Raw genomic sequence first — 61,936 nt, 5'->3', positions numbered from 1 at the left:
TGTAAAGGAATGCAATTCATAAGTAGCCATTTCACAGCCCCACCATAAAATTCCATGAAAAACTGTAACAGTCAATTCTTTATTTCTTTGCATGTTAAATGTTAATATAGAGACATGGCTGAATCCGCTGTGGGAAAAAAATCATTATCTTGATAGCCATAATTACAACAATTCGTCGCTATTTGCTGACTAAGCCTCATTTATGATGGGCCAGAGAATTTAGCAGTAAATGACATAATGGAAACGATTTGAATGTCTCATGGGTCTTCTAATATGTGTTTTGCATAAGGCATTGACAATCTATTTTGATCATTCGGTATGATATCCAGTCTGCAACTGATTCTGCTTCGTTGTCTCCTATGATTTAACTGGAGGCAACACATGACTAGATACAGCTAGTGCATAAACAATTTGGCTGTAACATGTACAACTTTATCTTGCCAGAAAAACAAAGATTATTTTTTGTATTCTTGTAAAAAAATTATTATTGGCTATCAAACACTAATATCAAACTCCCATTAGATGCTTCTTCAACTTCAGCCTTGATTCATCCAGTATGTGTGGCTTGAAGTGCCGTAGGGTTCACTGAGGGCAGTTGGTAATCATCACATGGAAGTCTTCCAATTAGGCAGAAAGCATGTATCCATATACACATGGACATTTGTTTCTTGCAGTGCATATTTTTTCCTTGGTATTTATTTACCACTTGAAAGACATTTTACAACCACTCAGAAGTCATCCAATGGAGTCATGAGTGTTTGGTAACATGCTAAAGAGATCTTGCTTTGCACACACTGCTTATCTGCCTAGCTGTATGTTATTTATATAGGACACTTTTGCATCCAATTGTTTTTTTTAATATATAGCTGTATACTTAGCTTTAAAATGATGCCATATTCATTTCCTTCTTTCATGTTAAAACTGTTTATCTTTAAATTAAATCCCTGGTACAGTAGCATCCTTGGGTGTTGTACACGCAATGCACGTACATTTTAATTACCTAGAACATAGAATGCAATCAGCTCCTTGAAATGAGAAGCTAAATCTATATTTTTTTAAGTGCCTGAAAAAACAAAGACATACGGGGCATTGCCATGATGTTGTTCTGACAGTAATGAATTTGTATGTAAATTAAGCCCCGGCGTTTTCTGTATTTTATTTTGATCCTGTGGCAAACTATGCATTGATGTATCAAAGGACTGCATCTACATATGCAAATGTCTCAATGTGCAATCAGTGACTGTGATGCTATATAAGATTTGTTGTTTTTGTGAGATTGAGATGATAAAATGCAATTGTATATTATTCCATTTGAACAGAGGCTTCACTTATTTGCTGTATACTTTTTATGAGCAAAATCGTGTATGGGTGCTCTAGCTATGGGTTCAACATTGTTAGCATGAGAAAATGTATATATAATCATATAACTTCTGTCTGAGAGACCAGCAGTAACCCTCCCCCCTTTATTTCTAAAACAATGTGAACTTAAAAAATATTAATGCTGCACTATGTTAATGACCAGGGTGAAGTTATAAAATCCAGTCCAACTTGCTTTGTATTTTAATACCCAAAATGAATGTTGGTAAATCAGTTTTAGGGTGAAATTGACCCTGATCCTAATCCATCTGGTTGTAACTTGCACCCACATTGGGCTGACCCTAGAGTGTGCAGTCACTTTTCTCTTGGACCCAGTCAAAGCCAAGTGACATTATAGAGGGTGGGGCCAGTGCACAAAAGTTTAAAACCTAATGGATAACTTTCACTGTTTAATGTTAGTGGAGGCAAAGTCACACAGGTAACATAACTTGCAACCAGCCCAGATCCCAAGAGTTTCAGGTTCACCAGCTTATCTCTACCTGAATGTCATCAATAAAAGTAGGCATTATTGTTTCTATACTGTATATATCACAATCCAACGGCTAGATTGTTTAGTACAATAAAATCATGCACATAGTAATAATTGTGTGTGATGGATTGATATATTTCTGTTTTGCATTTAAACTGTTTACAGTTGTATTAATGCAATATAATCTGTCATAATTCTGTAATATCATAAAAGTCATGTTATAAAGCTTTCCTTTCAACTTGTTTGTTTCTTTTACTAGTATTTTACTATTCATTTCAGTGCCTTTTTACTGCTATTTGACATTTCAGAAAATATATCATTTTATCTTAATATACCGTGTCGTCTAATTCATTTGCGGCATTGGGTCTGTACATGGGCTCATTGTAAAATAGACTCTGTTTTTAACTCACCAGTGGCACAGTAGGTCCTTATATGTCACCAGTGTGAAGGAATGTTATTTCTTTAGTAGTAGGTGACAATGTAGCTAATAGAATTGGACTGGACCTACTGTACATAGCACTGACATACTGGTCCAGGCACAATATTTTAAAAGCAGCTTATTAATCAGTTTTTATTGATTAACTGTCTATGTGAGTGATTGATTGTTTCACATCTTGAAAGAACTGAAGCCAAAGGTTTCAGCCAGGGGTGTCCCCATTCCTCCCAGGCTCTTTATTGCTGTACTGTCTTGTTAAACTTTTTAATTCCCACAGTTTTATATTCTAGGGAGTGACTTACATCTTACAAAAAAAAAAGAATCAAGTCAAGGCTCCTATTGAGGCATTCATATTTTTATTGAGTAGTCTGCGTTATATTTTTTACAGAATAATCAATGAAATTGATGAAGCCGATATGATCACAGAGATATAAAATGAACGTTATTAAAAATGACAAGCAAATTTATTTTCCTACGAAGTATAGAATGAAATCTCAACGTGTATTGTCTTGGCTCATTTAACCCCCCTTGGATGCACTTTGTTCCACTCACCCTGAGCAGTCCGTTAGTGGTACAGTTGGAAATTGCTTCTGGGTTCTCTCAGCTTTAAATAGACCCTAAAAGAGATATTTTTAGATAACTACATGTTTGTTCAGGGGATATATGATGTGAGAGTAAGTGGTTCTGTAATAAAATTACCTGGTGTGCGGTGGCGTGAACGGCCGCCACGCCGCGGCGCTCCTGGTCAGGCGCCATCTTGATTCTTCTAGGGCGCGTGCAGTCCGCCTCTTAAAGGTACAGGCGCGCTGGCATGATTGCGCCAGCGCGTATTGACGCTCGTTTTGGCGCCAATTTCGAATGTACATAAAGCCCATTCTGACCCCCAGCCAGTGCCCCTGATAGAATCTTGATTCTGGTGGTTTCTGAAGCCTTGTGCTGTCTGTTCCTGTGTATTTTGTATCTGCTATTCCGGTTTTGATCCCTGCCTGTTCCTGACTATTCTGATATCCGAATCCTGACCTTTGCCTGCATCTCGACTACTCTTTCTGCCTGACCCCATCTGTTTGATTACCCGGTTTGACCCTTGCCTGCCTGACAATTCTTGATATCTGCCTGCCTCGACCCTGCCTGTCTGACGATTCTCTTGCCTGCTCCATTTGTACCGTGACCTTCGGCCTAAAAGACTATCTACCTGCCGTGCCCCTCTGCTAGCCAGAACATCTCGCCTTGTACCCCTCTTTAAGTCCAGGTGGCACCCAAGTAAGCTGAGGGCTCCTCCCAAAGCCCAACAGTGGTCACACTACTGGTGAAGCCGAGCCGAGACCAGGGTGCTTGGCACCTGTTCTGGTATTGGGTGCCGGCCGTGACAGGTTCTTAAGCTGGTCATAGACGCAAAGATCCGATCGTATGAATCCTCGAACGATCGGACTTCCCCATCTCCCGACCTGCCACTAACCATTCAGATCAAATAAAGTAGTTAAAGAACAGATCAGCCGATGTTCTGCCCCTGACAGCAATTGTACGAAAGTTATGTCCGACAAAGCTAGTGACAGTCTCCCACTGAAAATTGTATGATCGGCAATACATGCAGAGAAATTATCGGCAGCCGACAGAAATCCTTTAACCTGTCCGACTGACCAAACGGCCGATCTCCGTGGGACGAAAAATGTCAGGACTCTCCACACACGGTCCAAAAATCATGCGAATTGTGGATTCGTTCGATAGGATCTTTGCGTCTATGGGTGTTGTAGATTCCTGAGTTGCTGTAAGGATGGGTGGGGATATCTGAGGTTTAAGGAGGAAAGAAGTGACAAGTGTGTTCTTTTTTACCTTGAACAACTCCCCCCACCTTTCCCAGAGGAAAGGGGGTAACCAAAATGCTGGAAGTGTCCTGGTAGAAGTGATGTGAGTTATGGAGAAAAGCCGCACTAGGAGGGACAACAAGCTGGAACCTCACTCTTGGATACAATTGTTTGCAGCCTTCAGATGTTACAAGAAAGTTAATGGGTGAATATTATATAAATGTAATTACTTACTTTGCCCTAGACTTAACTGATGTTGATAGATGTTGGTCAATAAGGGGCCCATTTACTAAGGGTGGAAGTGAATTTTCGAAATTCAAAAACTTTGAATTTTAAAGTCATTTTTGGGTAATTCGACCATCGAATAGGCCAAAATTTGATTTGAATTGAAAAAACTTCGACTTCGAAAATCGAAGTACTGTCCCTTTAAAAAACTTCGACACTTCGCCACCTTAAACTTGTCGAATTGCTGTTTAGCCTATAAGGGACCTCCTATAAACTTTGGCTAAGTTTTGAGTAGTCAAAGTATTTTTTGTAAAATCGTTAGAATCGTTCGATTCGAAACGATTTAATAGATTAATTGAACGATTTTTACTTCGATCAAAAACGGCTGTTTTCGATCGAAAAAATACTTTGACTATCGAAGTATCAAATTCGATGGTCGAATTTCGAAGTTTTTTAACTTTGAAATTCGACCCTTAGTAAATGAATTTGTTAATAAACAAGCTGTTGCCTTGCTCACCCAAAACATCTCATGTGCTTGGTATGTTTTATTAAGTGGGGGGGGGCTTAGTGTTGCTGGGAAGGGCTCCACAGATTAACGCTGGCCCTGTAATGTGAATTCATAAAAATTAATCTTAAATGGATTCATGAATCTGATGCACATGCTTCACACGACATACCATTCACGGGCAGCATACTGTATCTGTGGTTGATTCATAAATTAAAGGGCACCAATCATAACTAAAATCATTTACTGAGTAAATACACTATGTGAAAGTTCAAGAAATCTGATATATTTTTTTTTCAGCGCACTATTCCTTCTGCACAATCTCCCATGTCTCCACTGCAGTTCTAGCTGGCTCCTCCTACCTATATCTTCACACCCAACAACAGCTCTGAAATCTTGCACATGCTCAGTTGGAATTTAGCCAAACCTTTTTAGCCAAATTTAGCTGCTGTTCAGTAGTGCTGCCACCTTCTGGAAGTTAGTGTGTGCCCTTCATTTGCATAATAACATCACCAGCAGGGGACAAGATAGGGAAATCTCCTGATACTTCTAGTGTAGGAGTTTACTAAAACAAGGCATTCTGGGTAGAATATTCAAGGCAATGCTACAATCTGAGCATGTTCTTAAAATTTGCATGTTATGGTCACTGTTATAGTCACTGTACGTGCTCCCTCCAGTGTCGGACTGGGACACCAGGGGCCCACCATAAAACCTTAGGCCAGGGGCCCACCATAAATCCTTAGACCAGGTGCCCACTCTCAGTACTAATATTCTTCATCTCCTCAATCAACCTCTATTCTCCTAGTCTGTTTTCTTTATACTGTAATCAATTACTCCATCTATTTAGCCTCTTTGTCCTCATAGAAATAGGGAATGCCCATAAAATAGGCCAAAAGTTCAGCAGCATGAGGGCCCACTGACACCTGGGCTCACCGGGAGTTTTCCTGGTATCCCGGTGGGCCAGGTTTTTAAACTATATATGTAGTTTGATTAAACATGTTAAGGTTGTACTGGTCAGATGGTTCATATGTGTTTGATTTTGGCTGTGATAGGTGCCCTTTAAGCCTTGTATTGCACAAGTTACTGTAGATATGCAAACACACATTGAATGGAAAAAACACTGCACACAGCTGTACTGTTTTGTTGACTAAACAAACTTTACTTCACTTAGCAGATAAGGCTGATGGCATACATAGAAATTAGTCTCTGGCAATAAATCTGTAATGTGGGCAACTAAACTCCTGAAATTGAGATTTACACTATTGCTGTTGGGAAAACATACATGGTGCTTCAGTCTGGCGAAGTAGATCAAAGTTTTCTCGCAATGCAAAACCCAAGCAGCCTGTATGTTTTCCCACCGCCAATTTCCATTATTGCCAGTAGGAAAACATTTTCAGAAAATGAGTCACCTGTGGGAGAGCAAATTTATCATGGGCAACTAATCTCCAACTAATGAAGACTAATCAACTAATGAGGAGGGGACGATATAAAATCAGACTGCCCATTATCTCTTCCACATAGAAAAGAACAAATGACAAGAGGCCTCCCCGTTAAATGGTTCACTCTGAAGGCAAAGAAGTTGTGAGGTGTTGTGATGGCAGATCGATTGTTACATTCACTAATAGAGCCTGCTGATGAAAAGCAGTCCCACAGAATCATTCTATTACCTACACAAACTTGCTTCTCTGTATGCAGGTATAGGATCTGTAATCCTGAAACCTGTTATTAAGAAAGTTTAGAATTACTGGATGGCCTTCTCCCATACACTTCATGTTAATCAAATCAATCCAATTTTTAAGAACAATTTTCTTGTTTTCTGTAGTGATAAAACAGTATAGTACTGGATACTTGATCCCAACTATGATGGGCAAGAGCATGCTCAGTTTGCTCCTCTTCCCCCCCCCCTTCTCTACTGTAATCTGAGCCCAGAGAGAGAGAGACTCAGGCAGGAAGTGATGTCACACCACATTAATACTGCAGCTCCTATCCTAAACAAACAGAGAGTTTCTAGTGCTTTTTACTTAGGTATGGTAAAACATTCTACAGAATAAATATAGCATTCTAGCTTGCACTACTGCAGCTAATCTATTGGCAATAAAATGCCTCCGTAGCTTTCCTTCTCCTTTAAGGTATGGAGATCCAAATTATGAAAACATTCCTTATCCATAAAAGCCAAGGTCAAGGTGGGTTGGGCTCTAGGTCTTTGGAATTTTGTACATCTGCCTCGCATCTAGTCTTTGCCCACTAGTTTTTGATTTAAGATTCTAAGAACAAGTCTGTAGAGGTAGAACATACACAAAGTACCTCCTTTGGTCTATCCCATTACCATACCAGTGCATAAATGATTAATATATTACAGAGACTAAAAGACTCATGAAACTATACTTGTAACTCCAAGCATGTTTTCCTTAGACCCTACTCATTTACAATCCTTGGATGTTACGATTTTCTGCAGGTGTAAAATACTAGAGGGGTATTCTTTATTGTAGGAGCTAAAACCCTTTCACTCTTGGAAAGTATAGATGCTGAATATATGTCCTTTACCAAATACCATCAAAAGCCATTTCAGTCAGAGCTCGACTAATTTATGTGAAAATTTTCAAAAGAGTCAGCCCACGACTAGATAAATTGCATAAAGGTGTTCAAAATGATTTCATAAATATAGAATGGAAGTGGAACCTTGTGATATGTTTTCTGGATGTGTAATCACGTGCACCCATCTGTTTTGGAAGAGTAGATTTGAGCTTTCTCTACAAGTTAGCCTTACTAAACATCACATCTCCTTATGTTCCTTCCGTATTGACATTACTAATGCTTCAATTGCTTTCTTATCCAATGTACTGTAAGTCATTAATCAATGAAATTCCAGAACAATTATTTTATATAAAAACTGGTTAATGATTTACTTTCACTCTAGAAGTTGGCACACTCAACAAGGGACTTATCAATAACATTTGGATATATATATATTGAGCACCTGTTATGCTGCAGCAAAGATGGCATCTCCCCTGTAACATTTTTAAAGATACAAATATAACCTGCAAATTTGTCCTTGGGCAAAAGGACAACATTCTTTCCTTGTTTTCTTTTTCTTCTTTCTTTTCTAACTTGACTGTACCTTTTATCCTTCTTATTTGTTGAAGCTACCAGTCTTTGTGTTGCTTTTTTAACATATAGGCAACTTGAATAATATAATGTAGAATGTTTATTACATTTTAAAGGCATTTTAATATGCAAGTATTAGAACAACACTTTAACAATTCTATGTACTATATACAAAAATATAAATAAATTAGACACTGTACAAAGTTGACATTATCAGAGTACATTTTTTTTTACTTTTTGAGTTTATAAATAGTAATAAAAAATACTATAATTTTACATATTTTCAGATTTTAGCAGTCTATTGTTAAACCCTACCATAAGTGTTTCCTTTAGTCACATAAGCAACCGTGTTGCTGCATTCGGGTAAAGAGGTACCTACTTTCTTTATGACAAATTTAAATGTGTTTTTCTCCCCATGTAATTTTTTTCATGTACCATTTGGCACAGGGTCATAGACTTTGCTATTTGTTAAGTATCACACTATAAGAAATCCCAGTGTTAAATGCTCACAATGGAAGATATCTAAAGGTTTATGCTTATTTTCTAGTGTTTCTATATAGTTAATATAGTAAAAACAATTTTATATTGTTTTATATTTTAACTAAAGCACTGCTCCAAATCAAGTACAGGTATGGGACCCTTTATCCAGAAACCCATTATAGTTCTGAATTACGGAAAGGCCGTCTTCCGTAGACTCTATTTTATCCCAATAATCCAAATTTTTTAAAATGATTTTCCTTTTCTCTGTAATAATAAAACAGTACCTTGTATTTGATCCAAACTAAGATAGAATGAATTCTTATTGGAAGCAAAATAAGCCTATTTGATTTATTTCATGTTTACATGATTTTCTAGTAGACTGAAAGGAGAAGGAATGCCATTTTACACTTGGGGATGCCAAAAGTTAGGCACCCCAAGTGATTACTTTTACTTAACTAACACCTAGGGCCAGTGCTCCTATCAGGAGAAAACCGCATCGGCCCGAGGTTCTTCTATCAAGCATCACAGAGCGATCCTTTTCCAGCTTCTTCTGGTTTTCTCGTGTTCAGTAGAGGGAAGAGCAGAACTTTAACAGAAAAGCCAGCTATTTAATTCTACTGCACATGTGTCTGCCCCGGGAAATTTGAAAAGCAAAGAAGTAGGAAGAGGATCACTCCTTGGTGCTTGCTAGAAGAACCCCGGGCCGGTGCAGTTTTCTGCTGATAGGAGCACCGTCCCAGGGTCTCAGGTAAGTAAAAGAAATCACTAGTGTAAAATATAAGTGTTAAGTGTAAAATGATATTACTTCTCCTTTAATGTATGAAGATGCAAATTACTGAAAGATCCCTTATCCGGAAAACCCCAGCTCCCAAGCATTCTGGATAATAGGTCCCATACCTGTACTAGGGGCATATTTATCTAAAGGTAAAAATGGAAGAATTTTGCCTGCTCTTAATTGATTTGTATGAGATTTAAAGAGCATGTTTATCAATGAGTGAAAGAAAAAATTCTTCCTTTTTATATAAAAATCAAGTAAAGTGAGAGCTGGCAAAATTCCCTAAGGCAAGCTTTTGTGAGCTATTTGATAAATATGCCTCTTATTTGTTGTACGAAGGCATGACGTTTAATAAGTTGTCTGTCTGTAACTAAATATCCAGTCTATTTTTGTGTGTGTAGCAACTTTAAAAACTATCTTGAATTTTGAATATTTTACACTAGGGGGCACATTTACTATGGGTCGAATATCGAGGGTTAATTAACCCTCGATATTCGACCTTCGACATTAAATCCTTCGAATCGAACGATTTTCCTTCGATCCCAAATTGGTAGGAAAGCCTATGGGGACCTTCCCCATAGGCTAACATTGGTGCTCGGTAGGTTTTAGGTGGCGAAGTAGGTGGTTGAATTTTTTTTTTAAGAGACAGTACTTCGACTATCGAATGGTCGAATAGTCGAATGATTTTTAGTTTGAATCGTTCGATTCGAAGTCGTAGTCGAAGTAGCCAATTCGATGGTCGAAGTAGCCAAAAAAATACTTTGAAATTCTAAGTATTTTTCCTTCTAATCTTTCACTCGAGCTAAGTAAATGTGCCCCTAGATGTCACTCTTGTGAATAGTGTTACCCCAAAAGTAGACTGCCATGTTGTTGCTGCCCAGCACCTGTGTATTCTACTAGCAGACTGTGCCTGTTTCTCAGGCTTGTCATATTGAGTCTTAGGGGCAGATTCACTAAGGGTCGAATTTCGAAGTAAAAAATACTTCGAAATTCGACCCTCGAATTGAAATCCTTCGACTTCGAATATCGAAGTCGAAGGATTTAGCGCTAATCCTTCGATCGAACGATCGAAGGATTTTTCGTTCGATCGAACGATTAAATCCTTCGAATCGAACGATTCGAAGGATTTTAATCCAACGATCGAACGAAAATCCTTCGATCAAAAAAAGGTTAGCAAGCCTATGGGGACCTTCCCCATAGGCTAACATTGACTTCGGTAGCTTTTAGCTGCCGAAGTAGGGGGTCGAAGTTTTTTTTAAAGGGCAAGTACTTCGACTATCGAATGGTCGAATAGTCGAACGATTTTTACTTCGAATCGTTCGATTTCGTTCGATTTCGATCGAATTCGAACGAATTTAACCAATTCGATGGTCGAAGTACCCAAAAAATACTTCGAAATTCGAAGTATTTTTCATTCGAATCCTTCACTCGAGCTTAGTGAATCTGCCCCTTAGTTTTCATTGAAACTGAATTGAAAATGTAGGTATTGTTTTATTTATATAATATGCACAGTGCCCCTTGCTGTTAAGTTTTTAACATGTTCAAATCCAATTTAGAACAGGTAACTATTGAATGTCCTACAATAGAGAGAAATGGTTGTTCATCCATGTGCTTGGCTGCTTCTCGGGGTGAGGTTAACTAATATCTACATGTACAGGTATGGGATCATTTATCCAGAAACCCATTATCCAGAAAGCTCCAAATTATGCAAAGGCCATCTCCCATAGACTCCATTTTATCCAAATAATCCACATTTTTTAAAATGATTTCCTTTTTATAAAAATAAAGTATAATAAAACAGTGCATTGTATGAAGATCCAAATTATGGAGAGATCCATTATCTGGAAAAACCCAGGTCCCCAGTATTCTGGATAACCGATCCCATACCTGCATTTGAATTATGGTCCAACATAAGATGTGATTTGAATATGCTCACTTTTGGACACTGGATTTTTCCAACAAACTAATGGACTAATTGAAGGACTGTTGGACTATGGGAAAGGGAGGCGGGGCTCGTGGCTTTTTAATGTTCTGTGCAAACTGCATCCTGAAGAAGAGAGTTAAAAATAACAGGAGTGGAAAAAATAGTGGAACTAAGCAGAACTGAATTGTGTAAAGGTAAACTGGGGATTTCATCAGTATTTGAATCTTTCCCCAGGCAAGCCTAACCCTTGCTATTTTTTACTTGTAAAATGAATATACTTCAAACAGAATGCAGTGACCTCCTCTTCCTCTTGACAGCGTTATCAATGTAACTTCATAAGCCAAGAATCGTGTAATACACTTCCCCAGAATGTTCCCACACCCGAATAGGATAGACAATATTATTGCTTCAATAGTTTCTGACATCACCTTAGTATAGCCCAGTTAGAATATGAGCCCCCCGATTGTCTAGAACAAAAGACAATTACATTTTGATCACATGTAAGGCTTTGTCAACTGCTGAAAAAGAGCTGATTGTTCAGCAAATATTATGGCATTTTATGTTTTTACGAGAGAAGGGTTACCAATGTAGAGTCGTTCTTTGACCACAAAAATCCAAGTATTTCTGCAAAAATCATAGTAATAAACTGAAGTGCTGGGAAGGTGTACATAACACACCACATACTTAGCGTTCATCTTCAGTAAGTCTTACAACTGAGTTACTCAGAGTTTAAACATGCCAAAATATGTAAGTCCAGGACTATAATTGATGCGAGATGAATCCGTCACATTAACAAATAGTAGATCATTTTTCTTCAGGGCAATTACAGCTCCTTGTTGTATTGAGTGCAAAGCACAGTCTGGTGTTGGTGTGATAAACGTGTTTGCTCCTTTTAGCAACAACTTGTCTGTTTCCTGTGATCTACTTAAATAGATGTATTGTATGAACGGTGCATGGGATGGCTTTGTTGAATTCATGCAAAAACTGACTTGAGAGTAAACATAGTAAATACCAGCAGTTTCCACCTTCAGTTTACCATTTGTATATGTAATCTGCTTGCACATCGATGAATAACCCTTTTCCATCCATTGCAACACTAGAGGGAAAAAAGAAAAACCTTATAATAATGTCTAGAACAAATATAATGGTTACAAAGGGGTGTTTTTGCTATTTGACAGCAGCCATGGTTAATAGGGTTTACATTTCACACAAAAACATGATTTTTTTGATCCAGTGTTCTGTGCCCTGGACACTGTACCGTCTAAATCAGTGCTGTCCAACTTCTGTGGTACCGAGGGCTGGAATTTTTCTGGTGTACGTGGTGGAGGGCCAACAATGAAAGCCAGTGTTGACCACTCCCTGTTTTAAACCACACCTACTTTAAACTACACCCATGAACTTTTAATATCATGTCCACATTAATGATGGTAGCAAAACAAATGGTTGGTGCTCACTGCAGGGATATCACTCATCACTCATATGTGAAACAAGTTTATTAAACTATATTAAGACATACCCTTAAATACATATGCCTCGTCCTCCCCTGTGGCTAACACAGCAACCTCCAGCACATAATTAAACACCTTGGGGACCCCCTAATAGGTATTTCCAAATGCTAAAAAACCCCACCAGGTTTACTTCCCACAGGCAGAGCATGGCACACACAGAGTACGACACACAGGCAGCATAGGGCAGGCAGAGTATGGCACACACAAGGAGTTTAGGCAGTGTCGGACTGGCCGAGCGGGAAACCAGAAAAAAACCCGGTGGGCCCGACCCTTAATGGTCCCCTGCCAGGCCAGACCCCTCTCCCAACCAGTTTGTTAAAACAAAAAAGATTTCTTTAGGCACCATGCAAATTAGGCACCATGCAGCACCATGCAGCACCATTAATGGCAGAGTGGCGCCTTTCAAGCAGCCACGCCAAACGCATCACGGTAGGGGGGTCGAAGGGGGCCCTGGACAGTAGTCAGGTGGGCCACAGGCCCCCAGTCCGACCCTGAGCTTAGGGCAGGCAGAGCATGGCACACACAAGGAGCATAGGGCAGGAGATTATGGAACAAAGAGGGAGCATAGGACAGGCAGAGTATGGCACACACAAGTAGCATAGGGCAGGCAGAGTATTGAGCACAGAGCGAGAATAGGGCATGCAGCGTATGGCACACACAGGGAGTATAGGGCAGACAGAGTATGACACTCACAGGGAGCATAGGGCAGGCAGAGTATGACACACACACAGGGAGCATAGGGCATGCAGAGTATGGCACACACAGGGAGCAAAGGGTAGGCAGAGTATGGCACACACAGGGAGCATAGGGCAGGCAGAGTATGGTGCACACAGGAAGCATAGACAGGCAGAGAATGGCACTCACGGAGCATAGGGCAGGCAGAGTATGGAACATATGAAGCATTGGCAGGCAGAATACAGCAGGACCTGATGCCACTTCAACAGTTTGTCTGAAGTGTGAACAGGTGAACAATGTGGGCAGTTTCAGTCTGGGTCTCAGGCGTGAACAGTTCAGGGCTTTAGGGGTGTGAACAATAGAGGAGAGTACAGTCTGAATTTGATGTTTAAACAATGCAGGGGCCAGTTAATCTTAGTACTGATACCTTTTAAATTTTACACAAGGTAAGCAATCACAGCAGGCAAATTTTCATGTGGGGGGCAACACAAAGGGGGGTCGGGGGCCGCCAGTTAGACAGCACTGCTCTAAATAATGCCGAACTGATGCAACAGAATAACACATTTATTACCACATAGGGATATGCCTGCTAGGTTCAATGTCATAGTCTTAACCAATTTCAGTTCAACTATAGAGTAATATGAGTGTTTATATGTAGGTAAAGGTAAGGCGGGGGGACCATATTAATGCCTCATCACTTTCCCAAATAAAAAATGTTAAATGAAAAATGCAAATGGCCTCTCCCTTTATTTAAAAAAACGTTTTTCCTGTGTAGTGAATTAACAGGCGTCAAGAATATGATAACCTGAGTACCGATCAAAATGTACAACAACAAAGCAGATATTTGCATCTGCGTCCGTTTCAGGAACAGTGACCTAAATATGTTTTTTTCCCCCATGTTGCTTTTTTCCATTTAGTGTTCGTTTCAGAGTAGAAAATAACACAATTGAAACCTGAAGGATGCTTTGGGACAAAAACAAAAACCTTTGGTTCTACTTATAAATCTGATTCATCCGTTTGAGGGCAAGTCATAAAAAAAAGGTTTTTCGAAGATGGCTGGAAAAGGTAGGGAAAACAGAAGAATAACACAGCTATAAAATGTGGTTCCTTAACAGGAAACTTGCTATCACCTATATTTTATATTTGTTTTTATCTTCAAAGTATTTGCCCATTGTGGTTAATAAAAATAGCTAGGAATAGTTCATTGTGCACCGATAATGATTATCTGCATATTTGCATTTATAACATCTTCCGACACATTCATTCTTGTATAGTAAAACTTAATTAATATGCTGACAATTGGTAGTTGTGATTATTTATATACATTAATGATAAATGTGTTACTTTTCCAGCAACTAATGATTTAGCAAAATATCCCTAATACTCATGTGAAAAAACCATAAGGTGGTAAACTATAAGCCCTTTCAAGAATATCCTTCTGGAAAACTCTAAGCACTCATCCTAAAATTAAAGTAATGGGGTTTCCCCTTTTTCACAATCAATTTTCACAAAACATGCTGCCTGGTAGATCTAAGAACAACACTCAATAGTAAAAACCCATGTCTCACTGAGACACAGTTACATTGAGAAGGTATAACAGCAGCCTGCCAGAAAGCATTTCTCTCCTAAAGTGCAGGCACAAGTCACATGACTTGGGGCAGCTGAGAAATTGTCAAGCCCCATGTCAGATTTCAAAATTGAATATAAAAAAATCTGTTTGCTCTTTTGAGAAATGGATGTCAGTGCAGAATTCTGCTGGAGCACCACTATTAACTGATTCATTTTGAAAAAAATATTTTTGCGATGACAGTATCCCTTTAAGGGTTTATGTAATAAATATCAAGCAGCAATTCAGTATTCTATCCCTTTATCAAAACTTTCTGAACATTCAAAACCTGGACAACTGCAAGCTTGCCTTCCCAGAAGTATTTTCTAAAGTACTTGGGCCAAATCTTTATTAACTGACTGTTCTCCTGGCAGTTAGATAGCTTTGAAAAAAAATTATCAGATTTGACAATGGCGTCCATTTGAAAGCACGTAACTGCATTGAGCAGTTTAATACCATTCTATTCAGTGAGAAGGTAATTCACAGCACTGCTTAGAAGCAGCAGCACTCAGCACTATTCCCATCTAAATCCTTGCACCCTCATGCACATCATGGAAGGAGAAGGAATTAAGACAATTATTTTCCAAGTTGCAACTAGTTTTTCCAATGTGTAAAATAAATACTTAAACCCAAAAGAATGCAGAGGATTACAGTTCATAAGCTGGAGGACTACAGGTTGGTCTTCACGGAAGTATATAATGAAAATAAAATCTAAGAAATGTTACAAAATATAATTTGTCCTCTGTACATGGGCCCACCTGGTTATAAGAAGCTAAAGCAAATGTTCTATCAGCACTACCCTAAAACGGGTCCTTCCAGCAAGTCAAAGCAACTGAAAGTCTAAAGGTGATATATCTTAAAGCTATACTATATATATATATATATATATATATATATATATATATATATTTTGTTTTTTTAAGACAAATGTATACAGTATAAGCACCTTTGTAACATGTTGCCCTTGTGTCTGGTATCTCAACTTAAAAGAGGTTTCGCTTTGTGTACAAACCAGTTTTCACAACTTGACTATCAGTGCATGTGGGCCACAACCCTTGAGGCGAACAGTTAGTATCACCCCATCATTTCAGGAAACAATTCTCAGAACAGATTTTACTTCTTATGAAATTACCAGTAAATCCATGTATCACAAAACCTGCAGAGCAACTGCTCATTCTCACACACAAAACACAATGTGGATGCTTTCCAACAGCCCCTTGTTCTGTGCAGAGCACTGGGAGTTTTATCTTTTTATTGTTTTTTGGGGTGGAGGGTTTATTTTCTTAACCATTCTGTGTAAAATAAAAATATATAACCCACATCTGTGAGGCTTTAATATATATATTGGAAAGTCTAGCAGAAGATGAATTAAAATAAGCACATGAAATAAGTACAGCTCAAGCAGTAGCGGATGAGCAAGTAAACGAGTTTTCAGTTAAAATATATATATATATATGGTGTAATGCAGCAGACGATAAGGCAGTAAAGTATATACGCAGGCAAGTCTGACAGTTATACGTCTACAGAAAATTGCAGCATGTATAATTGTATATAGTATAAGAAAACCATTTAGCAGGTTATTTAGTGATGGACACTCGTGAATGTTTAACATAGATTATTTAGGCCTGTGTCCCAGGAGGCCTTTACACATGCTTTAAATTGCATGTGATTAACTGCTGAAGGAACTCACCCAAGGGGCCAAGGGAATTGCACCTGTGAAAATGCATTTTCCTTACACATATCACTTGTCATTTTGAGTGACATAGTTACATAGTGGTTAGCACTGCTGCCTTGCTAGCACCGGGGTTCGGAGTTTGATTCTAACATGGACTTGTTCTGCAATCAGTTTGTATATTCTCCCTGTAGGTTTCTTATCACACTCCAAAATTACAAGTTAATTGCTTCCTCACAAAGTTGACCCTGATGTTTGCTTTGTATGTGATAGGAAAATAGATTATAAGCTCCACAGGAGAGAAGGGACTGTTGGAAATGATGAACAAACACTTTAAAGTACTTACACCATTCAAGTGGCTAAAACCTACTTACCTACTTAAAGAAATAAACCATCAAAAGACACTTTCTATACTCTTGAATGGGAAACACACCTCTCTGTAGTACATTTAATTTATCTTTAAGTGAGTATCACTCAAGAATGCACCCAACTAATCCTCAATAAAAGGCACTATAACCTGCAACCACTAAAAATAGAACATTCATGTAAACTGCAATTGTGCTCAGAGAAGAACCCTGAGTAAGTTTAGATCTCCTTTAAGCTCTGATGAAATACTGCATGAGGCTTCTTTTACAGGCAGAGTAACTATCCACTATAGTTACTACAGGTAGGGGATCTATTATCCAAAACCCTATTATCCAGAAAGCTCTGTCTCATATGGACTCCATTTTATCCAAATAATTCAAATGTTTAAATATGATTCCCCTTTTCTCTGTAATAATAAAACAGTATCTTGTACTTGATCCAATCTAGGATATAATAAACCTTATTGGAGGAAAATCAGTATATTAGCTTTATTTAATGTTTAAATTATTTTCTAGTAGATTTAAGGTATGAAGATACAAATTATGGAAAGATCCGTTATCTGGAAAACCTCCAGGTCCCGAGCATTTTGGAAAACAGGTCCCATACCTGTATCAGTTTTTATGAAACAATGATTTTAGGGTAATACCACAAAAGGCGAATTTGCCCAAAGTGTCCCAAATAGTGCCTCTCCGAACAGCTTTAGATATATTTTCAAAAAATTCAACATACCTTCTTTGTTGCTGCTTTTTTCTCCCACAAGATGTGCTGCAATAACTGGCTTTTCTGATTCTGCAAGTAAGAGCACATTTAATGACTTAAACATATCACAGTGTGCCAATTGAGTCAAAATTATTGCAGTTTGTGAATTCCGCTGCCTAATGTGGGCTCTGATAACTTGAAGTTGAACTCCCTGGTACTGCATTCACTTTGTAATTATGAACTTTGAACTATGAACTTTCTTTACTCTTTATGAACTATTTTACATTTTGGGCTGTGTCCCCTCAGTATTTCTGGGTCTGTGCAACACTAGAACAGATTTGCTTAATGGGACTGTGCTCACTCAGTATTTGGATAGCATACTCAATGTGAATGTCCTCAGTCGGTATTCCTTCTTCTCTGTGACTCTTTCCTCACTTTCGATAACTTTGCTCAATCAGTATTTGACTGATACTGTTGTCTATTTCCCTGTTTTATTTAAGGTGACCAACCCTCGCCATATTGGACTGGCTGGTCCCCTGTACAGATGGACACTATATAAGGCATCATACACATACATAGCCACCTTTACATTGTTCCATTTGTTCTGGCCAACCACTGAAACAATTGGAACATAAGAAAGTTAAGAGGAGCTGAAGAGACACAGCTGCTATTATCTTTTCCTTTCTCCTGCTCTACATCTCGATCTTTCATGCTAAATCAACACTTACTCAGCATTTGTCTATTTTACTGTAACATACCAGGACTTTGTTTAATCAGTATTTAACTTCCTTTCTGGAACTCTGCTCACTTATTATCAGACTGCCTTATTCCATGGGCTATGATCAAGCCAACACAAGGTCCAACCCACCTTCCCCAGCAACACATTCTTCTGCTGCAAGGGGTTGCTCTTGGGGCTGGGTTAGATTTAATGATTAACAAAGAACCCTGTCTCCAGTTCTAAAGCTTTTGAAGATGGATCCCCTGCTCACTGATTGAGATATGGCTAAAATTTGACTTCGGCTCAGCAAACAGGGCTCTAGTCTCAAAAAGTTAAAGAACCAGAAACAGTGGATTCTTGTACGCAATAAATAAGACGCAGGCTCAACAGCAACCCATTGGAGTAGAAGTCTGTGCTGCAGGGGTGAATGGATTTAGAAAAATGTGTACAGAAATAATCATATACATGCAACACATCTATGTTTCCTCTAGAAATATTTGGGAAACGTGATGAAATCATTAACAGGAAATATATGTGAAATGCAAATACTGTTTCCTTCCTGCAAACAGTAATTCCCTTGCATGTATGTTATATGTTTTGCAAATATGTAAAAATATTCAGTAGCTACCGATGGAAAAAAAAGATTGTGAGTTTTACACTTTGCACCAGTGAATGTGGAGTGAAAGTAATTATGTAGTGGCAAAAGATACAACATAATCAAGCAGGTCTTACAAAATGAGCTCTGCACAATTATAATTCACAGTACAGGTATGGGACCTGTTATTTCCAGAATGCTGGTGACCTGGGATTTTCTGGATAATGGATCTTTCTGTTATTTGGATCTTCATGCCTTAAGTCTACTAGAAAATCATGTAAACATTAAATAAACCCAATAGGGTGGTTTTGCCTCCAATAAGGATTTATTTTATCTAAGTTTGCCTGATAATGGATCCCATACCTGTATAATAATTGTGTAAAGAGAAATACTGCTTTGAAAAATCTATGTTTTTGTTCTAATTAATTTCTACTAGTGATTTTACCTTGTGAGTAATTTTAAGCTGAAACACTGCAGGAAACGAAGAAACTCATTTTTGTGTTTTTATGTAATAATACATACCTTGTTTTAAATGACTACATTTTCCACTCACAAATTCTGATTGTGATGACAAATTTCTCCCTAAAACAAACAGGATGTTTGTTGTATTCACAATGCAGTGGTATCTCAGTATATGAAAATGTAAGGTTTGTTTTTTTGTCACTCTCCCTCTCAGTATCTCTCTTATGTGTGTTTTTCAAAATGTTTCTGTATGAATCAGTTCACACATAAATAAAACATCTACAGTTAATAGCAATTTGTCATTTCATATCAGCTATGAGCATATTTCCTTCTTCCACACAAAATCCACAACTTGATTAGATGTCTGTTCACACAGGGGTTGCCTTATAGAAGATCACACGAGCATCCCAGGAAGTGATTTTTAAATTGCCTTGAATTTAATCGCCATGGACTGGATACAAGATCCTTGTTTCATTATTAATGTTATCTATGAAACTTGATACAATTTATTGGCTTATTTCACAGATCCGGCATATTTAATATTGTATGCCTAATGAATACATCCTAAACCTTAGTAGCCTGCATTTTTTACATAAACCAGTTAACTAATAAATAGTATCCCTTTTTTTTTTTACAGAGATGATTTTTTTCTCGTGCAGAATCCAAATATGTCTTATGCTTTTAGTGTTTCTCGGGCAGTGATCTCAGATTCCCCCGTCAGCACCTCTCCGCTCCCCTCAAAACAAAACAAGATATAGAGCAGTTGTGCGTTGCTGTGATACCAAAAGCCCTGCTTGATTTATACTTAAAGGATCCTCCGGTCACAGTCGCGAGTGTGTTACTTATTGGCCACACAGTCCTACTTGCATTCCCAAATGTACTGCAAGGGGGTTATTTATCAAGGTCCGAATTTATCTCAATATCGGCTGCTACAAACTCCGATCTAACCAGCTCTGGTTTATAATGCTTATGTATTATTACATTTTCCGAAAATTTGCTCAGATTTTCACATTTTTTTCACCCGAAAGCTCAGAAAACATTATGAAATTGCCCAAAACCCCCAACATAACCAAAAATCAATGGGACTTTTCCCCATTGACTTTTATGCAACCTCGACAGGTTTGAGATGCCGTGTTTTTATATTCTGGCTTTTATCCCTCGGGGTTTAATAAATTCCGGAAAAAAAATCGTGATTTTATAAAAAAAAAATCACGGATTTTTCGGATTTCAGGGAATTTTGGGTATTTGGAGCTTAGTAAATAACCCCCCAAGTGTACACTACTGTTGTTACAATAAAGCTAAACAAAATATTTTGAGCCATCTCTTTGTCACCCGGAACAATTTCCTGACCTACAGCATCCGGACTTTGCCATTTGACCCAATCGAGTATCTGTAGGTGAGAGGAGAGAACCAGGAAGTAAGCGACAAGCGTGGGTGAGAGGAACGAGCGACAACAGCGAGTAGGAGGATCCTGTAACAGGAGTAGGAGGATCCTGTAATAAATCAAGCAGGTCTTCCTTCTTAGTATCACGTCAACTCGCAACTGCTCTAGATCTTGTTTTTGTTTTGAGGGGAGTGGAGAGGTGCTGACTGTGGAGTCTGAAATCATTGCCCGAGAAACACTAAAAGCATAGGACACTTTTGGATTCTGTAATAGACATACATTTCGGTGGAATTGAGAGAGACTCAAAAAAATCATTTTGGTGGAACTTTATTGTAGGAAGCGCACAGATTTCTTTATAGCATTATTGTTTTTTGGGGTTGGAACCCCATATTTTGTGATTGTGCAGGGTGTAGGTTTATTTATCTCTTTTTTTACAGAGAGAACCTTTTTTTTATTCTTTTTCTGAACTATTGATTAGTTCAACTCTTTTTAATTGCTGATTTGCTCTTTCTTTTCTCTCAAGTCACGTTAAATAAAGATTTAAAAGCAAGTCATGCCCAGAGAGAGAGAGAGAGAGAGAGAAAAGAAATACTAGTCAGGTGCTGTATTGCAGGAGAGAAATCAAACCTAACACAATTCAGCCAATACAGGTATGGGATCCGTTATACAGAAACCCTTTATCCAGAAAGCTCCGAATTATGGAATCCCAGAATTACGGAGTTCCATAGACTTCATTTTATCCATATAATCAACATTTTTAAAAATGATTTCCTTTTTCTCTGTAATAATAAAACAGTTCCGGGTACTTTATCCAAACTAAGATATAATTCATCCTTACTGGAAGCAGAACAATTGGGATTATTTAATGTTTACATGATTTTCTAGTAGATTTAAGGTGTGAAGATCCAAATTAAGGAAAGATCTGTAATCCGAAAAACCCCAGGTCCTGAGCATTCTGGATAACAGGTCCCACACCTGTAACAAGTACAGTCAATAACATGCTGATTGTTGAAATTATATAACATTGATTTTTTATTTCTGCTGAATAGTACCTTCTTTTGGCATTTTGTTCTTCTCTTCAGTGTGAACCTCATTTGTGGAAATGTTACTTGTATCTGTGGGAAACAAAGGTATTTTAGGGCACTGACTCAGGGAATGCTTCAGGTCTCAGCACTTTGTCTGCTCATTGATTAGCCAAATAACTGTACGTTTTTGGTTCGCTCAAGTACATGTAACCAAAAATGGAAAATCTGATAATTTAGTTGTCAACAATTCATTTGTATTAATATATTATCAAAAAGGTGTGTACTAGGACAATGGGAGACTACCTACAGTGTTTATTCTCATATAATTAGCTACATGTTTTCCATGTAAATATATTAAAAAAGGAATATACATTTCCCTTTTAAATGTTGAAACTAAACGATTGTTATGGTCATTTCTAAAACAAACATTGATTAGAAAGTAGTAGAAAAAATGCGTATTATAAGGCCAATGGATCTTGAGCTATAATTCATTTTCATAAACAGGACTTACATGTAAAACTTGATACACTTGATACAAGCAACATGAAGACAAGATGCTATACTAAATTCGATACTGAGCACTGTTAATACATAGAAATGATCTTATTAACTGTCTGTTAATAGCCTGAAAGCCATGATGTGCAGGAGTTACTGCTTGGGGCACAGTCATCATGGGATCTTACTCACCACAAGTGAATTTGTTTAGCTTTCATTTTTCATATGCACCTCTCACTATGACCTGCCAGTTAGACAGGTGTGACATCTGTCTGAAATCCTCCTTTCTGACTCAAAATTGTATGAGAATGGTAAAGCACTTACCCAGTATGCTATAATTAAGCCAAATATGCTACAGTTAACTCTCCCACCTTTGCCACCACCCCTGTGGTCACTCAAGATACATATGCTTTTCAGGGAAACATTTCAACCTCCAGATTCTTATAATGATAAGCTTTGTTATGTTTTACTAATAGCCTACACATAATAGTATTCTGTTTTACAGCTTTCAGCATCCTCCGCAGGGTCTCACTTACTGCAAATTGACAAACCTTCCTGACAGTACCCTCTGCTCTTCTAACCTTTTCACACTAGAAGCCAATAGTAAATTGTATCTCATTGTTCAAATCAAGCCTGAACTACAATTATTACTATACATATATATATATATATATATATATATATATACACACACAGCAAAAAGGCAGAAGGAAGCCTGCGTACAAAAATAACAAAAAATGTATTAGATACAACAAACTAATGTTTCAGCTGTGACACCGCGTTTCTCAAGTGCACATATATTATATATATTATTACTATATTACACATTGGTAGGGGTAGTGTTAGCATGTCACTTTTCAATTATTTCAAGACTCCATTTCACCCTTATGTTAATATTTGGGGTTTATTCAATAAAAAGTGCAAAGTAAAACTGCAGTTCTTGCTGCCTAAATAGCAGAGCTGGTCACCTGTTTAAATGAAATTTTTTTTTGTTTCTGCAACTCCTTACATGATTAGAACATCAAAAGGGTTCACCAATTAAGTATTTATTAGCAATGAGATATTTTTGTTACAAGAACAAATTTTTCTGTTGCAGCTATAATATTGCTAAGCAGGGTGAGATGGGTGAAAGATGGGCACAATGGTGCAGTGGTTAAAGCTAAGGTACTGGGTAAAATTCCATCCAGAATTGATATCAAAACTATTGATATTTGGGGTTTCCTTTCACACTTTAAAAACATACAAATAAGTTAACTGACTGATGTGAATAGATATAAACAATTGTATTCTGTTTGCAGAAACACAATAGGGTTAATTTACTAGCAACCAATCAGGTTGTTGCTTTCATTTTGTAATTTGTACTATACAGCCCAAAACTAATTGGTGACGGGTTGCTATTTGCATCTCCATGTGTGTCACCTACATTCATAAATCAGCCTATGAATCTAAAGAATCTATATATTTTAGTGATATATATATTTGGTATCAAAACATACACATGTATCAGAGTGCATCATATAAAGAAGCAATGTTTTGGCCCACTAGAGTGCCGTTCATCTGGCCCCAAACTTTGTGTTTATTATACATGCATATTTGTATTTGTAAAAAGGTATTGTGCAGTTAGCAGACACAAACATTATATGAGATATGACAGCATCGCCAATTCATAAAGCTAATCCAAAAGCCATATAACAGACATCAACCTTCTATTTACTGCAATTTTAAAAATAAATGGCAGGCAAACCTACCTTTCAGGTATTCAAGTTTTTCTCCTGACGTGTCTGTTTTGATGATCTAGAATAAAGAAAATGCAGTTGTAAATGTTAGTCATAGACTAATGGCACTTTTATACATACATTTAATGAAACCTTCAGTGTATTTCAGATAAGGACTGAAATCCAGGTTTGAGAGTTATTCAACCAAATACCAAATTCTGTGTATTCTTATTGAACAACTGCTGCCAGCAACATTGATGCAACTGGCACTTCAGCTCCGCTCTTATTCATTTAAATTCAACTATGTTATTTAAAGAAGAACTGCAGTTTAACTAAAGAAGTAGGTTAGAAATGTTGTACAATATGTTTTGGGTTTATGTACCAACCCAATGCAACCACAGTCCTTTAGCAGGGAAGATCTGTGTCTCTAAAGATGTCCCAGTAGCTCCTCATCTTCTTTTCTACTGATTCACTGCACATGCTCTGTGCTACTGTCACTTACTGAGCTTAGGGACCAACTCAAAATATACAGTACACATAGAATATAAATGTCACAATATAAGGCTGATTAGTAATTAATACAGATAATTACTACATGGCAGCACAGAAACCATTGCAACTAGCATCAGAATTTAATAATCAGCCCTGTAGCATCAGCTTATATTACAGGCAAACCTAATTTTCTTCTGGATTTGCAATAACCCCTAAGCTTAGCTTCTCAACAGCTGCTTAAAGCACCCTGAGCATGTGAGTGTCGCAGACACTTTCCAAGATGGTGACCCCCTGTGACAAGGTTGAAGTCCTGGATCATTGCTACTATTGACAAGCTGAAACTTTAGGCTGGTGCAATAAGTTCAGTATATGAAATATGCCATTTTTATGGTTTAGTTCTCCTTTAAAGGAAGTACTCTGCTTTAATTGCAGACTTGACTTATTTCTGCTTTACTATGGGAGGTTGTTTATTGCTGTTCTATATATGAGTGAACTCTAATCAATAGAGCGCATTATACCTGAGAGAAGACAGCTAACATAAGAAAAGGCGTCAGCTCAGCCTACTTATACAGTATGTCTTGTTAACAAGTTTGTTTAGTACATTATAACCAAGTGAAGAAAATAAAAGGTTTCACTTCTTCATATGCTCATGCATGACCTACCATCAGTGAGATGAGCATTCTACTACTAAGATATAGCAGCAAGTTGATATTTCGAACCCCAATTATATGAGAGGTTTTATAGTTCAGCAAGCTGGAAAAACGAATTGCATCTGCAATGATATTTGAGAGCAGAGTTTATAAATAGATATATATGTGTGTGTGTGTGTGTGACACACACACACACACACACACACACACACACACACACACACACACACACACACACACACACACACACACACACACACACACACACACACACACACACACACACACACACACACACACACACACACACACACACACACACACACACACACACACACACACACACATTCACACACACACTGGAGCTAGTTTGTCTAATAAAAAATGGATAAAGCTTGAGCTACACCTTTGTTCTGGCTTTTGTATTGGTTATTTTGATATTAATTTAATATTAAACTGAAGGTGCTTTCATTTTCCAGCTTTCAAACAGTAATGGTTGAACCCCTTGAAAAATGGTTTCCTTTGTAAGCTTGTAACAGCAGTTAGGGAAGGGGGTTGTTTATATATATTTCTGTTGAAGAAAACTCTAGTAATAAAAGGGCTACAGAACGAGAAGAAGTAAGAGTAAAATTATCTGTTTTTTTCCAAGCCTTAGGGGCGTCTGTCCCGTTTCGCTCATCGCTCAATTGTGAAACTGCAAAACTAACTACTACGTCTAATTTAAGCATGCCAATGAGAATACAAGAATATTTTGACTTGACTTTAAAGTGATTTTGTTATGGGTAAACATGCAGTTTTAAAATAAATAGCAATAAATAGCATTCCTTATGCAGAATCCAGTACTGAAATCAGAACTTGCCTAAAGTGATACCACCTCCATGTTTCTACGCTGCTACCATTGCTATGCTTTGGGCTAATATCACAGTCTGGTGGAAAAACTTTTATTGAGAGAAGAACAGGTCAATTCTACCTCCAATTCTCTGTAAGGGAAATGGAAGATAGGGGCTTTGCCACTCATGAAATTGTGCTCCCTGTAGGAAACAAAGCACCCAAAGAATTGACTTCATGTATAATCATGTAAAAATGCTCTACAACACATGGGACATTGAAACACCCCTGTCTTCATGTGTGCCGCAGTTTCTGATAATATAGGGGCAGCACTTTGGCTCAGTGAGCAGGATTGCAGTGCTGGGCTCCTCAATTTAATCTTTCTACAGAATAATCTTCAAGTAAGAACTGTACAGCAAGTGTTATTATTGTATCTTTCAAATGGGCTTTTTTTTTTTTACTATTAATATAATTTATACGAAGATGATCACTGCTTAAATGCTTTTTAACTTTGTGTTTACATTAAGGCAATCAGTGTTTCTTGACCATATAATAACCTGCAGCTGACCTACAAAAGATTGTTCTTCTTAATAGATTTGTTTTCTCTTTTGTGCATGTTTCCACCAGATGCCAGTACATAAGATCCTTTATCTTTGTTATTAGGCGCTCAGAATTTCCTTTTTCATTTCCATTTACTGCTTTTGCTACAGTGATGCGTGCAATGTTCCAGCAATTCAGTTGTGATCTACTAGTGGCAAAGGAAATCTCCATTGAGCCATGAGTCACATTCATATGTGAGCCATGCTTGTGGACAGTAGGAGGTGGAATATTATGGGGTAGACTTCACTGTTTGGATTACATTTTGTTTCAAAAGTTTTTCCCATAGACAAGAATTACACTATTCAGTTATTATAATGGAAATATTTAAAGTTGAATTTAGATATTTTCCCTCTCGCTTTGATGTTACTCACTCGCATGCAGTGTCAGTCCTGCCTGTGCTTTCACTGTGGTGAAGCTGACTGTCCATAACCTTCCTTTTCATTTTCCATAGCCCTCCAGTTCTTTATATGGTGAGAAAAACAATAAAAGCTATGTTGGAACTAAACAAATGTCTTCCAAATCTGCAATCTTCAACCATTTTAATAATGTTGGTGATTTGGTGAATGACCTACTGCTTTAATACCTCTATGCCATTGATTTTATTCCTTTGGTTTAAGGGGCAGTTAGAGTAGAATGAGAGAAAATACATATTTACTCTTCTAGATACTCTTGGAAGACCAGATATTCTTGGAACTATGACAATTGCTGATACAACAAATTTTCACATATCTGTGGTGTCTTATTTGCTAAGGACTTCCCTCAAAGAATGATGAACCTCAAGGAGCTGTCTTAAAACTAAATACAGCTATGGGACCTGTTATCCAGAATGCTTGAGACCGAGGGCTTTCTGGATAATGGATCTTTCTGTAAATTGGATCTTCATAACTTAGGTCTACTAAAAAATTATGTAAACATTAAATAAACCCAATAGGCTGGTTTTGCTCCCAAGAAGGATTACTCATATCTTAGTTTGGATTATGTATAAGGTACAGTTTTTTTTATTACAAAGAAAAAGGAGGTCACTTGGGTTATTTGAATATAATGGAGTCTATAGCTGATGGCATTTCCAATTTGGAGCTTTCTGTATAACAGGTTTCTGTATAATCGATCCCATACCTGTACTTCTAGAACAGTGCCATCATTTATAAAGAGAATTGGTGCTTATTCCAGTAATTGTATTCCAGTAAAAAATAAAATATTCAAAATGGTGTTATGGACTTTGAATATTCACCACTGAGGCATTTTATCTGTACTGGAGCAGTCATGTGGATTCATACAGAAAAATTGTAGCAGTGACAGAGTCGTTTCTACCCACATGTGCAGTCTGTACTGCACAATTTTGTACCAAATTTAGATTATATGTTGTTATTATTATTATTAATAATAATTATTATATATTTATTATTGTATAATTATTATTAATAATAATAATGTGGACAGTTGTGCTGCAATATGTCCAATGGTCCAAAGGAACAAAATTGTGCATGCACAAGGTAGAGAATCAGATGCAAGCTGTGGCTAATATTTTCAGTTGGGAGCCATGAGTTTCATCACTTCCTGCACTCTGGGTAATGATGTTTGCATGGGATTATATTAGCACAAGGCTGCTGCTCTTATTGGTGCAACCTGCTGTGGGATCGCTGTTTGTACATAAGTATATTTTAGTTACACCACATTAGTTGATACATTCATAAATAACCATATTAGACTTCATTCTGGAAGTGAAGCTTAGGGGAGTATATATCATGCTGTGTAAAATGTGGGCTAAAATATTACCGGTGATGTTGCTCATAGCAACCAATAAGAGATTTGCTTTTGTTTTCTAACTGTTAAAATCTATTTTCTAATTGGTTGCTCTGGGCAACAACACCAGTATTGCTTTACTCCACCTTTTTATGCAGCATGATAAAAAGGCCCCTAATTCGTGTTAAGTGACTAGTTACTTACTGTGATTATCCTTATGCCTTAGCCAGCCTAAAAAGTGTGTCTTGACCATGGGGCCATGGATGAGTATTACTGATAAAGCCAATGTTTTTTTAACAAGGCTCCAAACAGCTACCAAACCCACCTAATATCTACATTCTGTCAACATATACATTCCATTAGATATCGTCTTCTCACCATCACAAATCACACTTTGTCCTGTCACCTCACTGTATCTCAAGTTCCTGCCCAGTAACAAGTATCAACAAACATCTACATTTTGGAAGGGTTTAACCACCAAGTCAACTGGATATCTCATAAATAGGAACCAGACAGTACCTCCCTACCCTGCTGAATCATGTGCCCAGTAAGAACCACAACCCCATAGCAGCACATAAACCAGGACAAGAACCAGCAATACTTTTTTTTTTTTATTCTTGTCCTGGTTTATGTGCTGCTATGGGGTTGTGGTTCTTACTGGGCACATGATTCAGCAGGGTAGGGAGGTACTGTCTGGTTCCTATTTATGAGATATCCAGTTGACTTGGTGGTTAAACCCTTCCAAAATGTAGATGTTTGTTGATACTTGTTACTGGGCAGGAACTTGAGATACAGTGAGGTGACAGGACAAAGTGTGATTTGTGATGGTGAGAAGACGACATAAACTTCTGGTACAATACGGCCAACTTTCAGGATATAAATTAAACATAGATAAAACAGAAGCGCTCCCATTGAATATACCCAGACCGATCAAAGAGGCTTTAGAAGCTTCGTTCCCGTACAAATGGAAAACTCACTCCTTAAAATATTTAGGCGTTCACCTAACTAAAACATATAGTCAATTGTATCAGGTCAACTTTCCCCCATTGATACAAACGATCAAGGCATCCCTCCTTAAGTGGAATTCTTATACTATATCATGGTTGGGTCGCATAACAGTGTTCAAGATGTCGATTCTTCCCAAGCTCTTGTACCTGTTTGAGACCCTCCCGGTAGCGGTTCCCCGTTTAGTTCTTAGAGATCTTCAGACGTCTATCTTTAAGTTTATATGGGGCAAACGCAGACATAGATTAGCTGGCACTCTTATGACCACTAGTAAATCACAAGGGGGTCTCTCGGTCCCATCCTTGAGGGCCTACTATGAGGCATCTCACTTAAGACATATACCTGGGTGGACCACATATAATCACACGAGTAAATGGGCTTATATAGAGACGCTATGGATTTCTCCAATACATCCTGGCTCTCTTCTCTGGGTCCCAAAGGATAGAAAACTTGGTCCACTCCTCTCTCCAATGTCATTTACTCTGAGGATATGGAAGTTATGCAAGGCAAAATATCGTCTAGCCAACCCCCACTCACTGGTCACTCCTTTCTTAGGAAATGCTGCCTTCCCTCCTGGTCTTTCGATGCACTTTAGAAACTACTGGGGTGCACAAGATCTATCCAGAACTTATGATTTTTTAAATCCCCTAACTCTCAAGCAACGAACTCTTGAGGAACTTAAGATTAAGTTCTCTATCCCACCAAATAGGATGTATGAATTGGTACAAATACTTTATTTCATCGGTCAAGGCCTTCCCCGAGGCACATCATCCCCCTCCCTAACCCAATTTGAGAGGATATGCTTAAAAGGTCTACCTAGGAAAGCCTTGATCTCTACTTTATACAATAATATTATGACTATTTCAGCCAGCCCTTTCCCCAAGCATCCTTATATGTTAAAATGGGAGGAAATCACTTCCGATCCTCTCCCTATGGAAGTTTGGTCCGAAATTTGGGAAAATGCAAACAGAAGTGCAACATGTGTCAGACAGAAAGAAAGCATCTATAAATCATTGTTCTTTTGGTACGACACTCCAGCTAAACTTAGCCGTATTTTTCCAGGCACTTCCCCGTTGTGTTGGAGAGGTTGTGGTCTTAGAGGAACGCAGCAACATATAATGTGGGAGTGCCCCAAATTAACATCATTATGGCACAAAGTAGAGGAGCTACTAACGAATGTTCTTTCTAAAAACGTCCATCTTGACATCTATACTACTTTGGTGGGCAGGCCATTCCCAGATATCACTTTTGCAGAACAAAGACTTACAAATTTTATTCTAACTGCTACCAGATTGGCTATTACAGCCCTTTGGAGATCGGCCTCCCCACCAAAAATAGAGGATGTTATCTATAGGGTGAAGGATATGAGAGAGATGGAATATATGACGGCCAACATTAGGGGTAACAGATATAAATGGGAGAAAGTGTGGTCAAAATGGGATGTGTACACTGTCGGGCATTCTGAAAAAAGGGCCTAAACCTAAACAGTAGACTTTGTCCTGCTTATATAGACACACCCGGATTTGATTGTTCTTTGGCTTCTTCCCATGCTTCTTCCCATCATTACACAACTGGTCATGCAATCTTCAGTGGATTGTTGGTTAACTTGAGGATATGTAGGAATTGCCTATATTCTACACCTTCCACTACTTAATGTATGATTCTCTGCTCTAAAAGAAAAATGGATAACTTCTCCTTTTGTTTCTGAATGTAATTTATCTCCTTGAAATATACTAAACTGTTATACAGTGTTCATTTTCAATGCATATTGTTTGTATAACTATGATATGTATGCACCTTTATCCAATAAAAATTTTAAGTTATAAAAAAAAAAGAACCAGCAATACTTTTGTGTCTACACTATAACGTTTTCCATAAATCTATATCATGTACACCGGGCATATAGGGGGCTGTTTGGACCACCTAGAGGAATTTATGTGTCTTCATCCTAGAACAGTAGAAGTAGATCACACAAGCAAGTATATCTGCAGCAGTTGATGAGCTGTACCCATCTGCATCCAAATGGCAACAGTTTTAAAAGTCTATTAAACCTACTTTGTAATTTTTAAATGTTTTTAAATGTATCCAAGGTTGATCTACTAACTGGCACTTCTCATTTGTAACTACAGAACTCAGATTTGCTATTAACTTGTTTAATATATGTCCTTTTCACAAACATCGCCCCATAAAATAGTCAGTGTGAACTGCCATTCATCCAAAATAAGGGATGATCCTAAACAATTTCCCAAATAAGGGATTTATATAAACATTAGATGCGTGTTATTGATGACTTAATTTAAGCAAATACATCAAATCTCTAAGGTTGAAACATAGGAAACTTGGAAAAAATATAGTTTGTAAAACAACTCACAGCTATAAAAAAATGTGCTATAAACTGAAGCAGAAAAAATGTAGCTTCTGTATGATTCCCAGGCTGACACCAGCAACCAAATAGCATTGTTATAGGAAATAGTCAGAAAGTAATGATACATTAGTAAAAAAAATAATACAAAAACAAGACACACATTTAAAAATAATTGTTAATGGGATTATGTGGACAAAATATTGCAAAATATTATAAAATAATGAAAACAAATATAAAGTTAATTTCGTATTATATTTGAGTTTTAATCCACTAGCATTTGTGACCGTGGGATTGCCCCTTTGATATTTAACAATAAAACAAACAAATGTTGTTAACCAAAGTGCACATTTAGGCATCCTACACGTTCAGAGATAAGCAATGCAAACGTGTGACTTAGCTCCATATTCCACTCTGCAAGCGGAAATTTTAAAAATATGCTAAATATGCTAACCGCACTATGCATGCTCTTCCTACAAGAACTCCTTCTCACACAACCCTATCATTTTATAACCAAAAAGTGAATGTACCTCGGCTATTAGTTGGCGGAATTTAGCCAGCACCTCCTTGCAGTTCAGTAATGTTGGATCAATGCTGTTCCCCTTCATGCATTTCTGTATTCTTCTCAGAACCTGGTAGTCAGCACTGAAACTCATTTCCTCTTCAATCTTTCCACAAAATGAAACAAGAATAAACACATGAATAAACAACAAATTCATACTAGTTTTGCAACAAGAGCATATTCAGATTCAAAAAGGGGAAGGAATTCCTTATGCTTTCTCCTAATGTGTTTATAGTCTTTGTTTGTTATCCTAAGGAAACTTTGTAGAACATAATTTAAGGAGAACTAAAGGTTAACAAATGCAGAAATGCTGAACAGTATGTATTGGGATTCTGTAACAACCCAAAGCAACTAAAGCCCTTTAGCGGTGCAGATCTGTGCCTCTGTATATGCCCCCAGTATTTCCCCATTTTCGTTTCTGCTGATTCATTGCACATGCGTGAGTGAGAGAGAGGAAGGTCAGTTATTTATAGAGCCCCAATAATAACCTACAAACTGTGCCTGGTTCAGGTTTAGTACCTAGGAACATAGAGCTCAAAGGGATGCAAAGTTGAGCGGCTTGACCGACTACCCTCCCTTATGAATATAAGTGTATTTGAGAGCTGTAAGGTTATTATTTTTAGGACACACTGTGCACAAAAACTACATGGTTTTTCCCACAACCCTGCAATGTTTCCAGGAATATTGGAAGTCTAGACTGCAATTCATTTGCAAAGCTCTACAGGCATACGCAAGGGAGCTCCAGAATACCGCTCTTCATCTACAATGGCAGCTCTCCAAATATTACTGAACTAGTAGTCTATTCTATTATTGCTGAACTCTGCTTGATAGCCTTTAACCAGTAGTGGAATGTTGAGGATTACAGTTTAACATTTTAGGTCCACTTGTTGACCATGCTTGACCTAATATCTGCAAGGGAAAGAAACAGGTCCCTCAAGGTACCTGCAACATGCATGTCACTCACTAAGTGATTTCCAAAGTTTAGCACAGCTTTTACAAAACAGTACATCAATACCCAAAAATGATCCTGGATAAATGAACCCCAGTATGATTTTATGGAAACAAATTCATTAATATTCTGTTAATACCTGAACCTAGTACTCTGTTTTGAATCTATGAATCTTCTATGTATCTTAAATAGGGAATGGATACCCCAACTAATTTGCCATAAAGATATAGACTTGTGCAACTGGCCAGCTTCCCCAAATTTCCCTAAAATAATTTTGCTATGGGGTCCAGTAATATAATGATACGGCAAATGTGCTCTTTGATTTCTGCTTTGCAAGTCTTTCGGTTATACTCTAGCAGTTGCCAATGTATCAGACTGCACTCATTGACGTAGTACAGTACAAAGAATATCCTTCAGAATTTGTTGTACACTGACCAACAGCTTCTAGTTGTTCCACCGATCTTTTGTAGATAAAACATCAACCATTTGGTCACCCATGATGCTCATTTCTAAAATTCTTGCCATAATAGTGGGGTTTAATAAGCATAAATTGACTCTAAGGGCCAGGGCACATGGAGCGTTGGCTACTCTCAGCCTGCAGATTTTTTTTGTGAAATTCAGATCTGCTCCCTTCCTTAGCTCCATTGATCTGCACTGAAAAGTACAGCTTTCACTTGTGTGCATACAAGCACTGGAGGTCAGCCTGAAAATGCTAGCTTTTTTGGCCTGACCACAGGCTGAGAGCAGCAGAGTCAACGCTCATTGAGCCCCAGCCTAAGAATTAGAACTGCTACTGGGCAGATGCAAGATAACCTTTTATGGGTTTTTGAATTTCAGAGAATGGGTCATGAATTTGCAAGGAAACAACAGGGGATTCTGAACGGATAACTAAAAAATTATCATTTTATCAGTAATCAAATGTTAAGTGAAAAAGGAAAATAAATTCTCTCCAGTGTAACTTAGCTCTGTTATGAAATCTATTATTCAAAATGCTCGGAATCTGGGATTTTCCAGAATCTTTTTTTTTTTTTTTTTAAATTTGCTGAAAGAAAATTGAAAAATGCCAATGTGGTGGTTTTAGCAGAGCTTGGACTTACTTAGTATTGATTACAAGACATTGCTTTGTTATTACAGATAAAAATCAAATGTGATTATAGATCCCATACAGAAGCATTTCTATCATATAAACAGTTGGTAATTGAATAATTGCAAGAATACACTCTCTAATCTTGCTAATTATTTATTCTTTCTGTTGCACATTTATGATGCCATGATAGATTTGGAGCTTATGTAGCAAAGACCATATGCATATTTCCACCACTAAGTTACTCAACTTACCTTATCCAGCTTCTTGTAAAAATATACACCAAAAATTGAGGTTCCAATAATCTGCGCAAGCATAAAGAGAGTTAAAATCCACATGGTTGTCTTCATGGCTGAAGAGGATGCTTGCTGGGACATGTGTGCTGGAGAACTTTGATTGTATGTGTTGATCATCTTTTTGGAGACGTCTTTAAGTTAGGTGTCTCTGCAGCATCAATAACTGCGCTGCATTGTGAGTGAACTATGAAAGCAAGAAAGTTAAACACTCTCCTAAAGCCTACACTTCCTGATGCAGAAGCCTCACTATCATATCTCAAACCTCACTTCACTTGCATACTGGCGTCAAGGAAAAGTGGTTAGCACGGTAGCATGTATTTTTAACTCATCCAATACAAAAGTCTTGGCAGCCTAGTGATGATGTTGGCAAAGACAGGCTGTACATATTTTGGAATTACCAAAAAGCTCATTTGGTATGACTAAATTAAACCTCACATCTGACGGAATATATTTTAACATTTATAGAACTTGTGTTACAAAAAGCTATTTTTAATTGTTTAAGTGCTGTCTGCATAGAGTCTGTATTCCCCATATCTGTGTGGCTTTCCTAAAGATGCTCCTCTCTGACGCTCTCCCCTCGCATTTTCCTCCCTCCCCTCCGTTGCTCTCTCCTTCATCTGGCACATGTAGGGGGCCTGGCCAGGTTGCCTAGGACACCAGGATGGCCTGGCCCTAAACTTGATTATTGTGAAATAAAAGGGTATTGAGTAGCATATTTATTTATTGCAATGTCTGCCAACACACACACACATATATACACATCAAATACTTTGCATGTCTATAGGCTTACATATTCTCAACATCCATAAATATCCTGTAAAATGCACCCAAAGAAATGGTGTTCAGTGATGTCATCATTTATAAATGTCGCTTAGTGATACCACCAATTGCTCAACTCGTTAAAGCTTGAATATTAGCCACCTTGAATCAACATAATTTTTAAAAGCAATAAGCTTTTATACTACTTCAAGATTATTTTTAATATCCTATATTGTGCCATTAAATATTCATGGTTTTGAATTTGTTCTTGAATTGTTTAGGTTGATTTTCATTTTTGTAATTATTGATTTTGTTATCTCTTTCCAAATTAAGGTTTAAAATTCAATCACTGATCCCCAACTGTCCCCTATTTTACAGAAAATGCTTTGTCATTCATGCTATCCAGAATTAGGAGATGAGACTGCTATGCATAAGTCTTTCATGACCTCATGTCCACACAAACCCAGATATCAGACCGGTTTGGTACAATACTAGTCAGATTAAACAATGTTCTAGTACACCTGTAAGCTTTTAGTTCCATTGCTATCCTCCGACTATAAGGAGGTCTAAGTACTGACTGAAAAACAGGCTTTCCGTGTAAGACAAGGGTGATGTAGAGCTGGATATATTCATCATTTTACCCTCAAGGTCTTTTTGCTCATGGAACTAATCAAACAACATATTCCATTATAGTCTTATAGCCAAGCAAAGGAATTCCTTTTCATTAGCAAAATATTACCCAAGATGTAGATAAAAGGATGTTAACATTCCTTTAGACGTAACCAAGCTTTCATATTTTCTCTTAAATTGGACCTGTAGGTATAAACATGTTTACTGCCAGTTGATTTGGATTTTTTTTCAGTGTTCCAAGATGGTCTTTTTATAGCACTGCATATAGACATTATTTTAAACCATAAGGTCTGCACTGCTAGATTTAATGGGTAATGTTACTGCATCAAATGTAGAAAGAGGATGTTTCAGATGTGATCTTTGGTTTATATGCTGCAAAATGTCCCATCCACAGGCATCACAAAATGTATATAGTGACACTTCTCTAACACACTCACAGCAGGTTTTTGGTGCAGTGTTTTTTTAATAAACTGACTTTTATCACACAAATGTAGTGTGTCAATTGTATTAAGTGATTCCATTTGTGAAGTCGTACTTTCAAACTCTTGACAAATGATGAGCATTAAATGCATTTCTTTGGGCAAATTCCTTCAAAGTTTGTGCATTCTCAGTTACTTGATCATTGTCTGTGAGTTGCATGATTTTCACACATCAGATGTGTAACATTAGTGGGTGCATTTGAGGAACCTAATACAAAATTCCACATTCAGAAATTATAACTTGTTTATGGATAAGGATTAAGAAACAGATCAGGGGCATGGGAATCATACAGTGAAAAGTAAGGGGGCCTTTGTTAGCCATGATATTATTCACCCATTTCCTATAAGAACCATTGCTCAGTGGCTAGAAATATTTTGTATGGTATTTGGAAGATAATTTGTGGCTTATGCACAACAGAGGAGAAGAATTTGGCTTTGCTCCTGTAACCCTTACCAACCAATCAACCAAGCCTTTTTTACTGGACTAGTGCAGTTAGAGAAAGCACAAACGTGTGATTGGTTACTGGGCTAAAATACATAGTTTGTTGCTTGAATGCATAGAGACTGGATATTGTAAAAGTATTGTGAGTCTTTGAAACCTAGCTGATTGTAAGACTGTTTTGTTACAGGAGGAAAACTATACCCCAAAATGAATGCTTAAGCAACACATTTTTCAAATTTACACTGGCCCTCAGCCTCTGTTATGAAATTAATAATAATGTGGCCCTCCGACACAGTGCAATCTAGAATCGTAACCGTAATATTTGGGCACATTAGTGAAATGATCTGCCAATTGGTCTATACTGCTGTCTGTGTGCTGAAGATGTTAGCAATAGACATGTAGTGATGCGCCGCTCTCACATACTTCTCACAAACATCTTTAGTGCTGAAGGTGCAATAGATGTACTGACATGCCAGTACAGTAAACTAAAAAAGTATGCAAAAGAGTTGCGTCACTATGTGCCAGTATGTGTCTATAGCTAACACCTTCAGCACACAGGCAGCAGTATAGACCAAGTGGCAGATCATTTCACTAATGACTAATGTGCCCAAATATTACAACTACGCGATTCCTTGTTTAAATGAGGCGTGGAGAGTAAGTCCAAACAGACTTCACTTCCTAAAAGCAGTGTAGACGTTCAAATCCAGGAGTGAACGATCCTGATCACAAGCTAGCTACCTCAGAATGGATGTCAGGCTGAATGGTCGGCCCCCACACATTTTCACCTCACCAAATATGGCCCTCGTTGCAAAAAGTTTGGACACCCCTGGTTTATATTAAATTAAGTGGCATATTAAATAATCTCACCAAACTGGTATATTATTTAAGTAAATATTGTCCTTTTACATCTCTTGACTTGAACCACCATTTCGTGATGGTCTGTGTGCTGCCTCAGAGATCACCTGACCAGAAATACTACAACTCTAACTGTAACAGGAAGAAGTGTGGAAGCAAAAGACAAAATTCTGTCTGTTAATTGGCTCATGTGACCTAACATGTATGGTATGTTTGTGTGCACAGTGAATCATACGATCCCTTATTTTTTTAAATCGCAATTTTCTATAAATGATTACCCAATGGCACATACTACTAAAAAAGTATATTATTATGAAAATGGTTTATTTACATGAAGCAGGATTTTACATAGGAGCTGTTTTATGCAATATATTTTTATAGAGACCTACATTGTTTGATGGGTATAGTTTTCCTTTAAGGACTTGTTTAGACATGCCCATCATATCACCAATTATATTGTTGTGTGTATTTTCCTGTCTTTCCCCTCCCCTTCTGTCTAAAACGACTAACTCTAGTAGGGCAGCAGATAAAGTAAAGCTTCTGTGCTGCTCACTCGCATATTTCTCTTTCATTTTTACTATGTGGCAGAGACTGAGGTGGAAGTACATTCTTGCAACATATTAAAGTTTCTTTTCTTAGAATTACATAGGTTCTATAGAATGGTGTGAGGCTGTTGCACTCAGAAAATGAAAATGCCTGGCTATCTCTTGAAGAAAGAGAAAATTACACAAATAACATGATCATTTGCAGGGTAATGTCACCAAAGTTTGCACAAATCACCAACAGCAGCCAATCAGGTTTGTTTTAAACAATAAATGCTAAATGTTAATTGGTTACCATAGCTGAAAAAAAACTCCTTCAATAATGACTGCTTTTCTTTTATCACATTTGGTTGAATACAACCTTTCCAATCTTTTTTCACCCATGAAATCTATAAAAAATTCAAAAGCACAAGTAAAGGCTGAAAATATTACTGCATTTTCAAATAATGGCTTTGCTTTCAGCAGCTCAGATATGCAGAAAATGTGATGGCATTCAACTGGATCTGTTAAAGCGCTGTAAACTGTTTTGTGTTCCTACCCATTATTCTATTCCCAATCTGTTTTGTGGATTCTTTTCTCACTGAGGACCCATTTATATTATGATTTCTAATCCGGAAACTTTTCAAATCCTGCTGGAAGCAGTTTTACCTCCTGCATCAAACTCATGTACCAAATAAATTAGCAGTCTGTCTCTATACCCGTTTTGCCTGCCATGAAGAATTTTACTCAGAGCAGCTCAGATGCCTACTCCATGCTCCTAGGAAGAAACTACTCAAGGGTTAAAGGAGAGGAAGGTGGTAGATATTAGGGGTAATTCATTCTCTGTGGTTAAATATTTTATTTCTATGACCAAATAAAAGTAGGGAGTTTGTTGTCTAAGTTTTTCTAGGGTGTGTAGGTGGCGGCTGTCAAACATATCGGAGGGATGTGGGGATGTGGCAGCATGAGGATTATTTTCTGCAATGGAATGAATTGTTTGCATCTATGAGTAAGGGATACAGGGCACTACAACTCCACTGAACAAAATGATGTCTGACTCATCACTCATGCAAGTGTCGTATTTCATAAATTCCTTCTCAACCCTACCTTGTTATCTACCAGAGAAATGAAGACGATTAAATGCAAACATAGAATTGCAGTTTTCCCTATTAGTGCAAAATAACAACTAAAAACATATATTTCCTAATTAAAACAACAACAAAAAAATTAACAAAAACATGCTTTATGACATGTAAAGAGTATTAGTCATGAATATTAAGGGGCTAATTCATTAACTTCAAGTGAAGGAATAGAAGAAAAAATACTTCGAATTTTGAAGTGTTTTTTTGGCTACTTCGCCCATCGACTGGGCTACTTCGACCTTCGACTACGACTTCGAATCGAAGGATTCAAACTAAAAATCGTTCGACTATTCGACCATTTGATAGTCGAAGTACTGTCTCTTTAAGAAAAAACTTCGACCCCCTAGTTTGCCACCTAAAAGCTACCGAACCCAATGTTAGCCTATGGGGAAGGTCCCCATAAGCTTGGCTAAGTTTTTTTGGTCGAAGGATAATCCTTCAATCGTTGGATTGAAATCCTTCGAATCGAATGATTATTCCTTCGATCATTCGATCGAAGTATTTGCGTAAAATGCTTCGACTTCGATATTCGAAGTCGAAGGATTTTCATTCCCAGTCGAATATCGAGGCTTAATTAAAGCTCGATATTCAACCATTGATGAATTTGCCCCTAAGTATTAAATTATAAAACAATTTGTTTGTTACATGTAAAAAAGAGCTGATTGTGAGTGAGTGAGGCAAGAGTTGTTAAGCTGATAGATCAGGATGTCTGACATGTGGGCACCTAAACATTTGTTTACCATATGTCCTGGTAGAAAAAGTTATTTCTATTTTATATATTTCTTTTAAATCCACGACTCCCAAAAAATCATTACTGTGTTAAGACGCAAGCTGCAGATTTACTCTGTGGAATATATTTAGGGAGGCCAACTTCTTCATTAAACTCTACACGCATATCATAATATCTACAGTAGTGGCTGTCAAATAAGTGATGTGGATACCACGTTGATTGCTGCGTGTTGTATGGCAACAAACAATCTGGCAAGATCAATGAGAACAAATGACAAAGGATTAATGCTGCAGGATGCAGCTCAGGTATCCTAGGCAAATATTTTACAAATCAGCCAGGCAGAGAGAGGTGGCAACAGCTTGTCTTTGTACATGAGCTTTTGAATGGAGAACAAAGACTTTCTATGATTCTAGTGCAGACGACATCCCCCCTAAAATATTTAGAAAGACAAAACAACATATTACTGTACTAAGACCCAGAGCCATTTATAGTCAGTTTCATTTTCACACTCTTTTGGTATATAATTTCCTGTAGTCCTCCCTCATTCTGACCAACTTGTGAAGCCACCACACGTAACCTATATGTTATCCTTTATTCAGCATTTCTAGACCTGAGGTTAAGCTGCACGACACATGGCATAAACAGAAATGACACATTTATGCAACTTCTATATTTATTTAAATGTCATCTACCTTGTTTTAATAACAACTTACAACAAGGTCTAATTACATCTACCCTTGTCCCACATCTATGCAAATATTTCTTCTATTTTAATGAACACCATTGGATTTATAGTGCTCTATGGACAGAAGCCTAATAGACCGAGATTTCAAATAAATACATTTTTTGTGTATGCAATCTGTAAATAACACTTTTAATAAAAAATGGGACAGGACGTTAAGAGATTGTATTTCTCTTTCTGCATTGTCAAACAGCTTTACAAATGCCCTGTATGCAAACATGGTGTGTGCAATGACATCCAAAGAGTTAAATTTTGGTCTCATCTGACCAGATTATATTCTTCCAGAATTTTATTGGTTTGTCCAAATGTTGTGCAGCAAACTTTAAACGAGCTTCAACATGCTTTTTATTCAGCAGTGGAGTCTTGCACAGTAACCGTGCATAGAGGCCATGGGGAAAATTCACTAAAGCGCGAATTCGCTAACGGTAGCGCAAATTCGCCAGCGTGACATCATTTCGTTACTTCGCCGCTTTACTAATGGGCGCTGGCGTAAATTCACTAGCAAAGTGGACCTACTCTAGTGCTACTTCGCACCCTTACGCCAGGTGAAGTTGCGCTCTGGCAAAGGGATGTAAGTACGCTAATTCACTAACTTGCGGATTTTACTGAACGTTACCTCTTGCGCCAGACTTGCCTTCGCCACCTCAGATCAGGCGAAGTGCAATAGAGTAGATAGGGATTGCTTCAAAAAAAGTTGCAATCCCTCCTTCCCCCCTACATTTCCTAACATATGGCACCTAAACTATACAGTGGGCACATGTATAGGGCAAAATAACAACTCTATTTTATTTTATGAAGCTTTCCCAGCCTTGTGTAGTTTAATATATTTGCTGCTACATAAAAGTCCATTGTACTTTAACTTGACGCCATATGCAAATTAGGCATCGCTAGTGTAACTTCGCTTTGCTTGACGAATCAACGCTAGCACAACTTTGCTACCGTTTGTCTCCCTTCGGATTTTAGTGAAGTAGCGGCGCCTTGGTGAAGTGCAGCGAAGGCTGCGCTAGTGCAACTCCGCAGGTTAGTGATTTTGCCCCCATGTCGGTTGAGTGCATTATTTATTGTTTTCTTTGAAACAACTGCACCTGCTAATTCAAGGTCTTTCTGAAGCTCTCTGTGTGTTATCCTTGGCTCTTGGACAACTCTTCGGATTATTCTTTTGACTCCTCTGTCAGAAATCTCGTGAGGAGCACCTGGTTGTGGCCGGTTTAGGGTGAAATTATGTTCTTTCCACTTCTGGATTATGGCCCAGCAGTGCTCGCTAGAACATTCAGAAACGTAGAAATACATCTGTAACCGATGCCACAATAAGGTTGCAAAGATCTTGAGAGAGCTCTTTGCTTTTACCCATCATGAGATGTTTCTTGTGTGATACCTTGGTAATGAGAAACCTTTTTATAGGCCATCAATTAGGACTAAACCAACTGATAATTTGCACTGATAGGGAGCAGGATTGCTTCTAAATACTGACAGATTTCAGCAGGTTTCTTGGCTTTCCGTACCTTTTTGCACCTCCTTCTCTTCACGTGTTCAATACTTATTGCCTATGTCATTCCACTTTATTCCACATAACTTAATTTATGAACTTATTTGTTTTGATTTCTTTGTATGTGTGGATTGCTTGGGTTGTTATCGACAGCTGGTGAAAATTTCATGTCAATAGCCGCATTACATATACAATATATTTACTGAGAAAAATGTTGATATGTGCAAAACTTATTTTTACTGCTGTAGCTGTGCAGTGAAAGTCCGTGTATGACCTAATAAATACAAGGGGCTTGCCCTTTGACCTTGAGTAACAATAAATGTTTTCCTTGTATGCCCTAGGGGCCCATGCACCAGGCAGAATTAACCATTTAGAGGCCCAAGTGTGCTAGTGAACTATCTACTACTGCATCTACTCATAAATGAATCCCAGTGTCTTTGTTCACATATAGAGGTAAGTGTTAGTTTAAGAATACCATGATCTGTTGCTTGAATATAATTTTGTAATGACTTGTGACAACAGGTGGGACATGGACTTGTGCTCACTGCTCATCTATTAGTAAGTCATCCATCAGATGTACTCCTTCCCACTCTTGACAGTTGCAAATATAATTGCAAACTAATAGTTTTGACCATCTAAAGTTTTGCCTTTGATGACTAGGCATTTTAAACGAGATGGGAGAAAACTACCCCTGCATGTTCTAAGAAATTTATACAAATAATACCAGACTATGATAATACAATCTTAATAAAACTAGATAAATAAATGTTGACTATAGAAGAGTTGCATTTGAGCCTAAAATACTGCAGATGTTTCATAAAAATCTAGATATAGAAGCTCATCTTTCTGTCTTACAAAAAAACTTAGATTTTGTCCAACTAACAAGATAAGTTTCCATTTTTTAAGGATTTATTTTTGTACATCTTATTGTCAGATGTTTTCAAGTCATCAAATAAAGAAATCCATAATGCAGCAATGGCAAGATATTTACAACCTATTGACCAAAAATGTAAATTAACAACCTGGTTGCAAGCATGATTATAGTGAGAATTGTAAGATCTGCACTTTTGTTCCACCATCCAATATTTGTGCCAGTGTTCACATCTACATAGATGCTGTAAGGCAGAAAGTTGTTAAGATTTCTGATATTTTTATTATCAATAACAGTCTATCAGAGACTGAGACTAGGACTGTGGGAGGATGTGGCAATAAAAGCAGGCAAGGGAGGAAATATTCAGTAGTTTTGTGGACTTATATACACAGTTTAACAATGGTGATTGTCACAAGAGACTATGTAATAATCAAAACATATAACAAGCTATAAAAAGCTAAATAAGGGATAAAATGATGCACAAATATTATATAATAAAAAAATTGAGTATCTTGATTTGAATATTCGAGAGTTGCCATATTTATTTCCAGAGGTTGCATAAAAATAAGTAAAAAATACCACCCATCAACCGATTATGTCAGGAAATTGCTGGCTGACTGAAAAAGGCATCCAAATTTGTAGGCAGGACCGGATTTCTATTTCCGACGACCCTAGGCCGCAGTCTGTCTGCCCCCCCCGTCTACCCCAGGTGCATATGCACAGATTCATAAGTGAAGTCTCTGCGTTTCTATCCCACATACCCTACTTATGCACCCATAAACTTGCGTTCATTTCGCTGCTCTTCCACCCCTTTCAGTCTCCATCTGTATCATTAATCCCCACTCATGCTTGTCTATCTCTGACATGTCCCATTCATTCTAATCACTCATCTCTCCCATTTAACCCACTCACGCCCCACTCATTGTCCTCTTCCTTCCACATGAGCCATTTATGTCCACTCATTGCCACATTCCGCACTTACTTTCCTCTCTTTGCCACATTCCCCCACTTTCCCACTTAATTCCCTATCAGTCACATAGCCACCTCTTAGCAGCAGACACCCGCCCACACACATTCCCTCTCTGCCCACGACACGTACCTCCTCAACATTGTCCCCCTGCAGACCACTGAAGCTCCACACCACCAGGCAGAAGTACAAGCGTGGCACCAGGTAACAGTTTGCATCAACTTAGCGCCATCCTTCCAGGGACCACCCTACCACCCTAGGCATTTGAATTATTTGAAATAAGGGATTTGGTAGTCAGTCATTCATTGTATGAAAAAAAGAAACCCACTCCCTATTGATAATGATTGTCTGAGCCATTGAGACTTTCTACACAAGCATTTCACACCAAAAGGGTCTCATGGCAGCGGATTATTTTCTGAGCAAAAGAACTATGAATAGAAAAGAATTTTTGATTCTTTAATTATTTTACAATTTATTTAGTTTTCAAAATATTTTTTGCAAAGAGTAGATAATGCCATAGGACCACACTGCCTTATACGCTAAACTCTATTTGGGTTGATGGGAGGAGCAGAATGTCACGCACGAGCAACTGTGCCTGGAAAGAATCTTGAAATGCAGGAGGAAAAGTTACACTGGCAACTACATACCTGCATGTACAGGAAAGTACTCCTGTAGCTCCTTAGTACAACAAAGTTATTGATAAGCACTCTATATATGCATTTATGTAAGAACACTATTTGGATATTTTATTTTATTTAAATAAAACACATTTACACTATAGACGCTGCCCTTGTTTCCTAAACCCTCCCATAGGTTAAGAGGTACGTGTGATTATAAGCTGTGCATTTTATGTATATAGCATTTTTGCTAGAGTGTGGAGAACATTTCCCTCAAAGATGACTTTGATTAAACAGCACTTCCTTGAAGATAAAGCATGGATTGTTTTACTTATACTGTTGCATATTTATCTGACAAAATTGTGCTAGATCTTGTTTTATATTTATTCTCCTGCAGCCCTCTGCACTGATTCAGATTTAGTGGTCCAATTGAGGAGCTGAGAAAATAATTGGCAAGAAGAAAATAAAGGCTACTCTCTCCCTCAGTGAGGAGCTCAATGTAGTATTGGAAGAAAGGGTCTCCAAGCTCCTTCACAAACACTTCGCAATTCTTTACAATAATTAATGGGTAATATTCACACAAGTTCACATGCAGTGTTACCTCAAAGTGAAAAAATATGTACCCTGGGCCTAACCTTTACCCTATTTTGTTGGGTGTCACCTGATGAACTAACCACCACTTCTTGACAGATCACGAAACTGCTCTCACTACACCTGTCTCACACTCTTAGAGTGTTTAATAACAGATATGTTTACACTATTGAGTCTTTATTCATGGGGTACCAGTTTTTGACTTTCATTAGGGTGTTTGTGTGACCTTACAGTGCCTTAATCTGTTTCACACATTGTAGGACTGTCACGACTGGCACCCAATACCAGAACAAGTGCCAAGCACCCTGGTCTCGGCTCAGCTTCACCAGTAGTGTGACCACCGTTGGGCTTCGGGAGGAGCCCTCAGCTTACTTGGGTGCCACCTGGACTTAACGAGGGGTGCAAGGCGAGATGTTCTGGCTGGCAAAGGGGCACGGCTGTTAGCAGAGTCTTTTGGGCCGAAGGTCACGGTACAAATGGAGCAGGCAAGAGAATCGTCAGACAGGTTGGGTCGAGGCAGGCAGATATCAAGAATCGTCAGGCAGGCAAGGGTCAAACCAGGTTGTCAATCAAGGGGTTAAGCAGGAAGAGTTGTCGTAGGCAGGCGAGGGTCAGGATACAGAATGCAGAATAGTCAGGAACAGGCTGGGTCAAACACGGGTAATCAAACAGACTAGATACAGAACAGATCAGACGCACAAGGCTCAGGAACCACTAGAAACAAGTTCTATCACGGGCCTCTGTCTGCAGTCAGCCTTTTATAGGGGACAGGATTCGTGCCAAAAACGTGCCCATTCACGCCAAAACGCGCTGGCGCAAACACGCCAGCGTGTTTGCATCTATAAACAATGCGCAGGCGTGCCGTGCACACCCTAAGGCAGGCAAGATGGCGCCGGAAGAGGACCACGCGGCAGGCGTCCCCGCTGATGGCGGCACAGCGGGCGTCCCCGCTGCCCCACTAGACCACCAGGGCAGGTAGGTTTTCTTAGAAGGACAAACAGACTAAAGCCTGAGATATCCCTTTTCTACACTAGGGAGAACCCATAATTCCCCTGGGTCAACATAGAAATACTCACCAAGGGACTTGCCACTCCAGAGGATGTTGACCCTCTCATGCACAAGATTTATGGGCAGATTTATCAAAGGTCAAATTTATGTGAATTTTTTTTACTATGATAAATTAAAGAATAAAGATGTGGTGGCTTAGAATTGATTTATTTCTTTCCAAATATCTCAGTGTTTTTATCTAAAAAAAAAAAAACAAGAAAGAAAGAGATGAATAACTTCTAACCCACCCATGACAATGGCTGCATTGCAATTCTTTAAAACTGACAGCTTAGAGTATTTGTAGGGTCATCAAAATCGAATCTAGTTTTCCCTCAAATGTCAGGAAGGCAATTAAAATATTAAAATGGTTCAACGGACCTCTGTCATTGACTTGTAAATGAACTCGGCAGGTTTTAGGTGGCGAATATTCGAATTAGAACTTTTTCCATGTTCGAGACAATTGAGACTGAAATTCTTATGGTTTTTTTCCACCATTAATAAACTTGTCATGGAATGAAAATGGAATTGCAGCTTTCATGTATAGAGACTATAAATAACCATGTTTAATTATTTTAGCATTTCTAATAGCTCATAGCATACAAGGTATTGAACTTGTGGTTATTTGGCTTTGACATTAGAAAAATGCAGTCTATTTATTTATATATATATATAGTCCTATTCATCCAACTGACTGATATTTGGTGACCTTGTAAATAATAAGATGGCAGTTTCCGAGAATTGCAATTCAGCCATTGTCACTGGTCGGTTAGAAGTTATTCATCTCTTTTTATTTTTAGATAAAAATGCTGAGATGTTTGGAAAGAAATAAAGCAGTTCTAAGCCACCACGTATTTCATATAGAATATTCCAAGTGTTACCTTGGAAATTGCATGGCTGTTTTTGTCTTGTATCCTTTTAAGCCGCATACCATGACAAATACATTGTAGATTGTTTTGTTTGTTATATGTAGAACACACCTGTGTGAAATAAACTAGCTGTTAGGCAGATGTATTCTTTCGCTGAGTAAGTAATTTAATTAAACAGTCACTGCTTATGTCAATACAATACCTAGTGATCTTTTCGAAAGATTAGAATTCATCTATACTCAGGCCATGCAGATTTCTCTGTTGTGTTTTTCTTTCTTAAAACAATGATGCGGTTGCGTTTTAATGAAGTTTAGCTAATGCTACTTGCATACCAAGACATGGTTTCAAACAACGTTAAACTCCATACTTAAAAAATGTTGACTTTATAATAAAAATCATCAGACAACTCCTCTAGTCTTTGGCTGAATTTTGACTTTGCTCACAGGAGCTGCAAACATCAAATGGAACTACTGTAGATATGGAAGGGAAACATTAATATCTAAGCATGAACCCCTATGCCTACTTTCTTTTAATGCCCTGGTCCTCCCATTCAGAAAAAAATCACATTAACTCAGAGGATTCTTATTAATAATTATTTTCATTATGTGGCATCATAACATCTGGTATGTGAAAGCAACCCCTGTTCCCTCAGTATAAAGGATATTTGAAAAATAATGTGAGTATATAAGTATCTGAGCCGTATAGGCATCTACTAGACTGGGTGATGGCGATTCAGCAGACCTTAGTTAGAAGTGAAAATGGACTACTAACCACTAAATGTTTCAAGTTATGCAGCCAGAGCTGTTAAGGCAATCCCTGTTCCAGAGCAAATCTGCAATAAATGTTGAAAATTAGTTCATACAGATGGAGCAAACTTAAGTAATTAATTGTTGTGTTGCATGCATTGTGTGCACCCTAATTTATTAGTATAACAGGGGACCAGGGAATATGTATTGAACAATTCTCTCTCCCTTTTTCTATGTTTGTAGTAAATTTGTCTATCTCCCATAGACTACATTATAATGAAATAATTAAAATTTATAAAATTGAATCTTTTTTTCTCTGTAATAATAAAACAGTACATTGTACTTGATCCCAAATACGCTATAATGAATCCTTATTGGAGGCAAAACAATCCTATTGGGTTTAATTCATGTTTAAATTATTTTTTTAGTAGACTTAAGGTATGGAGAGCCAACTTACACAAAGACCCCTTATCCAAAAAACCCAAGACCCCTAGCATTCTTATAGAAACCTTGGAGAGCTCCCACAACCCATTTGTGTACTGTATGCATGAATAAAGTCTTATCCATCTGTACTTCTTATTTTAAATTTAACCACTGGAATAGCATCTTAAACAGTATATATGGAATGTGGATGAGGGCCTTTACATCCCTTTATAGCAGAAGATAGTTTGCATTAAGTGAAGTAATTGCAAATGTCATTGTTATTACAGGAACAACACAGCACATGCTTCTCTTGTTAACTTGGGATTCCACTATGGCCTATCACCTTCAGCTCACAAAAGTGATGTTAACATCTGACCATATTGCAACTATATTTATCCTTTGTGCATCTTGATCAGTAATCTACACAGAGACAAGGGAAAATAACAATTTACAACACATTCAAATGGGATAAAAGTGATGCAGCATAAGGGAGTTGTATCTTTAGTTCAACTGCATTAGTAGCATCTGGCCTGCACAATAATGAAGCAGCAACACACTGACAGATACAAGAGTGCAGAATTGCAATTGATTTATTGCTGTACCTTTTCAATCAAGAGACTGAATATATGTGAGTGCACAATTAAATCAAGAGAAAAAGCCTTTATTTGAAAGGCTGTTACAATATTTTAAAATCAGACTATATAAGATCTGTTATCTTTGCAGAGAAAGATAAAATACTGAGAGGGAAAGCTGCAGCTTGCAGTGGCACAATGCAAGAATGAATCATGTCTAAAACTTCCACAATTATATTTGTGTTAATTGCTGTCCATGCTGCACCTATTGCCAGCAAATGTCAGAATCCTCCACCGTATTCAAAATAGTATAGTATGTTAATTAAGAGTTAATATTTATACATTTAGATAACAAAGTCTAATTAATGTGTATTTGACAAAAGTCCAATAAAATCGGTGGGATTTAGTGAATCAAGCACATTTTTTTCTGGAAAAAATTACCCATGTAGCACTAGGCTAAACAGTATGTCAGGTCCTCATTGATACTTATCTATAGTATACTTTTTTGATTTGTCACCACTTCAACTGAAAATCTGATTCATTTTGCCCTAACATAAGAGTTTTTACTTATGTGACTAAACAGGCATACTAAAAAAAGGAGGGGCCACACTGGTCTACCTGCTGTTAAATAATTACATAATTTAGTTGGGGTAAAAATGACCAAATTTACCAAAAAGTTCTTGGTGCATAGCAGTATAAGTAGAAAATGTCCTCAGTTTATACATGGGGTCTGAGTGCACATGCCCCAGACCTACAGATCATGGTGGAAGTATTATACCAAGGAAAGAAACGACAGGCATCCACAGATCCCACAGACAGGCGATGTAAAGGAACTGCAGACTTTATTTATGCAAATAATAAATAAAGTATTACCTAATCATAGGCTGATCTACAGTTCCTTTAATTTGTCAGTCCAGCAGAGTTCACAAGTGCCATCTTCAGCCGATTCAGTAATCTTTGGAATTAGACCCCTGCTTCAGCAATTTTCGTGAGTTTTGGTGCATGCTCAGTTCTCGCGAAACAGAAAAATTCTCCAATTGCGCATGTGCCGCTTCGCTGGACTCATTCCAAAGTTTACCAAAGAGAAGAAGATGCCGCCCGTGAACTCCGGTGGACAGAATCTGTACGGAGGGGTAAGTAAAGAGTTAGGGGCATTTGCCTGGGGGCAGCTAGGTGGGGGGGGGGTCTATGTAGGGTAGGGTTTTTTTTATTAAGGGTTTGTTTCTCCTTTAAAGACATTATTAGAATCTGCCATTACATCACCCAGAAGGGCATTCTCCAACCTTATTGCCCCCCCTGCTTCAAATGAAAGTTCTAGTCTAATCCTTCAGCCTTTGTATGCTATCCTTCAGCCAGTGCTCTATCCAAGTACAAATATTATGTATGAGGCTAATATTTCTTAATGTAACCATTAACCTTCTGTATGGTATTGTATCAAATGCTTTAGCAAAGTAGATTACATCCACTGCCACCCCAGAGTTGAGGTTCTTGCTCACCTCCTCATAAAAGGCGATTCAATTTTCATACCACTAATGTCAGACTAACAGGCCTATGGTTTTCAGGCTAAGAACAGGATCCCTTTTTCAATTAAAAATTCGCCAGTCTGTCGGCACTATGCCAGACCTCAATGAATCCTGAAAAAATAAGCATAGAGGTTTGGCAATCACAGATCTAAGGCAGTGTGTTGGGAGTTTCCTTAAATGAGAAGGATCTAGGGGTCTTTGTAGATAACAAGTTGTCTAATTCTGGGCAGTGTCATTCTGTGGCTACTAAAGCAAATAAAGTTCTGTCTTGCATAAAAAAGGGCATTAACTCAAGAGATGAAAACATAATTATGCCTCTTTATAGGTCCCTGGTAAGGCCTCATCTGGAGTATGCAGTTCAGTTTTGGACTCCAGTCCTTAAGAGGGATATAAATGAGCTGAAGAGAGTGCAGAGACGTGCAACTAAATTGGTTAGAGGGATGGAAGACTTAAATTATGAGGGTAGACTGTCAAGGTTGGGGTTGTTTTCTCTGGGAAAAAGGCGCTTGCGAGGGGACATGATTACACTTTACAAGTACATTAGAGGACATTATAGACAAATGGCAGGGTACCTTTTTACCCATAAAGTGGATCACCGTACCAGAGGCCACCCCTTTAGACTAGAAAAAAAGAACTTTCATTTGAAGCAACGTAGAGGGTTCTTCACAGTCAGGACAGTGAGGTTGTGGAATGCACTGCCGAGTGATGTTGTGATGGCTGATTCAGTTAATGCCTTTAAGAATCGCTTGGATGATTTTTTGGACAGACATAATATCAAAGGCTATTGTGATACTAAACTCTATAGTTAGTATAGGTATGGGTATATAGAATTTTAATTAAAAGTATGGAGGGGTGTGTGTATGGATGCTGGGTTTTCATTTGGAGGGGTTGAACTTGATGGACTTTGTCTTTTTTCAACCCAATTTAACTATGTAAATATGTAACTATGTAACTATGTTTAGTACCCTGGGATGAATAACATCCAGTGCAAGACTTTTGTTTACCTATACATGTACAATTTTCTTTTGAGACTTGTACATGTCAATAGTTATATTACTGTAATTAGGTCTGTCAAAAATGAATCCTTCATTAGCTGGTTCCTCAGTTGTGTAGAAAGGAAAAAAATAACCGTTCAGAATTTCTGCTTTTTCCCTGCTCTCTTCAAACACATTTACATTAAATACACCCAATAGGATTGTTTGCCAACAATGTACATTTAAGCAGTTTAGTAACCATCAAGTAAAAGGTATGGTTTTATTATTACAAAGAAAGGAAATAATTTAAAAAGTCATTCGTTGCTTCCCATAATTTAGAGATATACGGATATCAGGTTTCCAGATAATAGATCCCATTCCTGTACTATACATTATACAAATATTTAAATGGTTTCTGCAGTATATCACACCAGAAGGCTAGCAGGGCAAGTGGTTTTATATAGGATAATGAATATTATTTCCAGAAGAATGTTCTAGATGAATCCCCACCCTATACCATAACCCAGTAGAATTCACCAAATACAGAATAATGTAAATTGGGGGAACATGCAAGATTATGTGTAACAGAGTATCAGGCACAAAGGGATGAAAGTCCCTCTGCACTGAAATTGTGAATGTATGACATTTGAAATGCACTGAAATGACTCAAATGATTGTTGGGTTTCCTGTAGAAGCATGACCTAGATATATTACTAAGAGAGCTAACATCCTTCCCTGGCCACTGATCAATTTGGGATGGAAGTGAGAATGAAGAGCAGTTTCCGTGCTGTGACTCATTAAACTAAATGCAAGATTCAGCATTTTATTTATGTGTTTATCAGCTTATGTTTAAATGAAGGTGACACCGTGTCACAATTAAGGAGATGATAGGTTGCTAGAATCGTTCCAATAAATGCAATCTCTTGTGATTATATCCAGACAGGAATTGACCTGAAATATAATTAGCCAGATGTGTCTGTTTATTACCAATTACTTAAAAACTATCCAGAAAAAAATAGTTTGTCATTATCTTGAACTCTATTTTTAACACTCCATTTTCTGTTGGGGGTGTAATACTGGGTGATGGCTGCAGTTAAGGGGTCTCAGTGATGTAACCTTCATCAAGAGCAAGTAGAAAGAGGGAAGAATTGTTGTGAAGTTGATAATATAATTATACATATAATAAAAAAGAAAATGCCAAGGGTTTCATTCATTAAAGGGAACATAGCATGCAAACCTACAATGTCTGCTGTGCCTTAAAGTATTGTAGGAAGGTGTCTAATCACCATTAAAGATTAGGTAAATTATGCAAATTCATTGTGACAATCTGTTATTTTAATAATGTTCTGGATCTTCAGAGATGCCATAACCTCTCTAATTTAGTTTGGCAAACTGGTCCATGACTTAATATTTTTCTGAAGAACAATGTGGTACAGGTTATAACACATATTGGGTTTTGCTCCGTTTGTGCTCTCATTTGTAGTAGTATTTTTGAAAAGTATGCACTAATAATGCATGGAAAAATGACAATGAAGAATCGGTGTATAGGATACATTGTAATAGCTTACCACTGTGTACGGTGGGCCCAGGAGTACATGTCCCAGACCTTCAGCAGAGGGAGCAAACACCTGGCACAGGCCTAAATACACCAGGTAGAAAAGCAGAAGCCAGATTGTAAAAGTTAAAAATTTACATTTTATTTTCCATAATTAAAAGCAAAGGCCTGACATGTTTATTGTCTACTAGGGACACTTAGCCTATGACTAAGTATCCCTTGAAGACACAAAACATGTCAGACTTTTGCCACTAAAAAAGCATGAACAATTTTCTTTTAATTCTATGCTTGTAGGCATTTTATATGCCAAGTAGGTTTATTCTTTGACATTAGGGAGGTTATTTCTAAAAGGTCGAATTTTAGAGCTTTGCAAGCTTTTTTAGACCTCAAATGAACTCACAACTCGAATGGTCTCCAATTTAAGAAAAAGCTTGAATGTAAAAAAAAACTGGAATCAGTGTAGTTTTGGTGAGAAACTTCAATACTCTGAATTGATCGAGTTTTTGGTGAAAAAAAACTTGGGTCGCTTGAATTTTCAGGAGAAACCCACCGAACAAAACTCGAACATCATAAAGGCAACAAGGGACCTCTGAGCTTCGGGGTATAATAAATAATAATAATATAAGAAATTAAAAAAAACTCAAAAATGGAGTCTTTTTAAACTGAAAAATACCCTCTAAAACTAACATTTTTCATGGAACAAACAACGCACCCTTTGATAAATAACCCCCTAGGTATGTAACAACAAATGGTGTAAAACATGCTAAAAGACAATACATGATTCAAAAATATGTCCCTGAAAAAAATATATTTTGTACCATATACAAAGTTTTTTTTTTTTGTGGGGGTTTTTTGTTTTTGTTTGTGAAAACAAAGAATGGATTGTTTGCCAAGGCAAACTGTATATTTGTCATTTATCATTTATGCGAATTAGCTTCTGTGTCTGTGAGTGGAAACTATGAAAACTGAAAGAGAAATTTTATATATAATATATATATACAGTTCAGGCTGTGGTGCACTCCAATCCAGCAGAGTTTTACTGCCTGGGTGCTGTCATATATAGTGCAGATAGTCGTGTTCCAAGGAATGATGCACTCCAGGACTTCATAATGAGATCAAGCAAAGTGAAGTTTATTTGTCAATGTTACGGTCCAGTCTGGACCTTTCTCAAGACATAACAAACAGAACATACCACCCCGTGTTTAAAGGCAGAAAATGGCGCCATTTCTGCCTTTAAACACGGGGTGGTATGTTCTGTTTGTTATGTCTTGAGAAAGGTCCAGACTGGACCGTAACGTTGACAAATAAACTTCACTTTGCTCATTATGAAGTCCTGGAGTGCATAATTCCTTGGAACACGACTATATATATATCCTGACGACGGTTCAGAGAGAACCGAAACGCGTTGATGTGGGAGAGTTTGTAATACTCCAATAAAAGATACTTCTTTATCACTATACCTGTGAGTGCTCCTAACTGCATTTATCTATTTCCCTCTGAGGAGCACCCGGGATTTGATCCAGTGAGGGTGAGTGCCGGTGAATCATATGATTGATGATTATTTATATATATATATATATATATATATATATATATATATATATATATATATATATATATATATATATATATATATATATTTAAGCAGGGATTCTGAGTAAAACATGTTTTTTACTCAAACCCATGTTGATGACTATGCGCAGTCCTGTATCATCCAAAGTAACTCTTTGTTTAATCTTCTTTGCATTCTGCTAAAGAACCATCAGGTTGATTTGGCCATACAACACTGTTCATGGTGCCAATAGGTACACACCTTCTCATGGTTTTGACAGGCCTGACTGCCAACTGATCAGCAGACAGAGATAGTGGTTGATAGTGGCTACTGGCTACATCAAGAGGTGAGAGTTACAGTTCTCAATGACCAAGCACAAAACCAGGGACCAAGTTGCTGATTGACCAAAATACAAGAATCTCCTTATGTATAAAGTGGAACTGATGAGAGAGGAGCAAGTCAGAAGCAGTTTGTGTTTTCTAACCAGACCTGATTGTTGGGCCTGCAGACTTCTCTTTTCAAACTGAAAAAATGAACACTGTCAGGGCCCTGAACTGGTTTATACCACTTGTGGTGGTTGTGACTGGAGGTGAGACAAGTGGTGTTCCTTTTGATACTTAGGCTGAGGCTATTGTTCCTTCTCCAGCTCCATTGAATTCAGAGGATAAGGCAGCACAAGAACCCTGCATCCCATCAGAAAAGGATTCAGATAAATCCAGAACTCCAGTTGGGTTGGAAGTAGAACATACTGTAGCATCCAAAACAGGTGATCATTAACCTAAACAGTCCATCTGGGAAAATTACCTAGCTTTATTGGCTAGATTGAAAGATTACTAAATTTAATATGCAAAGAACTGACTACATTTCAGTACAGAATGTTCCTATTATGTTTTGTTGTAGTGTATTTTCTTTTGCTAAAGTTGCATTTGCACCTATAGTTATTCTAAAGCACTATATATTTATACTTAACCTCTTTAGGAAGGCTTTCCTCAGCATCTACTAGATGAAACAAGGGATATACAGTCTACTATATGTCTTTAGCTATTGAATCCCTTCCCAGCACAGCTCATTGCCAGAGGAGTGCATGAATGAAGTCAATTATATGGTCAATGGTGCAGCTTAACCATTATTTACATTTTATTACTCCTTACTGTTGGATTTTTCTCTCTTCTTTCTCACTTGAAGCAGAAAGTGTACTAGATTATCATTAGAAATCGATCATATTAGGAAATCAGTACTGGTACTTCATATTCCTAGAAAGATTTGGCTGCAGTCATTTGTCCCTAGTCAAAATGATCCAGTTTTGCAAAACACATGAACAGATACAAAACATCTATTTTATGATCTGTAGCAACATTATAAAATAAAGGACTGAATACAGATCCCAAAAAAGTCTGTAGATTTGTCTGCAGCTTTTAAAGCTTCACTATGTTTCTGCATCAAGCTTAAAGTTCTGTTCTTATCACACAGTCCTCTATAGTACACTGCAAAGCACAGCATATATAGAATTAGATTTTTTGCACACAATCCTGTGTAGCATTTCCTGTTTGCACACTCTCACTCTCTTATCTTGGTAATTAAAGCTTTTAGTTTGCAAGGATAGTTATTTTTAGATAACCATCTTAAGAAAGACAGATGTTGATCATCTCTGGAGCGCTAAATACAGCATCTTCGTTAAAATCAATTGTCCAATGGGTGCACTCAGTTTAGTCTCTGTCTGTGCAAGCAGTGGTTTGCTTGGGGCCCGCACACACAGATTTTGGGTAGGCATAACAATGTGCTTTGAAGGTTCAAGCGCTGGTACCTTTGGACAGTAAAGTTTCATTCAATCATCCATGCAACTGAATGTGAACAGAGAGTAAGTCCATTACACAATTAAAATAAAGACTGAAGTCAACCTGTAAACAAGGAATGGCTGATTTTATTATAGGCTATTGGGCCAGCAGCTTGGTGAAAGAACTAGAATGTTCTGAAAGTTCGGAATGCTTATATTAGCTAGCTACAAAAAGGACAGTACATATGTTATATTTCATTTCAAAAGCATAGCCTTGTAAAATGCTGATCATGTTTTAAAGGGTTAATCATCGTTTTTACCAATCAACAATGCAAAGAACACATTATAATCTGCGTTGTAAGACAGATAGTTTGGCAGCACTTCCAGTATGAAATCAAACTAAACAAAGCACCAATCGTATTCCTATGTCATAGGGCTTGTTGGTACAGGGTCCCCTTTCTGGAATTCATATGATCTGAAGCTTATCTGGTAAGGAGTACTCGTGGAATTTGAAGCCATAAACTAAAACATGTTTTATTGTGCTAGTGCCAATCTAGGTCCAATATAGTTATAAAGCTCACTTTCTCTAACATCTCCTGACTTCAGTTCCTGATTGTAAGAAACGTGGAGGGTGGAGGGTGAACACAAATTACTCTCAGTCTCAGCTCTTTTGTGTTTGGTTTCAAGAGCAGTTCATAAACTGGCACACCAGATAACATTTTTCTGTACCGGTAATTGCTTTAGATGTGCATTGCAAATAGACAAGTAATACAGAAGCTATTTTCTCTCCATAATGAACATCACAACATAGAACTAGAGGCAACCTCTTTAATGTTGCCTCAGATGAAAATGCCATGTCTCAAATATAAATGGTTCTTTACCCTGAGGGCCATGAAGCTGCACAATACTCTGCCTGGTGATGTTGTGATAACATACGGTATTCTCTTAATCCATTTAGGAGGAGATTTGTTTTTCCTAGACAGGCACAATATATATATACACTATATATATTATACAGGTATGGGACCTGGGATTCAGAATGCTCAGGACCCAAAGTTTTCCAGATAACGGACCTTTCTGTAATTTGGATATTAATGCCTTGTCTACTAGAAAATCATTTAAAGATTAAATAAACCCAACAGACTGGCTTTGCTTCCAAGAAGGATTAATTGTATCGTACAATGTACTGTTTGCTTTATTTCAGAGAAAAAGGAAATCATTTTAAATATCTGGATTATTTGGATATATATATATATAATAGAAATATATTTATGCACTAATGATGTGTAGGCTGGCCCGAAACTTGCAGAACCTGCAGGCTTACCCGCAGGTCAGTCAGGTTTGGACTGACACTCAAAATATTTGGACCGCAGGCAGGTTCAGGCCGAGCTCTTCCTGCCTCCATTCCCACCCGCGACTTATGCCTACATCCGGAAAAGTCTATTTACAGATGTGAGCCTGCCCTGCCCCCCTCCATGACATCAGAGATAGGGCAGATGGGTATATAAGTAGAAGTGGACCCATGGGCTGGGCCAGGCACTGGTTTTGATCGGTGGGTTAGGATCGGGTGCGTGTCAACAATATATCAACCCGAACATCACTAGTAGGCGCTCAAGTGTACCTCCTCTAGCTTGCCTGGGTACATCTGTAATAGGCATAAACAAAGAAACACCAACAGTATATGCAACCACCAGTTTTATGAAATTCAACGGAGTTTACTGAAGCGAAGACTAACATTTTGCCTGGATCCCCAGCCTTCCTTAAAGGCACTATCCAGGTGCAAATTTGTCCAGTGTTTATAAATGAGCTCGTTGTTGTGTGAAAATGTCCCTAATGATTAGTAGGGTTGTCTAATAAGACATGGTCTACCCTGTGTGCCACTTGAGAATGCTGTAAAATTCTACATATCATCCTAGTTATTTAGTTATTCTTGTAGCACTCACCTTTGCACACACAGTTTTTAGATTTAGTCAATACAGTAAATAATAACAAATATTAGCACAAAGGTTTCCTTTGAGGCTCTCTACTCAAAGAAACAGTATATATGAACTTTACCTCCTACAGATGTACTCTCATATAATAAGGAAACCGAGAGCCTGGAACCACTGAATGCCTGAGTCTCCTTGGTTGACAAACTCCTGTTACAGCAGAACTTCACCCATGATTGAAAGTTGTTTGCCTCTTATTGACAGCTTGTCTACCATACATACAGACAGATGCACTGATGCCCAGCAAATGTGATAGATATAGATAACTCAAGCTGAAACTTTCTTAAAGTCAATATATCAGAATTCAGAACCCAGGGACAAGCTTGCGCATGGATAGGGGTGGAGAGATTAGCAATTGATTTTGTCATTTACTCTGACTTTATGTTAAGACTGACATATAGTAACAGCTTATTGCTGTCAAGTACAAGATACAAATACAGATTTAGTCCTCGCAGAGAAAAAAATATGTTGAATAAACCTCTCAGAATTATAGGATTGTGGGATACATAGAACACTATTTTGTTCTTGGTTATTACTGTTATTATCAAAGACAGTTGATTCATTCAATGTGCCTGTTTTGTACTTATATTTCAAATTCATGATGTCTTTCTTGTCATTTACACGCCAGTGCTGTGATTATCTAGCAGGAGGTCTGACATGAAAGCTCATCTATCATCCCTGTAATGTACTGTAAGAGTCAATTTCCTTTGCATTTCTGGTGAAGTTGTCGTGTCCTTTGTCCTCCTGGCTTTGTATGTATAAAAGATGCTGCTTTGAACCTTGCACCTTGTTTCCAGCCGCATCTCCCTGCTTTGTCGAGAAGTAGAATTCTCAGAATGGTGAGGACCCGATTCACATTTGAGTAATGCTTTAAAACACCTGTAAAACTGGAGAGAGAAAAAAATATTGATTTATACACAAAGACAAATATAACAGAGTCAAATCTCTCGCTTATGCTTGTAATTTTAGACAAATAAATTGAAACACAAAGACCAATATGACATTCCCTCTCTTTATGTACAGTCAGAGTTTTTTCTCCTTTGATAAATTCTCTGCACAAGAACATATGACCTTCATGCATTGCCCTATTAAAATGCAGCAAAGACAAGATAAATACTAAGCATAGCTTTATGTTGGTTGCATCTCTCTAGCATTAATAAATTCTTATCTTGATCCATATTTAATGAAATCTATTTTGATGGGACTTTCAGTTGTTTTGTTATTTTATTCATGTATTGGTATCTCTAAACATATCACATAAATGTGTACAGATATTCATACTATATGAAGAGCTGATGAGCCTGTGACCCCAGGCATCGGTAGGTGCCCCTTTGGAGGAAATCATTGGTAATTGGTAAAAAAGTATATATTACATTATGATGGAGACTTTTTAAATATGTGCATCGGAGGTGTCTAATCTATGGACACACAGCATCCTGCTAACTATGGAAGGCTTTCCAGAGAATGCTAATGGTTGTAGATCAATAGTTCCATAACAATTGGAGGGTTGCAAGTTACAAGTAGGATATCCCTGAGATGTATTAAACATTTTTCCCTTTCACATTGTTTTCCTGCAATGCCAACCCCCCAAATCTCTAATTCCAAGGCTGCAAAGATTATACGAATAATTAATTCCCAATTGAAAAAGGCAATATACAAGGAGGGGCAAAGGGGATATAAATAACCTTCCACCACTGGGGCACACCGGCTCTCTCAGTCAAACAACATTATGGAGCTCATACAGAACTGTGCTTTCACTTATAAGATATAGAGATTGACTGACTGCAATGGGTTACGGCTCTTGGGCAATCTATCACTTGTAAGTAAGCACCTAATAATAATTGCATTTAAAACTATAGTAATGTTTCCAACCATGGAGCCCTTAATTGCACAATACATTTCTTGTTAATACTTGTTATTTTTGCAACATGAAACTGTCCTGTCCATTTGCCTAATCTTTTTGTTTCTGGTGCTGGAGGTATCAAAACTTATTTTAAAAGTTATAACTTTTTATAACTACTCTTACATTAACTTAACTTCCATTAGGTGCATGATTACAGTTGCTTTGCTCAAGCCCACCTTTGAGGTCTAAGCTTTGGTCAGGGGTCCCTTACTTACAAAAAGTTACAAATATAGGGAAACATTAGTGTATTAACCATTTAGAAAAAATTCTAATAACACTTTTGGCAGCAAGTAAATGGTCAAGCTAAATTTCACCCTAGCTGGGCGTCTAGTCAAGTTTTCAGGTCTATCTGTGAGAGCAAATAATTATCCCCATATCAAACTAAAACTAACCCTCAGGCTCAAACTCAACCCCCCCCCCCCCCGTGCTGCTCTTTGCATCCCTGAGGGCCAGATCCACATTCTTGTAAACCAAAGCCTTAGGTAATAATGTAACAACAAATGCAAAGTTTTTAATCCATAGCAACCAATCAGACCTTTGCTTTCATCCAGCAGGCCAGTAAATATCTCCTGATGTTTTCAAAGTTGCCTTAACTAACTTTTATATATTGGTTGGTATACATGTGTCCAGTAAATTTCAATGAGATGTGATCTCAAGGCATCTCTGAGTAATCTTTCTGTTTTTAGGTAAGCCTTACCTGTTTGTTCATGAAGATGTAAATTAATGGATTAATAAATGTGCTGCTCTTGGCTAAAATAGAGGGTATAATGCTAACTGTTGGTGTGATCATTCCAGGTTTTCCAAATGCTGTCATCAAAGAGACTAAACCATAGGGCATCCAGCACAGAAGATAGCAGGTGACCATGCAGACCACCATAAAAAGTAAGCGGTGTTCCCTCTTCTGAGCTGCAGTCATGTTGATCCTACAGACCTGCTAATAAAGGTAGCAGAAGCATGAACACTCAATGCAGGCATGATCATTGGAAGAAGTTTCAAAGAACCAAATACAGAATATTCAGTTGTTTGTTTGTATTCATTGACTGGTTCTGGTTAATTATAGGTTCTCATTTGTTTACTCCTATTGTAGAGCTTAGTATTATATATCCTACTGAGTTCTTACTTCAGAAGTTAAGTGAAGGGAATTAATAAGAAATTACTGGATTTAAGACAAGTGAATATGTCAATAAAGACCCCAGACTGTGACCATGTGGGTGTTAATGCTCAGCCGTCCTTGAATATACTTGGATTAGCTCACGTAAAAACACAACAGGGGGTCTGGTAAACTACCTATATGTCACCTAAGCGACCCTGCAATCGGTGTCTATGGTATTTGAACATAAGAATGAAAAAAAGAAACAATGAATTTTATGTGCTTTGTATACAATTCTTAGACTCCCAGTAATTACACACTTCATGATACTTTGTTTAGTTACTGAAACAAACATAATGGGTTTTACTTTTATGCCTCCTTTTATACCTGTTTTATAGGAGGTTGCCCTAGCACGGCAGTCCACCCACTTTTATGTTTTGGTCTTGCAGAGTTTGGGGCAGAGTTCTAAATAATCACATTTTTTACAAGCAGGAATAACAGT

At 37.7% G+C, this 61,936-nt stretch overlaps 2 protein-coding genes across 2 annotated transcripts in view; both read right to left on the bottom strand.

The window, feature by feature from the left end:
- Nucleotides 1-11,001: 11,001 nt before the first annotated feature.
- cd40lg.L (CD40 ligand (TNF superfamily, member 5, hyper-IgM syndrome) L homeolog) lies at nucleotides 11,002-34,760 on the bottom strand. Its single transcript, XM_018230785.2, has 6 exons — nucleotides 34,548-34,760; nucleotides 32,229-32,366; nucleotides 24,052-24,097; nucleotides 21,836-21,898; nucleotides 17,655-17,714; nucleotides 11,002-12,194 (listed from the first exon to the last, which is right to left on the bottom strand). The coding sequence occupies exons 1-6, from the start codon at nucleotides 34,704-34,706 to the stop codon at nucleotides 11,821-11,823; spliced, it is 840 nt and encodes a 279-aa protein (XP_018086274.1). The 5' UTR covers nucleotides 34,707-34,760; the 3' UTR covers nucleotides 11,002-11,820.
- A 22,892-nt stretch (nucleotides 34,761-57,652) lies between these two features.
- The window catches only part of tmtops.L (multiple tissue opsin L homeolog), a 16,900-nt gene continuing 12,616 nt past the window's right edge, over nucleotides 57,653-61,936 (bottom strand). Inside the window, exons 3-4 of the mRNA XM_018230025.2 lie at nucleotides 61,042-61,278; nucleotides 57,653-59,328 (exon numbers count right to left, since the gene is read on the bottom strand). Of these exons, the coding sequence (XP_018085514.1) occupies nucleotides 59,107-59,328; nucleotides 61,042-61,278 (459 nt within the window). The 3' untranslated portion in view covers nucleotides 57,653-59,106. The remainder of the gene's footprint in view (nucleotides 59,329-61,041; nucleotides 61,279-61,936) is intronic.

Source organism: Xenopus laevis, chromosome 8L (assembly GCF_017654675.1).
Source record: "Xenopus laevis strain J_2021 chromosome 8L, Xenopus_laevis_v10.1, whole genome shotgun sequence".
Taxonomy (NCBI): Eukaryota; Metazoa; Chordata; class Amphibia; order Anura; family Pipidae; genus Xenopus; species Xenopus laevis.
This window is presented reverse-complemented; position numbering and strand designations above follow the sequence as displayed.

Bases quoted from the DNA above. Each gene is read 5' to 3' on its own strand.
- cd40lg.L (XM_018230785.2), bottom strand. From the start codon at position 34,706: ATGATCAACACATACAATCAAAGTTCTCCAGCACACATGTCCCAGCAA. The intron at 24,098-32,228 runs GTACATTCACTT...TCTTTATTCTAG, and splicing joins TCCGCCAACTAATAGCCGAG to ATCATCAAAACAGACACGTC. The intron at 12,195-17,654 runs GTATGTTGAATT...TTTTCCCTCTAG, and splicing joins AAAAAGCAGCAACAAAGAAG to TGTTGCAATGGATGGAAAAG.